This window comes from Lactuca sativa, chromosome 9 (genome assembly GCF_002870075.4).
Source record: "Lactuca sativa cultivar Salinas chromosome 9, Lsat_Salinas_v11, whole genome shotgun sequence".
NCBI classification, from domain to species: Eukaryota; Viridiplantae; Streptophyta; class Magnoliopsida; order Asterales; family Asteraceae; genus Lactuca; species Lactuca sativa.
The window spans coordinates 91,032,628-91,104,716 of record NC_056631.2 but is presented as its reverse complement, the minus strand read 5'-3'; the positions used below and the strand labels follow the sequence as shown (position 1 = coordinate 91,104,716).

Sequence of the window (72,089 nt, the reverse complement as noted above, 5' to 3'; positions counted from 1 at the left end):
ATGGTCCATATCTGCATCACTTGAGTAGAGTTCCTTTATCCTATCCCATATTTCCTTAGTCTGGAGGAAGAGCGAATCTGATTATTCTCATAGCCTTGACATTGCTTAAAATCTTGTCTTTTTCATCTTGAGGAGTATCTTTATGATCAACCAGTATTGAGTTGTTGTTGGCTTGAGTTTTGACGATCTTTCTTGTAGCCGTGTGAGAGAAAGTCTGTTGCATCAAAGCTTCCCATATGGTTCAGCCGTGTTCTTCAAGATCTAGAACATAGTCTTTAGAGTGTAAGGCCCAAACATCATAATCTTGAGCGAATAGGATTGGAATCCTGGTAGTTAATCCGATGTTGCTGTACAGATGGAAAGAAAGAGTATCAGGATCTTCGGGCTGCATGATGTTGATTCACAAGAACCTATATAGAATCAGATCTGTAAAACCATAATTGAGCTTAGGGCAAAACAAGGACCTAGATCTAATGTCTACAATCAATGAAAACAATGAAGACGACAAGAACAGATCCACCAAAAATGTAAAACCCTAATAATAATCGACAGAAGATTAGCGTATGGGTTACACAATCTCTTTCTCTGATATGAATTGATAAAACAATAAAATAAACATCGGTAGATTCTGAAAATGATATTGAATCAAAGAGTAATATTAATTATGGAATGTGTGCCGAATAATTTATAATTAATGCTTAAAAGAGTTCACTGAGAACTTTTATGTAAAGACGAAGTAAGGCAATGCAAAAACGATTAACCCTAGAACGATACATGCATACGCTATATATAGTCTGACCCTAGCATCATAATGACAGATGGATAGGCCCAATTCATTAATAATAAAGACTAATTACATACACATTAAATTTGACACAACACTTTTTAATCCAACAATGCTATGAATCTGAATAAGCTCCTCAGGTAGATCCAAGCGATAAGCAACCCGACATAACCGTGCCAAAACCATAAAAGGACCGATAAACCTAGGGCCCAACTTTCCACTCTTCTTGAGTCGGATGGCACCATTCCAAGGTGACACCATCAGGAGTACCATGTGCCCAACCTGGAACTCTAGATGTGATCGGCGCTTCTCGGCATAACTCTTCTGTCGAATCTGTGTTGTTTGAAGCCTACATCGAACCTGCTAAATCAACTTAGCAGTCATGAGTACCACCTCAGTACTCCTCATGATCCGCTGACTGACCTCACCCCAACATATCAAGGTCCTGCAATTCCTTTGATAAAGCATCTCTAAAGTAAGTCGATCAATGTTGGCATGATAATTGTTGTTATACGAAAACTCTGCCATAGGGAGATATGTATCTCAAATCCCACCAAAATCCAATACACATGTTTGAAGCATATCCTCCAAGGTCTAGATAGTGCACTCACTTTGTCTGTCAATCTACGGTTTGAAAGTCGTGCTGAAATGTAGATGAGTACCCAGCTCCTCGTGAAACGTCTTCCAAAACCTCAAAGTAAACTAGACATCACTTTCCGAAACTACTGAAACGGAAACCTCATGCCATGCCATAACCTACTTGATGTAGATGTCGTCCAACATCTCCGTAAAGATATTATCATGAATCAGAATAAAGTGTGCATTGTTGGTCAATTGATCCATAATGACACATATCGAATCCACTCCGTGCGACGTTCGGGGCAATTTCGTGATGAAATCTATAATAATCTTTTCCTGTTTCCAAACAGGAATGTCTAACGGTTGCATCTTGCCATGGGGTCGCTGATGCTCGACCTTGAATTTCTGGCAAGCCAAGCACCTCTCCATATACCACACCATATCTTGCTTTATACATGACCACCAACAATCAACTCGGAGATCTCTATACATATTTGTCGCTCCCGGATGAATATAGAACCTCGACTTATGCACCTCCTCCATCAAAACCTTGTGCGCACCACCCAAATATGGAACCCACATCCTCCTATGAAGGGTCAATAACCTTGGCTATCATAATCAAAGGAAGCCACATGACCCACTATGCGCTCCCTCTGGTTCTCTTCATTCATAGCCTCAACCTAAGCCTCTCGAATCTGCTCCAAGAGTGGAGTAATCAGCGTCATCCTCAAACACAAATCTCTTATCGAAACCGTGACTGCCTTGTGGCTGAGAGCATCGGCCACCATATTAGCCTTCCCCGGTTGGTAAACGATCTCCTAATCATAATTATTCACCACATCCAACCACCTATGCTCCCTCATGTTCATATTCGGCTGATCCAACAAATACCTCAGGCTCTTGTGATTCGTGTAGGTAGTAGAATGGAAACCATAGAGCTAGTGTCAGCAAATATTGAGGGCAAACACCACAGCCCCCAACTCCAAATCATGCATACGATAATTCGCCTCATGAGGCTTCAACTGCCTTGAAGCATAAGCAATACCACGACCCCTCCACATCAGAACTGCACCCAAACCCATGATTGATGCATCATAATAAACGACAAAATCCTCAACACCCTCTGGCAAGGTCAGAATCAACACCTCACACAATCTCTGCCTCAAGATCTCAAAAGCTGCCTTGTGCTCAGCCCCTAACGAAACGTGACGGTCTTCTTCGTCAACCGAATCAAAGGAACCGCTATCTTTGAGAAATCCTAAATGAATCTCCGATTGTATCCTTCCAAACCAAGGAAACTCCGAATCTTAGATGGAGACTTCAGAACTTCCCATCCCATCACCACCTCAACCTTGGCCGGATCGACCAAAATATTGTTCTGGTTGGCATGGTTCCCTAGAAACTGCACCTCGTGCAACCAAAACTCACACTTTGAGAACTTCGCATATATTATCTCCCTCTTCAAGGTCTCCAATAGCTCCTTTAGACGCTCCTCATGCATCTCCTTGGTATTGGAATAGACCAGGATGTTATCAATAAATACAATCACAGACCGATCCAACATGGCTCTACATACGTAAATCATGAGATCCATGAGTATGATTGGAGCATTGGTGATCTCGGAGGGAATCACGACGAAATCGTAATATCCATAATGAGTCTGAAAGGTCATCTTTTGTGTATCCTCCTCTCTGACCCTCATCTGATGATATCTCGAGCTCAGTTTAATATAGGAAAACCAAGATGTACCTAAAGCTCTTCAAGTAAATTGTCAATCATCGGGAGTGGATAACCGTTCTTTACTGTTAGCTTACTCAGCTCCAGGTAATCGATACACATCCGATGCGACCCATCCTTTTTCTTCACAAACAAGATCGGCGCTCCCATAGCGAACTATTTGGCCAAATAAATCCCTTGCCTAACAGCTCATGCAGGTGTGTAGACAATTCCTGCATCTCTGGAGGTGCTAACTGGTAAGGTGCTTTAGCTATTAGAGCCGCACCAGGAACCAATTCAATCTGAAACTCCACCTACCTCTCCGGAGGCACTCCCATAAAATCCTCCATGATCACATCCGGGTATTCGCTAACAACTGGTACGTCATCCATAGTTTCATTATGCTTCTCCCGGGTATCCATCAGGTAGGCAACAAATGCAGAACAACCCTGATGAAGATAACACCTGCCCTAGCTACTAACATAATATCGGACCGCGTTGAACACCCTCTCCTAAATCACCAACTCTTCCCCACTTGGGGTTCGGATATGCACCAACTGCTGATCACAATCAATCATTTCCCCATCGGGGCTCAGCTAATCCATCCCCATAATGACTTTGCTCTCACATATGGTAATATGAGCCAAATCGATCGGATACCTCTCGCTGAACAACTCCAAGACACAACCCTAATGAATCGTAGACACTTGCACACTACAATCATCATCAATCTCAACCTCTAATAGATAATCCAACTCCACTGTAGCATCGGTAAACCTTTTGCTAAGGGCAAGAGATACAAAGGATAGGATAGCCCCCAAATCAAACAATACCAAAGCAGAGATACCGTTCACAAGGAACGATCCTATAACAAAACACACAAATGTAAGAAGAAAATAAACATAAATAAATAGATAAGTAGAAGATGCATACCCATCACCACACCTAGTGTTGAACGAGCCTCCTCGACTGTCAGCTGGAAATCCATGTTCCTCAGGCACCTCTGCCATGCCCTGTCGGGCATCTGTAATCTGCAAGGTCGTCGGAGCAGGTACTCCAACCGGTCCCCTTGCTACTGAACTCGTAAAATTAGCCTTTTTATGGCCCCTCTGATTGCAATGAAAGAAAATCAGATTAGATACTTGGGTGGTGGTGTCGGCAATGCAATCCCTACTGAAATGACATGTTTTGCCGTTTTTTAAGCATCCAGAACCACCCACCCTACACGCCCCATCGTGCGTCTTGCCACACTTACATCAGCAGCCCCGACCCTACTGGCCCTTCGACATCGAGTAAAAATCCTTGGGCCTCTTGCACGAACCCTCTAAACTCTGAACGTGATCTGGATTCCTCTTCCTCTCCATCTCCAAGTCAATCTCCCTCTTTGGCTCGCGCTATCATATCCTACAGTGTCCTGCAACTAGATCCGTTAACAAACCATCAAATATCGCTCCTCAATATCTCGTGATACCTCAAATTCTTCAACCCCTCGCCCACCACATACTGGTGAACCAATAACCCTCTCTCATGGAACATAGTAGTGATCCCCGCAACTGTTTCAATAATCTGGTGAAGGTCCTGAAACTGCCTCGCCAACTGTTGGACCTCAATCACAGGTACGAACTCAGCCCAAAATCTAGTCACAAAGTCCTCCCAAGTCATTGAATCAATCACCTCGCCTCCTAAGGTGTGCTCAACCTCCTCCCACTGGTCTCGAGCTATGTCCTTTAAAATACAAGTTGAAAGCCAGACCTTCACCTCCTCAGGACAAATGCTAGATCGGATGGTGTTCCCGATGTCTGCTGACCGTTTCTTGCTCACAAATAGGTCTTTCTTACTGTAGAACATTGAGGCTCCACATTCCCGGAACTCTCGGAAAGTTAAAGTGCGAGCTCCCATCATCGTCACCATCTTAGAATGAAAAGAGCCCATGCGCTCATCCAAAATCTCCATGATACCCTCGTTGATCATACCAAAGATCACAGGAGTCTACTCTAGAAAGTTGTGTATAATCTCTGACAAAATAAACTCCCACATCTGATCATCCAAATGCCCGGCCCCAGAGCCCGAACCTGAACCCTCACCGGCATAGAGCCACTACCAGATCCTCCTCGAGTGAACACCATATTTACAATAGACCATTCAAACCATCAGAACACACAAATATATATATATATATATATATATATATATATATATATATACACACACACATCAAGGTTTCCCATACTCTACAAGCTTCTTAGTATCATCGAAGCTTTCCTTGACTCGAGTACAGATCCTCTACTTCCACTAGTATGGGCCTATACTACCTTCCACATCTATTTGTACTTCCCTTAAGGATCGCCCTGAGTCTTCCAGGTCACTTCCTTATTAAACCAACAATTCTCAATATGACAAGGCTTTCAACACTGAATCACCGCCTAGGTCTTCCTGGGGCAACCACCTCACCACTTTCCGCCATCAGTTGTATAAGGAACTCCCCGTTAGCACTCCCTAGCTAGCTCACGAATACCACTACATATCGCCGACACCAGATAATTATTCGAATGGAAGGTCTCACACTACAACGGTTGGACTCAAATAAGAGCTACATAAAAGAGTTAAAACCTAACCTTCTAAAGTTATCTAGTCTCAATAATACGTAACTTAACATATTCGCTTAGTATTTAGCTGATGCTAATGGGAACTCCTAAAAGCACAAAGCAAGTAGCATTCAAGCACCAAGTAATCAAAATCAAGCATAACCTAATCAGGCCATCCTATCACTGTCTGATCAGTACTAGCATGCAAGTCTACAAGCTCATACAATAGTCATACAAAGGAATCTCTTCTAGCATTCTATTATTAAATCCTGAGCAGATGCTTAGCCCTAATCTAACATGTGATTCACAGATTCACAATTCAAAGCATAACATAAAACATGTATGGGTATTTTGGGAAAACTTACTTGAGCTTGGTCGATTGCATGCACCACACCGCTTTATTTTATTAGAAAACTCTTTTTGTAAAACATTTATTTTATGAAAAATCTACCAATTCATCAGTTTCAATTCAAAAACACCCGAGAGTATGCCTGAATCCCTTAAACCACGTCTTTGATACCAACTTGAAACGTCCCAAAATTTAATACCAAAAATTTCATTTTAATAATAATAAAACCATCATCCAAAACATGTTCATAAAACCAAAAGAGAAAATCAGAGTATATCAATCAATCTTCTCAATACATTAGATTCAAATAAACAAAAGTTGTGGTATGTGCGATGCGATCATCCTGAGCACTTCCCCTTCGATTCAAAAGTACCTAAAACATAAACTAAAAACCATAAGCATGAAGCTTAATGAGTTCCCCAAAACACCCAATACCACAACTATCAACATACGATGGGCCATGCACGACAACTATCAGGCCCCTGATGGGTTTTGAGCATTCTAACACTTCCTAAGTATACATGCAACCCTAATAACCTTGGATCTATGTTTCTCTAATAATCAAACAAAGTTGTTTTCCAAGGTTATGAACCTATCTAGCATACATGGGGAACAATTTTTCTTTGTATAAAAGATAGAATTACATACCTTGTTGATAATAGTGTTCCTTGAAACCTTGTGAGCCTAGCACCTCAAGTGTGATGCCTCAAATGCTTCACACAACACCAAATGCAAAGTATAAACTTGAGAGAATACTTTAACACACTCAAAATCGGCCAAGCCCTCTTGTTTCTCTAGTGTCTCACTAGTGTAGCCGATTTTGGGGAGAGGCAAGGTCCTTATATAGTGTGTTGCATTAGGTATAACCCTAATGTAACATGTTTCTTCATTTATCAATCCATGGGTTAACTCCATGGAGCATCCATGGAGCATCCTATGGGTGGAACCCAACTTGATAATCCATGGAGCCTTTTAGCCCACTATATAAGATATGGAAGATTTACATAATCTATCCATATATTTAATTAGTTATTCTTTTGATCACTTAATTAATTCTAAATTAATTCTTGATCAAAACTAGTTAAATAATATTATTAATATATTAGAACTTATAATATATTAATAACCATGTGTGTTATTTCTCTCATTAGTTTATCCAATTGCATGGTGCCATGCAACCCAAATGGACCATGCCGGGTCGAGTCAAGTATTTACTAGAAATAGTTATGGACTTAGACACCTTATCCAACAGTTTACCACTTGGATAAGTCTAATAACTATAACTGTAATACTTCAGGAACCGATCGGCAATCGTAGCTCTTTCAAGGTCTCTCGGAACTGAGAAGATGTTGATATGCCATTTAAGATAAGTGATCATATAATCCTCTGTTCTTGATATCAGCCGGAAAATTACATGGAACAATGTCTTACTTATTGTCCAGCAGTTTGTTTCCCGATTTCCGATTTGTTTGACAAAGAACTTAATTGAACACATCAACTTAGTTCTGACCGAGCCCGGTACATAGGTCAAAACAAAATCATCGAGGGGCCCAAATATCAGCTTCTAATCCAAGAAGGAACAGATAAACTTCGACTCATATGTTTGTTCTACCACTCATTGAATTATACACAAAAGCACGTTTTATAACATCGAGTTACCAATGTGTTTTCGTACAATCAATGTATAACCAACTCGTAAGTAACAAATCATATCTCTAGGTTTGAAGACTTATATGATATTACCGTCTCATGATCACTCGAGATAAAATTCCATGAAGTGATTCCAGTGAGCGTGGGTTGATTCCAATACTCAGAACTTATGAGCACTCATGATTGTTGTAGCCATGTCCAACACCTTAGACCTCTGCAACCAATCATGATAGTCTTGATTCATACCTACTTCCGATATAGGACCGACTATGGAGGTTTGAATAATATGTGAAACCACAAAATGAGATTGGTAAGGACTAGATTAAGGATATGGGCGGCAGTCTCTAAGGCATACCCCCAAAATGAGATTGGTAGCGAAGCTCGACTCGTCATGGAACGAACCATATCCAGCAAGGTTCGATTATGCCTCTCAGCCACACCATTCAACTGCGGTGTCCTGGGAGGTGTCAATTGTGAGACAATCCCACATTCCCTAAGATAGTCGAGGAACTCTGAACTAATATACTTACCACCTCGGTCGGATCGAAGCATCTTAATGTTCCTACCCAATTGATTCTCGAGTTCCTATTTAAATTCCTTAAACCTTTCGAAAGTCTCTGACTTATGCTTGATTAAGTAGACATATCCATATCTACTGTAATCATCAGTAAAAGTCAAATAATAACGATTAGCATCCCTTATGGCATGTTTGAATGGTCCACACACATCCGTGTGTACAAGGTCCAACAAACCTTCACTCCTCTCACAAGAACCTGTGAAGGGTGACTTTGTCATTTTTCCAAGTAAGCATGATCCGCAACTATCATCAGACTTTAGGTCAAATGACTCCAAGACTCCATCCTTTTGGAGTTGGCCTATGCGTTTCTTGCTTATATGTCCAAGACGAAAATGCCATAATGATGCTTTATCCTAGTTATTATTATTAATAGAATCAATACACATCACATTATTTCCTAAGTTATCAACCACAGATACTGTTTCATACACGCCATCACAAGGTAATGCTTTAAAATAAAGAGCATTATTAAAGAAAGCATCAATAGAACCAACTTCATTATTAAATGAAAAGGTAAAACCTTGTTTATACAGTGCATGAAAGGAAATAATATTTCGTGGCATTTCTGGCGAGTAACAACATTTATTCAAATCTAAATTAAACCCACTACTTAGCGATAAAGTATAAACTCCAATCTTGGTGACAGGTGTAACTTTCCTATTCCCCATGATTAAGTTTATTCTTCCTTGCTCCACATTCTCACTTCTTCTTAGTCCCTGCAAGTCACAACAAATATGAATACCACAATCGGTATCAAAGACCCATCAGTTAGAATGGGGTGAGTTATTAGATAAGATAGTGTAAGTACCTGCATGGTTGGGTTTAACTTTCCCATCCTTCACATCTTGCTGGTACTTTGGGCAGTTCCGCTTCCAATGTGCCTTTTCATGACAATAGAAGCATTCAGCCTCTTTTGGGTCAGAAGAAGGAGTGATGAAACCTTTCTTGGTTCCACTTGAAGAAGAGCCATCAAGGGTCCTAACCTTGGTACCCTTCGAAGAACTCTTTCTGTTCTTCCCTCGTCCTTTCCCGATTGCCAAGATAGGGGCGGAGTTTGTAGGAGTAGGAGTAACAATCGCCTTACCCTTAAGACCACTTTCTGCGGTCTTCAAGAGTCCTTGAAGTTTGCTGAGTGTGACCTCTTCCTTTTTCATGTGGTATGTCATGCGGAATTGATCATAACATGAAGGTCAGGAGTGCAAAATGATATCTATTGCAAGCTCCTCGGGGAAGTTCACATTAAGCTTCAGCAAACGGTCCACAAATGTTTGCATTTTCTGCATGTGGCCTGTGATGGGTTCACCATCCTTCATGCGAGTTGTTATCATGGAGGAGATGATTTCATACCTTTCTTGACGAGCACTTTGATGGTATCTTTCCATCAAGTCTTGGTGCATCTCATAGGGGTAGAAATCTTCATAGGATTTTTGGAGATCCACGGTCATAGTGGCCATCATGATGCATTCCACCTTGGTGGCATCCCTTTCATGTGCCCTAAACTCAGCGATCTCTTGAGGAATAGCAACTGTCTCATCAATCTCCTTAAGCTCCTTATCGAGGACATATTCTTTTTCCTCGTAGCAGGTAATCATTCAGATGTTTCTGATCCACTCATTAAAGTTGGATCCATTAAAAGTGACTTTCCCACACAAGTTCATAAGAGAAAAGGAGCCACTAGGATTAGAGCCAGAAGCACAATTGTTTGCAGACATCTGAAGAGAAGAAAAGTTTAGTTTAGAAATAGAGATAGTCCTTAATAAAACACCAAAATGTAGTATTAAGGCTAGGACCCAATCACAATATATTATACTTAGAAGAGGTATGCCGTAATCTAAGTAATAACATATTTGAAAGGTAGGTGAATGACGTTTCACCAATTTCCACCAAAGATGAAATATTAAAAATATTTAATTTGGTTCTTAGAAACTCCTAGATTCTTTTGAGACTCAATGAACTTTTCAAAGGCATGTTTCAATCTCGAGTGTGCCCTCCAAGTTTTGTGACTGGGATGCCGAGGATCACAAAACGAGGTGTGAAGTAACCATGCAAATCACTTGGTACCCTTAATGTTTACCCCTCAATTGATGTGTCGGTTAACCACACACACTCCATCGGTACTATGATAAATATTAAGTCACCCTTTACCTACCTTGTTAAGTCCAAGTTAGTGTGTCGGTTAACCACACACGCTCCACTAACGACTTAGACAAAGTGTAAAGTGTAATTTCATGGATTAGCACCTTATTCACATTTTTCCTAAAGTAACTAAGATTGAGAATTTAATAAAACATTTAGTTATTTTATAATATTCATCATACTTTTAATGAGAATTTATAAGTCCTTGTCTTACCCGTTCGGCTAACAACCCTCCACCAGTCAAGCAAGCGGTGGGTGAGAGTGGAAACCCATTAAGTTGCCATTTTATAGGCAACAACCTTATACCCACCTTATAGACCGGCTTCGTGAATGAGGCGAACTAGCGGTAAGACGACTTTTAACTTATACATACATACATATATATATATATATATATATATATATATATATATATATATATATATATATTATTAACTTATAATATTATAAGTATAAGGGTTGAATTTTAACTTTTAAAATTCTAAGGGTTGGAACTAAAGTTTTAATCAAGACTTTACTTGTTCCAAAACTTGAGGGCAAGTTTTGTAAACTTTCAAAACTTTTCATTTCTTGTAACTTATGAGTTAATTAGAGTATTAAAATTAAAGACTCTTCATTTTTATAACACATGTGTTCTTTTAATGGTTTTTAAAGAAAAAGACTTTTGGTTTTTCCATAACTTGAGGACAAGTTATGGACTCCATTAAAACACATAAAGATCATGAATTAATCTACCACATAGGTTACAAATAATTCCTATGATCATCTAAGCATCATAAGATCAAGAACATGAATATGAACACTTTCATGAATCAAAAATTACACTTAAAACTTGTAATTTTGATAATTTGTCATTGTAAATGGACTAGCATGAACATTACACCAACTAAAACAAGTTTTAAAACACCAAAACAGTTTAGGATAATGTTCCTAGTCCATTTCCAGCAACAAAGATCGAAATTCTGAAAACTGCAGCCTCAACTCGTCGAGTGCATGAACTGAATCGACGAGTGGATTGCATTTGGTCATGGACTCGTCGAGTCCCCTCATGGACTCGACGAGTTCATACTGGCAGAAAGCAGAAAACTCGATTTTTCAAGCAGTTTGCACAAAAATCAAACAAGCAAGCCTAGGCTCTAATACCACTGATGGGTTTTGAGCATTCTAACACTTCCTAAGTGTACATGCAACCCTAATAACCTTGGATCTACGTTTGTCTAATAATCATGCAAAGTTGTTTTCCAAGGTTATGAACCTATCTAGCATACATGGGGAACAATTTTTCTTTGTATAAAAGATAGAATTACATACTTGTTGATGATAGTGTTCCTTGAAACCTTGTGAGCCTAGCACCTCAAGTGTGATGCCTCAAATGCTTCACACAACACCAAATGCAAAGTATAAACTTGAGAGAATACTTTAACATACTCAAAATCGGCCAAGCCCTCTTGTTTCTTTAGTGTCTCACTAGTGTAGCCGATTTTGGCGAGAGGCATGGTCCTTATATAGTGTGTTGCATTAGGTAAAACCCTAATGTAACATGACTCTTCATTTCTCAATCCATGGGTTAACTCCATGGAGCATCCATGGAGCATCCTATGGGTGGAACCCAACTTGATAATCCATGGAGCCATTTAGCCCACTATATAAGATATGGAAGATTTACATAATCTACCCATATATTTAATTAGTTATTATTTTGATCACTTAATTAATTCTAAATTAATTCTTGATCAAAAATAATTAAATAATATTATTAATATATTAGAACTTATAATATATTAATAACCATGTGTGTTATTTCTCTCATTAGTTTATCCAATTGCATGGTGCCATGCAACCTAAATGGACCATGCCGGGTCAGGTCAAGTATTTACCAGAAATAGTTATGGACTTAGACACCTTATCCAACAGCCCCGTCCTTCATCGAGACCCGCTCGGAAAAGATCTGTCAGAACATGAGATCTTCCCCGTCCCATCACTTTCACCAGGCCCAACCTAGAATCGAGCCCCGCCCTGCATTCATATAGACACAAACAAATGCAAAAATCACTAAGATAACTTGCATACAATACACCGTTCTAGTCACGCATGGCATCAGACCCCGCCCAGTATACATATCACATACTACACATGAAAGCATAACAAAAACAACTAGCATCCTAATCATAATAAATAATGGGTCGTCATTGGTGCCTTCGACCCTCCAAGCAGAGTGTGGAGACTCACTTCAAACTGCTAAAAATCAGATAAATGCTTGGACTACTGATCTGGAAAGTCTTTGTGTTCATTAAGTAAATAAAATCCCAATTAATAATTGGCCCATATACCATAAATATAAATCTTTATCATTTATCCAATTGCTAGGGTGAAAGACCATTTTACCCTTTCCTCACTTAGCCAAATAACTGAGGCCCAGCCCAATGGTTCTAAAAGCCTAGTATTACCCAAATTCCTAAATGAAACCCAAAGATCACCATGGGCCCAATTTCAAGAAGGCCCAAGGCTTAACAATGGCCTGAATTAGAAGCATGAGTGCCCCAACAAGGCCCAAAACCCTGATAGTCCAATTATGGCCCAAACCTCAAAATCCCAAAGACCAGGCCTGGTACGCAACACATATCTAGGCCGTGTGCTGGATAAAGGTACGATTGGCATGCTAGGCCGTGTGCTGGATAAAGGACTCACCAGCGTACGTGCAACATATGCTTACGTAATCCCAGCGTATGCACCATTAAGCACTTTTTCCATTATGTGCTTAGTACTTGCAGCCAAACATCCAAAATCCAGATATACGCCTTGTGGAACGTCTGAACACATAAACTCATGATCTTGGAGCCTTGCATGGCTCAAAAGAAACAAAAACTTACTTTTAGCATTATACTTTCACCAAGTCGAACTAAACCCATGCATGGTTTGTCCACAATTATCAAGATGCTAACTTTATGGACTAGAGACCTTAGAAACATCAAGATAAGCAACTCCTAGCATATGGAGTGGATGAAACCCACTAGATCTCATTATAAGGCTCAAAAAGGGACCAAATTTTCATAAAGAGTAGATCTAAACATACAAGTAGCAAGTTCCAAGCCTTAGACCTCAATGAAGTTGGAAATGATTTGTGAAATTTGGACCTAGAAGTTCTCCTTTCATCAAGGCTCCTTCTTCCAAGCTCTTCTTCCTCAAATCTCACCAATACACACTACAAACTAACACAATAGGGTCAAATCTCTCCAAGAGGGGCTATGGCTTTGAAATGGTGCTCAAAGGGCAATGGAGGTTGAGGAATGAGAGTATCATGGGGCAATGTGCTGTTTAAATAGGGTCCAAACCCTAAAATTTAGGGTTTTCCCCTGAGTGCATACGCCCAGCGTACTCCAAATTTTCCAAAAATGGCTAAATTGCTCCCTTGGGACCAAATATGCAAAACATCAACACACCAATGGTCAAAAATGAAAAGTACCCTAAAACGGGTGTTCCGATAAACCAATTTTTTTGGATACTCAAAAAAATCAACAGCTTAGCGAGTTCCGAATCGTCGAACTCTTGTTCTTGAAGAAAGCTTTGAGGTCACTTTTGATGACAACTATGTTCAAAATTCTAGCCCAATCCATGTCACAACCCACATCATGGAGTCTGATGCTCCATCGCCAGGATGTCCGAATCCTCAAATAATTCTTTATGTTGATTTTGAAACCCTGTTCGGTCCGTCTGAAACAGCTCTTGAATCCGAATCTCGATCAAGCTAATCATCATCAACTGTAGCTCTAATGTGACAAAATGTTGTAGTTCTGAAACATATATTTCCTCCATTTGATTCTGAACCGATTCAATCTTCTCAACTTGAGGGGGAGAATAATGGTTTTCCCTCTCTTGAATTAAATATTTAAGGATTCCAAGATGCAGCGGATCACTTTGCTTAATTTGATCCCGTTCCAGAAAACAACAATGGCAATGCCAACTTCTTTGACTTTCCAGAAGAAAATGACGTTGATATCTCCGGTTTAGAAATTCAGGGGAAGCAAAACAACCCCATTGTTGATGTCAGATCATCCATTGTAGAAGAGCTTCCGAGACTACACATCTGGACCAAGGGTCATCCTCCAAACCAAGTTATTGGAAATCTAAACTGCGGTACTCAAACTCGTTCTGCCACCAACCTCCAAAATGAATATCATTTCTCGGAATTTATCTTAATGGTTGAACCAAAATCCATCAAGGAAGCACTTGAACATGCTTAGTGGATTATAGTCATGCAAGAAGAATTGGCAGAATTTGACCGAAATGAAGTGTGGACTCTCGTTCCTACTCCTCAGGATCACCCCATTGTAGGTACGAGATCGGTGTTCTGAAACAAGTTAGAAGACACTGTAGTTATCATTCGAAACAAAGAAAGATTGGTGGCCAAAGGATTCACAAAGATTGAAGGACTTGAATATGATGAGACCTTTGCTCCTATTTCCCGTCTTGAAGCCATAAGAACCTTTCTTGCTTATGCAGCTCACAAAGGCTTTAAAGTTCACCAAAATGATGTCAAAAGTGCATTTCTTAATGGTGAACTAGATACTGAATTGTATCTTCAACAGCCTCCCAAGTTTGTCAATCCTTCTTATTCAAATTATTGCTACAACCTCCGAAAATTTGTTTATGGCCTCAAGCAAGCTCCTCGCACATGGTACGAGACTCTCATTAACTTTCTCATGCGTTCTGGTTTTCAAAGAGGAATTCTCGATCCTACCCTGTTCCAAAGATAAAATGGAAAGCATCTTATGCTGGTTTGAATCTATGTGGACGATATTATTTTTGGATCCACCGATCCATCAATGGTTGCTGATTTTGCCAAGATAATGGTTAGTCGATTCCAAATGAGTATGAATCGTGAACTAAGTTTCTTCCTCAGTCTCCAAGTAAAACAAACCAAAAGAGGAATCTTTATTCACCAAGAGAAATACATTTCTAAGCTCCTCATGAAATACTCAATGGACACCTATGCCTCTACAAAGGTACCTATAGGTTTCGGACATAAGATATTTTCGGATCCATCGGGTGTTGCTGTTGGTGAAAAGAACTATAGAGGAATGATTAGATCGCTACTTTACCTAACAGCAAGTCGTCTGGACATCATGTTTTCTACATGTTTATGTGCCATATTTCAGGTCAATCCAAAGATGTCTCATCTTTTGGCGGTCAAGCAAATATTCTGATACCTCAAAGGTACTAAGAGTCTCGGAATCTGGTACCCAACAAATAAGAGTTTCATCCTTCAAGCATATTCCAATACGAACTATGGCAGTCTTCAATTGGACAGAAAAAGCACCTCGGGTGGCTATCAATTTTTGGGTGGAAGATTGGTTAGCTGGTCATCTAAGTAACAAAATTGCACTATCAATAGCCAAAGTTGAATGCATTGTTGCTGCTAGTTGCACCTCTCAAGTTCTTTGGATGGAATCACAGCTCTTGGATTATGTTTACCGGTTCCAAAAAATTCCAAACTATTATGATTCTCCAAGTGCCATTATGATTTCACACAATCCAATTTAGCAGACCATGACGAAGCACATTGATATGTGGTACCATTTCATTAAAGATCATCTCTTAAAAGGATACATTGAACTTATTTTTGTTCTATCTGACGATGAAATTGATGATGTCTTTACTAAGGCATTAGACAAATCCAAATTCAATGGTTTTCTGAACAAAATGGGTATGATGTTGCCTGATCCTCAATTCTTTCAAGAGACTTGCACTCTCTGATATTATCATCAGGAAGTGAAACAATTCCAAAGTCAAAATTGCTTTTCATCTCGGAATTGTTCCTCTCGAAATAAATAGGATCGTTTTACATGTCTTTTTATCTAACTTCTTCTTCTAGTTTAAGTTGTACAGTTTACTCCATCTCGTGAAGTTCATGACCAATATAGTTACATTGGTATTTTCTTTGATCTCATCTCGGCTCTATCTTAAATAGTATGTTATGAGACTCATCTCGGAATTCAAGTCCGAAACGGTAATGTGTGTTCTCCTCTTACCTTTGTCCAAAATTTGTTCCTTCATGTCTCAGAATCTCAAAATTTGTTTAAATATGTCCTCTAAGATCTTCTCTCCTTTTACCTCTGATATTTAGTCGGAGTCTGTGCAATATCGAACTCTATATCGTGTACAAGTATTTTCATTCTCGTCTCGGAAGTAACTTATGACAATCCATCTCGGAACTTTCATGCTCCGATATCACTTTGGTAAATCATCTCGGAACTTCCTTGCTCCGAGTTCACTTTCTTTAGAAGAAGGTCAAAAGGTTTTTTCATTGCTATTTCTGAAAAGTTTTTCTTAATAACTAAAACGATTATTTTTAATGATGATTATCCTTTAATCCTTAAAAATCGCACCTTTTTCACACGTCCCAATAAAGTAAACATCCTTTCAATCAAATGACGGTTTCCATTTTGTACGTCTTGCCATACTATTCTTTCCTCCTTGCATGTCAATTCATACCAAATGTGGCAACACATTAAATGCGCTCCATATCTATATCCGGGTTTCATCATTACACCTTTTTTACCTGAACCACTTTCATTCAACCTTTAAAAGGCTCACCAAAACCCATTTGATACTTTATGCACTCATCACTTTCTCTCTGCAAATTTTTCTTCAAGCTTTCAAAACGTGCAACAATGAGTTCTTCTCAAACAACCCCCAAAATCACCAAAACTGCTCCCAAAGAAGAAATCTTCCAAGGGTTCTGCCTCGTCGTCTTCGACTGAACCATTCCTTTGAGACACCACTCAACTGTTCTCCTAGGATCCCATGGACTATGATGAGTCCATCATGGTTATGATCGAGTTCATATTGTGTCATCCCATCTCTATTGCTCTCACAAAAATTCCCTATCCACCCGTTCCACTTCGTCTCCTTTACACTGCCTTCAACAGAATCAAGATCGAAGATGGAGACCTAGATATTAGGATTACAGGAGATTGAATTGTACCAGTCTCCAAGCAAACATTCTTTAGGGCTATTGGGATTCCAGAAAACCCTAAGGGTTTTACAGTTCAAGAACCATCGTCTGAATAGTTTCAGACGTTTCTAAACCATATTGGGTATGCTGAAGAATTCAAAGCGAAAAGGTTCAAGAAATCAACAGTTCCTAGACTATGGATAGTTCACATGGACCTCATCGTTCGAGGTCTCTCTGGGAAACATGGAGGAAGGGACACTATGAGAAAAGATTGGCTCTATATCGTCTAGCGTATCTACTCCGGAAAGACGAACATTGTCGACTTAACTGAAGTCTTGTGGCAAGACTTTCGGAAATTTGTTGTAGCGAGAAAGCCTATGGAAATATCGAGTCTAAGATTATGGTATCTTACCATTCAACAACTATATTGAGAGAGGCATGAACCAATTCCAGTTGACACCATTCCAAAAGAGGTATTTCTGACCTTCAAAGCTATTAAGACTTATCGCCTTCTGAACTGGGCATCTTTCAGACCCATTCGTAGACTGCCTGAACACATGTTGGCCACTCTACAATCCTAGTCCCTTCATTTGAAATATCATTTGGAGACTTACATTATGTACCACCCTACACAGTCTACCCCTGTCTCTATTGAGCCCACCTCAGATGTGGCCAAGCCAGTCTCAACTGGCAGAAACAAAAAGAAGGCTGCCAAAAGAAAGACCTCTCTCTCTAAACTAAAATCCAAAAAGAAATCCAAATTCAATACTTCATCTTAAAAGGAAACTATCAAAGACATTCTAATTGACTATGTTCATCCTCTCACCCTATCTGCCCACTCTTCTGATGTACCTTCGGAGTTTCAAAATCACATATAAACACTTATGAGGAGTCTCCATATAATCCACTCTCACCTTCCCAAAAAGGTGATGTAGGTGTTAAACAAAGTTCCTTGCACCCTCTGGAACATACCTACGATTCTTCTCGGATATCGCTCCTTCTTCTACACATACACAATTCGAGACCCCTGTCACGGATCCTAAGCTTTCCGGAGCTGGGGTAGTCCCTCCAACCTTGGAAGCCTCAACTGGTCTGATACATGGCTCAGGTAGAGCACAACCAGGTACTGACGATCCCGATTGGCTAGACTTTGTTAGCAGGGCTCACACCAGGCATCTGGAGATCATTCGATCTCAAGTTGAATCAACTCTCTTCTCTATGACAAATCAAGCAATCCAAAGCAATACTCCTTTTGTTACTCCATCATATGACGTCACTAATCAAGAGTTTTCATCAGGAGAGACCCATCAAGACAACATTTCGAAGTCCTCCCACCATGATGCCTGACATCCAAATATTGATGAGGAACATTCATCAGAATTTATGTTCGATGATGATTCTATCTCTATTGTTGATCCTCCAGTCATCTCAACTTTTCACATTTCTCAGAAGCCATCTTCATCAAATCCTATTTATGACTTCGGCCTTCCATCGTCTTCATTAGAGCCTGTTGATGAAGAAATCCAAGTTGATGACCACGATCAACACAATCTCGGAGGTAAAACAGAAGCCAATCCTCCCAAGGATAATCAAAAAACAATTGCCAACAATCCTAGCCCTTCCAAACCTCCAGTCAATCAAGAGAGTGATAAAGCCAAGTCTGAGGTTCCACCTCGGACACGGGATCATCAACTTAAAATTATGCTGATCCCTTTGCCTTGTTGGATCTCTGAGACAATGTGTCTGCTACAGTCTCCAAGGTTGAATCTTTAGAAAATTCGGTTGCCCAACTTGACACAAAATTTGATGCAAAAGTGTTTGGTCTCGACACTAACCTGGATGTAATTCTCCTCTCCCTCTCGGAAGTCAAAAAACCGGGACCCTCAAATGAAGAAAGAGAACAACAGCTGGATCAACTCATCTCCTTCCAACTCAAGCACACCATTGAGGAGGTTGTGAAAAAGTACAACTCGAGTCTTGATCACTACCTCGACACCATCACTACCATGCTAAAATTTCATGATGACTTGATCAGTTCCACCAACGAGTTGATCAAACAAACACATGTCAAGCATGAAAAGTAGATTCAAAGGATGGAGAAGTAGATCAAGAAGAAAAATGAGATGAATCTCATAATGCAACAAGCCCTCATCAAACTCCTCCGAGCCTGCTAGAATATAGTGGATGTTCCGAAAAATAAGTTCTATGAAATGCTTTCGATCCTTACCACTTTATTCGACCACCTCAAAGCTCAGGCTTCGGTTCTGAAGCCTATGATGCCCTCACCTTGCAGATGAACACCAAGTTTTAGAAGGTGTTTGATCGACTCTCTTAATTTAATATCTTAGTTTTACTAGCCTCGGTTGTCGGTCCATCTGATGCAAGAGGGGGAGAAGGCCCAAGCAAAATACATCAATCTATCTCTTGGAAGCCTGCCTCGGAGTTCAAACTCCGAGATGAATCTGATGAAGACCCAATTCAAATTACTCCCACAGGCATTCCATTTGATGATGATGATGAAGATGTTGAGTACATCTCAAATTTTGTGTTAGGTATTCAAGCTCCAAAGAATTTTCCGGTGAAAGTTCTTTCCAAGGAAGAGCAAAGGATATGGTCTACTGTCTCATGGCCATCATCCTTAGTTGATGTTCTACAAAGAAATTATAAAATGGCTAAAGCAAATACCAAGCTTGCAAGTGAAGCTTTCCGAGCTACTCAGTCGATGTTGCCTCCAATTCCCTCACCAAGAATAGCTCCAATCGAAGTAGTTTCTCCACTTCAGAAACCTAAAAATATTTCGAAAGAGCCTCTAACTCCTCCACCTCCAGAGTTTACCATTAATGAGAACATGCAGCATGTGATTTCTGTTCTCAACAAACATAAGGCAAAGGAAAAAAGCCTATCTCAGAATTTCACAGCTACGAAAAGACCACCAAAAAGTTTAAAGGTTGTCCCAAGCTCAAATATATCAAGCTCTTGAAGAAAGTATTCGGATCCAAATCCTCAAAGATAACCCCAATCCAATGCTATGGCTTTCCCCACTCTACCATGAAGAAATAATCCATGACTTGGACATACTGCCATTCATGAATTATAATCTACCAACCCAGGACTTAGACTAGCTCGATATCCTCATCTTTCTATATGGAAAGTTCTACATCAAATTTGCACATCTCCACCCAGAAGATGATCTTCAAATGATCATTAGAACCAAAATAGAACGATTGAATACTTTCTAGTCCTTGAACGTAAGTCCCCAAAAAGAAGTGGTCTCACAAGAGAATCACCAAGATATCAGGGTTTGGAAGGAAGGTTTTAACAAAATTTGACTTAGACTGGTTGTTGCATCGCTACTACATCTATCAGAAAAAGTCAAGACAACTCAACATCACAGACGCTGACTTCCCCTCCATTAATCATAATGACATCTTGATTATTACAGCTCATTTATGAACTCATCAAGACAATCATATAAGCATTGCTGCCTACAGTGCTGCAATGAACTTTCTCAAGGATTATGTCGTAGAGTTTTGCAGATATGACTTTGAATTGGCTCACTGGTTTGGAACTGAAAAGTTCTTGGCAAAGATAGACTACAAACTTCCTGGAGTAGAAATCATGGCAGAAGGGCCAATTGATAAACCGGTGTTGGGATACGTCTACTTGCAAGAGAAGAAAAAAAAATAAGACTTTTTACGAGTCCTAGAGAAGCATCCCGTACCCTTCAAAGTTCTTCAAAAGTTTATCTCTAATGCAGAAAAGTCAGAAGCTCCTGAGCATGTGAAGACAAAGTTCATCAATCAACTTCAATGGTATCTTGAAGCCAACTACGCTGACCATATTGCTAAATTCACTTAGGGGGAGATTGTTGAAACATGAAAAGTGAACCTCTAGCAATCACAAGTAAAAAGATCTGAATTCAGCAGTTTCCGAGATTGATGAAGTCCAAAATAAAGATGGAGTCCGAGATGGAGATCGGTTCGAGATCAGATTTTCTATTTGAACATTTATTGCTTCTTGTCTTATTCATGATGTAACGTTTCATAGGACTTATCTTTTTGTATCTTTTACATAATCAGTTGTTAATAGCTGATTATTAACCTGTCCAAGGAATGATTTCTAGTTTGCATGATTTACTTCCTTTGTCTATTTAAGGAGTGTTTTGAATGACAAGAAAATATATGCATTTTTACCCAGAAGATATCAAGAATTTCTCTTTAACTAACTTTCACTTTTCTCTCAAGTCAATATCTTACACAACATTCTTCTTGTTCATTTAATGTCTTTGTATTTTATTGAATATTTCATTCATATCTTGACTGGTATTACCAGACTCGACTAGAACCTCTAATTAATAGCAAGCATTGATCTTAAAGATTAACTCAAGGTCTGATTTTTCAAACCTTGTCCTTGAACATTGAATCTAGTACTCACAATATTTGAAGAAAATCAATTTTAATCCATACCTGCATCAAAGGATATGGAACCTAATTCCAGTGGAATTACCAAGGAAGTTGTATAAGATTCAATTGAATCACTTAAGCTTAGAAGAAGCAACATACAAAGAAAAAACTAAATCATTTGGTAATGATTTTCAACTTTTGGAAATCTCAAACATATGGTGATGCATTGAAATCTCAAGATATTACTTTTGGAAAGAAGCAATAAATGATGAGATGGATTCTATTATGATAAATAATACTTTTGTATTGTATGACCTTCCTCCAGGATGCAATACTTTGTGTTATAAGTAGATAATCAAAAGGAATATGAAAGTTGATGGATCAATTGACAAGTTTAGAGCTTGCTTGGTTATTCAAGGCTTAGACAAAAATTAGCATTGACTACTTTGATACATATGCTCCATTTACTCTTATATCTATCATTAGATTGTTGATTGCCTTAGCATCAATTCATAATTTGGTTATTCTCAAAATGGATGTTAAAATATCATTCCTAAATGGTGATTTGGAGGAAGAGGTATATATGAAATAACCCGAGCGATTTATTATGCTTGGAAATGAGCATAAGGTGTACAAGTTGGTTAAATCGTTCTGTAGGCTGAAACAATCACCTAAATAGTGGCATCAAAAGTTTTATGATGTTGTCTTTTATGGGTTATGAGCACTACATCAATCCTATGGTGTACATGAAAACCCTAAATCTTCGGATCTAGTTTGTTTAATGAACATGCAATAATCATCCAAAGCTCATAAACCCTAGATCTAGCATATAATAATCGATATTATCATAATAAAAGGGAATATATATTACCTCATTGTTATGTAGTAATAACAATCTCAATTCCTCTTGATCTTGACCTTTGAATGCTTAGTGCCTCAAATATTGCACCTCTAATGGAATCACAAACACCATGAGCAACAAGATGACTTAGGAGAATGAGGAGGAGCACCAAAAACATCTAAGAGTCCTTAGGGGTTACTTCCACACGTTTTTGGGGCCTTAGGGGTTCCTTATATAGTTAGGCTATTAGAGATATCAAACAAGGAAACCCTAATTTGACTGCTTAGACCCTAAGCAGCCCATGGACTCCCTCCTAAGAGGCCTTGTATGAATTCTAATGGGTTTCCCCATAGATTTCGTCTACTCCAACTTCTATGGAGTCCATTAGCCCATTTATGCAACTATCTTATAATTATAATATCAGCCCCCTTTATTTAATTAATCTCTTTTAGCCACAAAATTAATTCTTACTCATTCTTGACTAAAATTAATTAAACAATATGATTTCTCTTTTATATATTATTCATATAATATATTAATAAATCATAATTAATCTTCTTTCTCCTTAATTCATCCTATCAGTTGCTATAGTGAAGGCAACCCAAAAGGACCATGCTCACAATCAGGTCAAGTACACGCCAAAATAGTTATGGGCTTACACACCTAATCCAACAGTCTGCCATTTGGATAAGTCTAATAACTATATTGCGTATGACTTCGGAACCTGATCAGCAACCGTAGCTTTCAAATTCCGATGTCGAACTCTGATCTTATCAGAAGCATGTCCTTTAGATAAGAGATCATATATTCCTCCATTCTAGATATCGTATGAACTGAGACATGGATTTTAATCATAATCTATGCTCACATGTCGTTTCCCGATTTCCAATTTATGACGACTGACAACAGACTATAATTAAGCACATAAACTTAGTCCCGGCTTGGCCAAGCGCTTAGGGTGTCATCACTAAATCAACGAGGGGCCCCACAGATATCACTATTATCCCACTTTGGGTAAATAGAACGGATAAACTTTGACTCAATGCTCGCTTGTACCTACTCATCAAATCACACACAACAATATATTTTATAACATCAAGTTACTGGTGCGTTTATATATTATCAATGTCAAACCAACTTACAGAATACAACTCACATGTCTCGGTTTCAAGAATATAAGATATTATCGCCTCACCAATCATTCGTGATAATATCCATGAAGCGATCCAAGTGAGCATGGGTTTAATCCAATGCTCAAATCATATTCATAAGCTCTCATAAACGTTGCAGCAAACCATTGCTATGTCTAATACACTTTAGAGAATCTACAAACCAATTCATGATAGTCTTCTTTCATACCTACTTCCAAAACATGAGCGACTGTAGATGGTTTGAATAATCTTATTATTCAGGAAGTCAAAATATGCAATGTGAAACAATATAATAATCGAATCCAATATGGCCCCAAACTTTTGAGTATAAATAAAACTCCTTTTATTTAGTCACCATATTGATTACACATTATTCATTGTATAATGTTTCGGATAATCAACTTATTACTTGAATTATAACAGTAGTTATCCCATGCACCAAGCATACACACTCTGTTTACCTATGGTCCATACTTTGTGAAATAGATCAATTGAAAACATTTCCAATGATACTCATTCCACAATTCCTAATCCTTATTGTTAGTGTAAGAACACAAAATTCTCATCGCTATTAGAATATGTCAGATTGTAACATTTTATGCAGCGATCCTTTTGTAATCTTATTGCACAAAAGTTACCAAGACTTTGCCAATGAAATTACAAAGTTCTCTACTAGGAATTGTTACAAGAAAATTCCATAGATGTGAAGTCTTACATTCAAAGTACATTCTTTTGAACATCCTTTTTGCATGAAAGTTTCTAATCTAGACATAAATTCTTAACATACAACTCCCAATACGGAAACATTTCCATATTTTCCATACGACAACTCATTATTAATAGAATCATATCTAATCATAATAATGTCATTATGGTCCATTAATTACTACACTTCCAACGGCTCACAAGCGACCCATCCTTAACGAACCTTAGATTGTCGTTGACAGTTGTTCAATTATTTTAGTCAATCCGGTTCTAGTCTCCTTTCCCTCTTAACGCCCTAGGCATTTGGAAAATTTTAGAATGGTCGAATATTACAACATATGCAATAGATCTTATACCTGAAGCGTATGGGACACGATTCATAATGAAAAAACATGATACTTTACCAGTTTCTTGCTATAATATTGCCATATATAGAATCCTTTTAAGTTGAATCTTTTCAACATAACATCCATATATGTCCTTTGACTAAATTTGATTAAAATTTCTCCATCCAAGTTTTTAGATTTCGAAACGAAGTATAATATTCTCTCCCTTAATTATAGCAAAACAAATTTTCAACCCCTGGAACTGTGCAAAGTGAAACTTTTGTTTTCTATAATTAATATTGCTAACATGCAATGCTTAAAATAATAAGCATGCTCCCACTAACATGATAATCATATCCATACCAGCATAACATTTATGCTCCCACTAGCTATGACACGTATCCAGAAAACATTTGGACTTCTAGAAAGCAATACTTATTGACTTCCAAATTTCATACTTCTAATACGATATGCTTCGATAAGCCTTTATCGAAGCTTCTCAACCTCATACACCTTTCCATAGATAGCTTATATGTGTGTCTAAACAATTTCAACACTTATAACAGTAAGTCTTAAATGTTTAAATTAATTGCTAAATCTCACAATTCGAACTATGAAGAGTGATGCCGTAATCATAATCGAATTTAAGAATGCAATTTACACAATAGCTAACTCCATAAAATCTTCCTAGTGAAAGCGTTTCCTCACAATCATTTTCATGAAGGAGAGCAACCTTATGACACTTAGATTTTATGGTATATGTGTTCCTATCCATGTGAATTTGTCATAACCATAATCATAAGATAATGTTTACGACAAATCCAAACTCTTATGGATAGAACTTGTTCATTCTTGATTTCTTTCCGTCAAGGTTCCCACCATTGCTTCCAAGTTATTTAGCAGCTCACCCCTACCTATCAATGTACTTTCCATTGATCATGGTGCCTTGCCCCTATGCAACCCATTGAGAACTCATAAAACTCACATGCATAGTTGACCAAACTGGAATGGCACAGAAACAAGAATATGTCAACACAATAGGTTACAAACCTCAAGTCGTGTGCTAGTGTTTAACTAGGTTTATTCTTGATTTGTTCTTGAAACCTTTTCAAGATCATATAGACTCCCACTAACCTCTTGACATATAAGATTCTCTTGTCAAGAAACATTTCCTGACAAACAAATATTCAGAAGTTAGTGCAGATTATTATCAAGACAAACCACTACACACAATTGGTCTTAGTTGGTCTTTGTCTTCTCCAAGACATCACAACTTACCAATTTCAAACGTGGAAGAGTAAGAAAAACAATTTTTACTCTACATTTGATGAGTGTGTTAAAACTTCTTAAGATGTGTCACTCAAGTCACAATCTTGGAGTATGGCTCTCAAACTTGATTTTGGAACGAAGTATGACTCATCCTTTTTTGATTTAACCATTTCAACAATTTCTGATTCCTCTTCTTAGCCATACTAGTGCACTAAGGAGTCCTTAGAGGATCAATTGTGATATCGTTTCATAATCAACAAGACGATCATAAAACATGATACTAAAGTACGCTCCCATCTTTTCAAACTGGAGAAACTTTTATCTTTCTGCCTATTTGATTCTTCTTATTCGTTCTATCATTCATTGAAACTTTTCAATGATTTGTAATTATACTTAATCTTGTAAGCATAACCACATTTACTATACTTTTAGTAAATAATGACGAATAATCTTATTGTTCTTTGTAGTGGACTTGACTAGTGCACAACATTGTGTACCAGTTCTCCTAGTCCTTCACTTGACTCTTTGTCAAGCAATAAGTCTTAATTTTCCAAATATGAAGGTTCTCATTTATCATACAATACAAGTTGTATGATTCCAAGTTTCTTTCCAATTGAAACTCGGGCGACAAGATTCTTTCCTTATTTGGTAAATTCTCGACATTACCACAAATAACATAACTAAGAATCACATCCATTTCAACATTGCTAAAATAGAAATAAACATCAATTTTCATACATGCCATTGCAAAGAAATATAAATAAGACAAAAAAACCAAAATTTATTTTATTAATAAAAGGTGCGGAAAAACTTGTCCTTACAATGCAATTCAAATGAAAACTATGTTATTACATATTACTAAGCAATCTATCATAACTCCAAGCAGCAGCTCAAAAATCTGATCATCAAATCATGCGATCGAAATCCATATATTCATGATCAGACTCAGCACGATTCTTCCTTTAAGCTTCCTTTCTTTTCTTCAATCCTACAAAACACCAAATATAATCTTATCAAGTCATGTATTTAGAATCTCCAAATAGGAACTTAAAAGAGTCAGATAGTGGATTTTACCTGAAGTAGAGTCATACATCTTGACTCTCCCATATCTTAGATCTCTCAGGTAGTTAGGGCAGCTTCATAACCAATGCCCCTTCTTTTGGCAGTAGAAACATATGGATTCTTCAGGAATGGTACACGAGACTATATCAGACTCAACCTTTCTCTTGCGTAGAGAAAACTTTTCTGGACTTTCAATGTTTCCATTGCCCATAGAAGCTTGGGATATTGATTTACCAGACAAATTTGTTCGACTAGTGCGCCAAATCATTTCTGATTCAGCAGCAATAAGCAAATAAGTCAAATCAATGAGGGTCACGTCGTGTTCCATCATATAGTACCCTATAAAGAACTTACCATATGAATCGGGAAGTGTGTGAAGAACCAAGTCAACACCCAACATCTCCGAGACATCGACCCCCAACATTCCCAATCCATCAATATGCAACTTCATATCCAAGACTGAGCACATACCGACTTTCCATCTTCGTGTCTTTTCGCCAATAGGGTTTGAGTGACCTTGAACTTTTCAAGTCTTTGAACATGTGGGTCAGGAAGAATTATTGGAGGATGTGGAGGAAGTGAAGAGTGATTTCCATTTCCGCAATCTAATCGTGGAACACCATCTTCATGTGGAAAACTTGTTCCAATGGATTTAGGAAGACCATAGTTGATAGATTTTGACATCTACAAATCGGGAGAAAATTCAAGCTAGTTGATCAGAATCCTTGATATAACACCCAAATGAAATATCAAGGCTAGGACCCAACACAATATCCTACAATATGGAAGAGGGATGTCGTAATCCAAATTGCATAACATTTGAAGGTAGGTAAATGACAATTTACCAATTTCCACAATGAAAAACGAAAATTGACAATTAAGTTTTAAATGAACTGAAACTCCTAGATCTTTTGAGATTCATTGAACTTTTCAATGGCATGTTTAAATCTCGAGTGTGTCCTTTGTTTGTGACTGGGATGCCGAGGATTACAAACAAGTTGTGGATAACCATGCATATATACATGGTGCCCCCAGTGTTACAATCACCTAATCGACGTACCGGTTAACCACACATGCTCCATCGATCTATGACAAAGATCGAGTCAACCTGTATAAGCTTTTCTTAGAGGCCAATTAGTGTGTCGGTTAACCACACGCACTCCACTAACGTCTTAGCAAGGGTACAAAGTGTAATTTCATGGAATAACACCAACTCCACATTTTTCCTAAAGTTACTAAGATTTAGGAATTTATAAAAGTGTTTAGTTACATTATATTCTTTATACTTATAATGGAAAGTTGTGTCCTATCCTACCCGTTCGGCAAACGACCATCCACTAGTCAAGAGTGCGGTGGGTAAGAGTGGATACCCAATAACGATCATTTTATAGGCCACTTCCTTAAACAGCCCTTATAGACCAGCTTCGTGAATGAGGCATACTAACGGTAAGTATGACTCTTTACTCATACATATATAATATTAGAGTTTTAATTTTATATAGTATAAGGATGTATTTTACACTTTTAAAATACTAGGTGGTTTAATTTAATAAATTATACCTTTTAATTTAATTAAATATAAACCATATCATTATGGATTTATTAACTCTCTTTTAATTATACATTTAATTAACTTAATAAAACCATAAGAGTGAAATTTGAACTTTTCAAAAAACTAGGGTTTTAGAATTTAACATTTAGAAATTAGAACTTTTAATCAAAAATTTAAATTCCAAAACCTGAGGACAACTTTTGAAACTTTTCCAAAATATTAGGGTTTAAAATTTAAATATTTCAACATTAAATCTTTTAATCAAAAATTTAAATTCGAAAACTTGAGGGCAATTTTTGAAACTTTTCAAAACCATAAAGATCAAATTACAAATACCATTAATTAATCAATTAATTAGTGATTATCCAAATTTAACCTAATTCTATCTTAAGGCAAGATAATGCACATCAAATAATACAAATAATTAAAGTTTATTATATAAGACAATAAATATCTTATTAAATGACAATTATCTTCTATTTGGGTTAGGATAATCAATACCAAACATAAAAAATCGAATTTTAAGTGTTAAAAACGTTATTGGTAACTTTCCCAAGCCATATCAGCAAAAAATCCCGAAGTTTCCTCTGTCTGACCCTTGGACTCGCCGAGTCAGCCTGACTCGCCAAGTTGATCAACTAACTCGCCGAGTCAGTCAGACAGAGGACCAGAAACTTCGACTTTCAGGCAATGAATGATTAAACAAGCATCAAAAATATCAAACAAACAGTCTAGGCTTTGATACCACCGATGGGTTATGAGCACTACATCAATCCTATTGTGTACATGCAAACCCTAAAGCTTTAGATCTAGTTTGTCTAATGAACATGCAATAATCATCCAAAGCTCATAAACCTTAGATCTAGCATATAATAATCGATATTATCATAATAAAAGGGTTTAGATATTAATTTGATTGTTATGTTGTAATAACAATCTCAATTCCTCTTGATCTTGACCTTTGAAAGCTTAGTGCCTCAAATGTTGCACCTCTAATGGAATCACAAACACCATGAGCAACAAGATGACTTAGGAGAACGAGGAGGAGCACCAAAAATGTCTAAGAATCCTTAGGGATTACTTCTACATGTTTTTGGGGCCTTAGGGGTTCCTTATATAGTTAGGCTATTAGGGTTATCAAACAAGGAAACTCTAATCTGACTACTTAGGCCCTAAGAAGCCCATGGACTCCCTCCACAGAGGCCTTGGATGAATTCTAATGGGTTGCTCCATTCTATGGAGTCTGTTAGCCCATTTATGCAACTATCTTATAATTATAATATCAGTCCCCTTTATTTAATTAATCTCTTTTAGCCACATAAATAATTATTATTAATTCTTGACTAATATTAATTAAACAATATGATTTCTCTTTTAATATATTATTCATATAATATATTAATAAATCATAATTAATCTTCTTTCTCCTTAATTCATCCTATTAGTTGCTATGGTGAGGGCAACCCAAAAGGACCATGCTCACAATCAGGTCAAGTACATACCAAAATAGTTATGGGCGTAGACACCTAATCCAACAGTCTTGTCACATGGTTTCAAGTTGAATCAATCAAACAAGTGTGTATATAGTAATTTTTATGAGTCTGGTAAAGGAGTGATCATATCCTTATAGGTAGATGATATGTTGATCTTTGGTAATGATCAAAGGCAAGTTGACATGACTAAAGAGTTTTTATCATCTCGATTCTCCATGAAAGACATGGGGGATGCATAAGTGATTATTGGAATAAGAATCAAGCATGAAGATTAAGGAATCTCAATTTCACAGTCTTATTACATTGGAAAGTACTTAATAAGTTCAGTTGTTCAGATTGTTCTCCTGTGAGTACTCCTTGTGATCCAAGTTTGAAACTTATGCCAAATACTAGTAAGCCATTTACACAACTTGAGTATTCAAAGGTTATTGGGTGTTTAACGTAGGTTATTACCACCACAAGGCCTGATATTGCATTTGTTATTGGAAAGCTAAGTACGTTTACTAGGAATCCAAGTACTCATCATTGGCAAGAATTAAGGAGGGTGCTGATGTATGTTAAGAAGACCATGGACTTTGGTTTGAATTATGTAGGGTTTCCTTTAGTCCTTGAAGGATATTCAAATGCTATTTGGATTACAAATATTGAGGATCACTCTTCTATATGTGGTTGAATGTTTCTTCTTGGTGGAGGTGTCATTTCATGAGCTTCTAAGAAACAAATATGTGTCACAAATTCAACTATGTAATCTGAATTTGTAGCCCTAGCAGCTACTGGAAAAGAAGCAGAATGGTTAAGGAATTTAATCTTTGAAATCCCTGGTAGCCAAAGCCTATATCACTTATCTTAACAGAATGTGATAGTGTTGCCACATTGACAAAAGCATACAATCAAGTTTATAATGGATAGCCACGACATTTGGGTATTAGGCACAGTATGGTACTTAAGCTCATTACTCATAGTATCATTTCTATAGAGTTTGTTCGATCTCAACAAAATTTAGTTTATTATTTAACGAAGGGGTTGGCTATATAGTCGGTAAGGAAGTCTGTTATAGGGATGGGTTTAAGGCCCACTTAATATCTATATGGGTGAGATACCCAATACCATTTTAATATAATGTTAGAAGTTGAATTCAATGAGGAAAGATTAGTTATGAAGATTGTAGCACATTTTGGTCACTACATCCCATGGTATGTGCTTATAACATCTAGAGTTAAAGTAGGTTATTTAAGTTCTTAATAGTTCTTTTGAAAAAATGCATTAATAGACGCATAATATTAAAGGACTAACTATATGAGTGTGTGTCGCCGCTTCTGAAAGTTTGGGCTAGGCTTTTATGCACTCATGAATGTATAAGGACACATAATTATAATAGTGTCAAGTATGAAACATTATATATTATGTTTAACTTCTGTGTATAGGACCTTCAGTTACTCAAATGGATTGAAGGATCAATCCTTAGGACACCCTGATTCTTGAGTATTTAACATGTATATTATACTAATGTGAAAATTTAATCTCCAATATATTTTCATTAATACATGAGTTTGGTTTTGTGTTTGCTTTTCGTTAATTACAGATTACAATAAAATGGGAAGGAATGCTATGTACCACAACGGACAAATACTTAGAAATAAATTTTGTCTAAGCTCCCAGTTATCTCATCATTTGACCAAAAAAATTCCATTTTTATTAGTCTCCAAACTAATTGATCGAGCCTCGTCCTCGAGGATGAGGTCCAATTTAAAGGCGGCGAATGAGTGGATGGGGTCCAATTTAAAGGTCGGCGAACGAGTTTCAACGAGTCTTGTCATGTACTTGACCGCCTTCGTTGCAATATCTATCGAAGATACCATGCAATATGTAACGACGTCAAAATTTAAAACAATTTTTTTATTTTTCAAACATAACATATCTCATATAATCATCTCAAAACTCAAGTGTATCAAATGTTATCATGGTAAAACATATCACAGAATCTCAAATACAAAATCCTCTGTCAGTGTGTACAAATCATGTCGGCGTCTTCCAGCAATCCTTGCTAGTACTTGAAACACATATCACATAACATGGTAAGCATAAATGCATAGTGAGTTCCCCAAAATACCACGTACATACAACTAACCACTCGAGGCTATAGCTCTACGAGACCTTCCGGTTAATGTATCTCAGGGGCTTTCCAGTCCCACAATCTAAGTAGACCTTCCGGTCCTACTCTGTCGACCTTCCGGTCCATACCATATTGACCTTCCAATCCATACACTGCTAACCTTTCGGTCCATACACTGTTGACCTTCCGGTCCAAACCCTGTTGACCTTCTGGTCCATATCATACTACTCATAACATTAGGGGTGTTCACGGGGCGGTTCGGTTCGGATAGTAATGAAATTGTGAACCGTGACCACAGGGCGGGTACCTCATACGCACTAACCGAAACCGAACCATATTGACAAAAACACCGAACCGAACCGAACCGTATAAAAGCAGGTAATGTGACATCCCCAAAATCTCGGCCAGAAAAGACCGATTTTCATTTATGCTTTTAAATATTTTCAGAGTAAATCCTTTTGATTTGAAAGAGTTGCGGAATTTGTTCCCAAAACAAAACATGATAAAATAATATTTATCAAAGCATTTCATCAAGAGATGCATTTCATTATATAATCAAAACTCGGGATGTCATGTTCCGATACAGACCATAAAGCATAAACGATAAACATTACAAGTCATTCAACAAATATATACATATACAGACTTGTAAACAAAACAACAAGATGATCCATCCATCTTACGCCCTTGTGCCACTTCCTGTAATACAAATAAAACTGAGTGGGTCAGGCTTGGGAGCCTGGTGAGCATATAGGGTTTTCAACCCACAATAAATAAGTTATATTTAATTTCACCAACCAATCACTATCCCGATTACCCATTCCCGTTATCCTCACTTTACGTCCCTAAAACAACTATCTCAAGGGACCTAATCTAGGATTTTCATCGGGACGGACATCACCGCGAAGGGGTTTCCTCAACAATAGATATCCTAAAGGCAACCATGAGGGGGATAGAGTACACCGGTGAACACATCGTTCACAACACCTACAGGTTATGAACCTGCTAGCGTTCCACTGGACTGTCTAGAAAGAGTCCGTGGTCGTTATCCATACTCCGCTGAATAACTAGATCAACAACAACAACAACATCGAGGCCTCTCATCTGTTTATTACACACCAACTATCTACCCATGTTCTACCCAACATATTAGTAGATAAAATATATATTTTCATACGTAGTTTAAAGAAAACCTGTATAGCATGCTTTAATCAACACATATGTCACATAACAGATGAGGCACACACACATAACACATATCTCATAAAGAAATAAGCAGATCTATAAGATAGAAGAGAGTGAATACTCATTCACACATAACACAACCAAATATATATACATAGCACGTATTTTTATATAAAATACTTCGTATTATTGTATTAGAAGAAATAACTACACACTCACTTGATCAGAAGATGATCGGACAGCACTACGGCTTATAGGAGTAGTATTCCTCAGCAGATCTGGAAGATCTTCACAAAAATCGACTTCTCGCGGGCAGAGCTTCGACTCGGGAACCGCGCTTCTCGGGATCTTCGGGATCTCGGGACTTGCCTCGGGGCTAGAGTATGATACCGGGGCTTCGGGGTAGCTTCGGCACGAAAAACGATGCAAAAGACTAGAGAGAAGAGAAGAAAATGAACAAGAAATGAGGCTGCCTTCGGATCCTTTATATAGAGGCTGGAACCTCGGAGTACGCGGGGCGTACAGGCGTACGCAGCGCGTACGCGTCCGAAATCGTCATTGCATGCGTCATCCGAAGTGTCGACACTATCGGAGTTACGCGATAGCGTAACCTCGTACGCGGGGCGTACTCCGGATTACACCGGTGACACGGCTTCGGATAATACCTTCGATTTATAATTAAATTTAATTATTAAATGATTAATAAACTTCGGAAATTCATAACTTCTTCATACGAACTCCGTTTTCGACGTTCTTTATATCCACGGAAAGGTGAGACCACGCTCTACGACTTTCGTTTAGACTCCGTCGGCTAATTTTGACTTTATTTTTATTAATTATTTTTAATAGGCCGCGACAGAAACTTTCGTTATAAATTCATAACTTCTTCGTTTGATGTCCGTTCTCGCCTAACTTTTTATCGCTTCGATACCAACAATGAGATCTTCGATTCTCATTTAGATTGCTTCGGCTAACAACCGCTCGATCTCAAATCGAGTATTTCAGGTTGTATACCGCTAAGCCGGAACTTCGATAAATCATAACTTCCTCATACGAAGTCAGATTTGGGCGTTCTATATATATTCGGAAACCTCGTTTCGACTACTACAACATTAACCAAAGATATTAAGTTTATTTTACACTTAAATTTTGACGCTTATTTTTATTCTTAATTAATCAAACCACATAATTAAGCAATTAAGCACAAAACACATAATACTCAAATAATAAAATCTTATTATTTCAAAACGGGTTACAAACGTTAACCTAGACTATTATATTGCTAAAAGTGGCAAGCCCGGAAACACAGGCGTTACAATTCTCCCCACCTTAGAATGATTCCGTCCCCGGAATCACACATCAACAAACAAATGCGGATAGCGACTCAACATGTCACTCTCCGTCTCCCAGGTGAGATTCGGCCCATTCGTGTGTTTCCATCGGACAAGCACTAACCCAACCATCTTGCGTCGCAATTTCTTAGTCTTTCGGTCAACAATTGCCTCTGGTTCTTCAATCAACCTTTTGTTCTCATCAATTCTCAATTCAGAAATTGGAATTATATCGGGAACTTCTCCCGTGAACTTCCTCAAATAACACACATGAAAAGTGTTATGAATTCCATTCAGTTCTTCTGGTAGTTCGAGCTTGTAAGCTTGGTTCCCAATCCTCTGAAGAACTTTAAATGGTCCAATAAACCTTGGACTCAACTTTCCCCTTTTACCAAATCTTATAAGTCCCTTCCACGGTGAGACTTTAAGCAAAACCGAATCCCCAACCTCAAAAGTTATCGGTCTCCGCTTCTTGTCAGCATAACTCTTTTGACGATCCTGAGCTGCTAACATTCTTTCCCTAATTATTTTCAACTTTTCAGCAGTTTGATGAACCAACTCCGGTCCCATAAACTGCTTTTCCCCAGCCTCAAGCCAACAAGACGGCGTACGACACTTCTGTCCATACAAAGCTTGGTAAGGTGCCATCTTAATGCTCGAGTGGAAACTATTATTATAGGAAAATTCTACCAACGGTAAATGTTCATCCCAATTACCTAGGAATTCCAAGGTACATGCTCTCAGCATATCTTCAAGCGTTTGTATCGTTCGTTCGCTCTGACCATCAGTCTGCGGATGGTAAGCTGTACTTAAACACAACTTGGTACCCAATTCCTCTTGTAGACTTTTCCAAAATCTCGATGTGAAACGACTATCACGATCTAACACAATCGTTAACGGAACACCGTGAAGCCTCACAATTTCCTTCACGTAAGAATTCGCAAGCTTCTCCATAGACCATTTCTCCCTGGCCGCTATGAAATGCGCACTCTTAGTGAATCGATCAACGACCACCCAAATCATGTCGTGACCATTCTTTGTTCTGGGCAGTTTAGTGACAAAATCCATAGCAATGTCTTCCCACTTACCCATAGGCACAGGCAAAGGTTCTAAACTCCCGTACGGTTTCTGATGTTGTGTCTTGACTCTCGCACAAGTCACACACTCGGCCACATACTTTGCAACATCAAGCTTCATCGTCGGCCACCAGTAGTAGGGTTTCAGGTCCCTATACATTTTAGTGCTACCCGGATGAATCGAGTACATGGTCTTGTGAGCTTCTTCCATCAGAAGATCTCTGACTCCTCCTGTCTTAGGTATCCAAATCCGATCTTGGAACACCTTCAGTCCATGACTGTTTACACCGAACACCAACGTTTTGCCCAAACGTTCCTCCTTTCTGTCATTCTTCTCAGAAGCTTCGCTCTGAGCTTTCTTTATACTTTCCAAAATAGTTGATACAACTTCAATTCTCAACGCTCTTGGCCTTTTCCTTTCGGGATTGACTTTCCGACTGAGAGCATCAGCAACAACATTTGCTTTACCGGGGTGGTAAAGTATCTCGCAGTCATAGTCTTTAAGTAATTCTAGCCAGCGTCGTTGCCTCATATTCAATTCTTTCTGATTAAAGAGGTATTGGAGACTCTTATGATCAGTGAAAAGTTTGCACTTCGTGCCATAGAGGTAATGCCTCCATATTTTCAGAGCGAAAACTACCGCTGCCAACTCCAAATCATGAGTCGGGTAGTTCTTTTCATGCTCTTTCAGCTGTCGAGACGCATATGCTATCACCTTTTCTCTTTGGGTCAAAACACAACCCAAACCAACACCAGACGCATCGCTATAGACAGCGAAGTCTTCAACTCCATCGGGTAGAGAAAGTATCGGTGCCTCGCATAGCTTCTTCTTTAGCTTCTCAAATGCTTCCTGATGCTTCTCACCCCAAGCATAAGTAGCTCCTTTGTGGGTCAAAGCTGACAATGGACTAGCAATCGAAGAAAAGCCTTGGATAAACCTTCGGTAATATCCGGCTAATCCTAAAAAGCTTCGAATCTCCGTGGGACTTTTCGGTTGTTCCCACTTCGTCACAGCTTCGATCTTCGCTGGATCAACCATTATCCCTTCTTGGTTGACCACGTGACCCAAGAATTGGACTTCACGAATCCAAAAATCACATTTGGAGAACTTAGCATACAGCTTCTCCTTCTTCAGAACTTCCAACACTTCTTGCAAGTGTCTGCCATGCTCCTCCTGGCTTTTCGAGTAAATCAGAATGTCGTCTATGAACACTATCACGGATTTATCAAGGAACGGGTTACAAACCCTATTCATCAAATCCATGAATGCTGCTGGAGCATTGGTTAGTCCAAACGACATAACCAAGAACTCGTAGTGTCCATATCTTGTTCTGAATGCAGTCTTCTCGATATCTTGCTCTCTTACTTTCAGCTGATGATATCCTGACCTAAGATCGATCTTCGAGAAATAGCTCGAACCTTGCAATTGATCAAACAGGTCATCAATCCTCGGCAACGGATATCTATTCTTTATTGTTGCCTTGTTCAGCTCTCTGTAATCGATGCACATTCTCATACTTCCATCTTTCTTCTTTACAAATAACACCGGAGCTCCCCAGGGCGATGAACTAGGTCTAATGAAACCGTTGTCCAACAACTCCTGAAGTTGCATCATTAGCTCCTTCATCTCCGTCGGTGCTAATCGATAAGGTGCTTTCGCAATTGGCGTTGTTCCTGGCAACAAGTCAATACGGAATTCCACTTGTCTATCAGGCGGTAATCCAGGAAGATCTTCGGGAAATACTTCCGGATAATCACACACCACTGGAATATTCTGCATCACCTTCTTTTCCTTCTTAGCATCAATCACGAATGCTAAAAACGATGTACACCCCTTGGTCAAACATTTTCTGGCTTTCATCAATGAAATGATTCCAGAATTCACTCCGCGTTTATCTCCATACACCATAAACGAATCTTTCCCAGGCGGGTTTACTTTGACTATTTTCTTCTTGCAAAAAATTTCGGCGTCGTTGGCGCTAAGCCAATCCATTCCCAATACGATGTCGAAACCATTAAGTTCGATAGGCAATAATTCCTCGTGGAACTTATTCCCATTCAGATCAATTAAGATGTTTTTCATGCGATAGCTAACAGGTACAAACTTGCCACTAGCAACTTCGACTAATAAAGCATTATCTAGTCTAACAACAGGCAAAGCTAGCTTTCTACCAAATTCATGCGATATAAAGGAGTAGTTGGCTCCAGAATCAAATAAAATTTGGGCAGGCAATTCGTTAACGAGAAAGGTACCTGAAGCGACATCAGCTTCATCTTTAGCAGCTTCCAGTGTCATCTGGAATGCTCTCGCCTTTGGCTTTGGCGGAATGTTGGGTCTAGCTGCCTCCTTCTTTTTCGGGAAATCTCTCGACATATGACCCTCCTCACCACAACCATAGCAAACTTTCTTTGTGAGGGTACACTCATTGGCATAGTGCCCTGGTTTTCCACACTTGTAGCATGTGTTCGCCACCTCACATCTTCCATGATGCTTCTTCTTACATTTGTCGCACCATTTCGCTTCACCTCCACCTCCCCTCGAACCAGACTTCGAGAACTTGTTTTTCTTGTTGGACCCTGAAGTTCCATCGAACTTCCTCTTTTCTCCAACATCTATTCTTTCCAGACCCTTTTCCTTCTGCTGGGCCTCCACATTCTTAGCTGCACGAACAGCCGTTTTCAGAGTGGTTGCCATTTTGACTGTCGGACCAAAGTCAGCAGGCAGTCCGTTAGCAAACCTCTCAATCTTGGAGAGTTCCGTCGGCACTAGGTACGGAAACAACTTCATCTTCTCAGTAAATGCAGTAGCATAGTCATCTATGCTCATCTTCCCCTTCTTTAAGTTTTGAAACTCATTGTTCAGATCAATCAGATCTATCTCCGAACAATACTGCACCCTTAACTGTTCCAAGAACTCCTCCCATGACATTTTCAGGGCTTCTCCTCGTGGCATAGTATCTGCCAACAACTTCCACCAACTCAAGACTCCAGTCTTCAGTTGTCTAACCGCAAATACGGTCTTCTGTTTGTTGCTACAGTCGCAACTTTCAAATACCATCTCCATTTCGGAGATCCAATCCATTATCTCAACAGGCTTTGGGCTCCCAGAAAGACTTGGCGGTTTGGCGCCCAAGAAATTCTTGTACATACGCCCATCCTTGTTGTTTCTCCTTTCTGGATTGTTCCTTCGTTCCTCTTGAGTCCCAACTTGACTCGCCATGCGACTATTGTTCCCTTCCTCCGATTGCTCGGGAATCAATTCCGGTTCCTCAATAGGTATGATAGGTTCATCCCTATTATTATGCAACATTTGTCGCATCTCCTCCCTTTGTTCGGCAAGCATAGCCCGAATCATGGCTTGCACCGCAGCCATTGTTATTGGTTCTGGTGCTGCTGCTACAACAGGTATTTGCTCAATCACTGGCGGTTGATTCCTGTTTTCATCTGCGTTTCCAACGCCACTCCTCGTTCTCACCATTTTGATCTACACACCGAATAATTTCACCTTATTACTCCAAACGATTACATGCTAGTTCTAATATCGTATACATACGCTTAGAATCCTAAACACATAAACCTTCAGATCCGGTTGGCAACAAACCGTAGATCCGAACAATTAATATCATATATGGCAACATATAACATTTAGCACATAAAAGCATTTTAGGCAACTTTCCTAAAATAAACTAGTGCTCGTGTCTAAAATCCAACAGACACACATCTCATCATTACGTTTAGCATTCTAAGTTTAAGTCTAGAAATCCAACAAATTCCTAGTTCGCTTAAACTAATGCTCTGATACCAACTGTGACATCCCCAAAATCTCGGCCAGAAAAGACCGATTTTCATTTATGCTTTTAAATATTTTCAGAGTAAATCCTTTTGATTTGAAAGAGTTGCGGAATTTGTTCCCAAAACAAAACATGATAAAATAATATTTATCAAAGCATTTCATCAAGAGATGCATTTCATTATATAATCAAAACTCGGGATGTCATGTTCCGATACAGACCATAAAGCATAAACGATAAACATTACAAGTCATTCAACAAATATATACATATACAGACTTGTAAACAAAACAACAAGATGATCCATCCATCTTACGCCTTTGTGCCACTTCCTGTAATACAAATAAAACTGAGTGGGTCAGGCTTGGGAGCCTGGTGAGCATATAGGGTTTTCAACCCACAATAAATAAGTTATATTTAATTTCACCAACCAATCACTATCCCGATTACCCATTCCCGTTATCCTCACTTTACGTCCCTAAAACAACTATCTCAAGGGACCTAATCTAGGATTTTCATCGGGACGGACATCACCGCGAAGGGGTTTCCTCAACAATAGATATCCTAAAGGCAACCATGAGGGGGATAGAGTACACCGGTGAACACATCGTTCACAACACCTACAGGTTATGAACCTGCTAGCGTTCCACTGGACTGTCTAGAAAGAGTCTGTGGTCGTTATCCATACTCCGCTGAATAACTAGATCAACAACAACAACAACATCGAGGCCTCTCATCTGTTTATTACACACCAACTATCTACCCATGTTCTACCCAACATATTAGTAGATAAAATATATATTTTCATACGTAGTTTAAAGAAAACCTGTATAGCATGCTTTAATCAACACATATGTCACATAACAGATGAGGCACACACACATAACACATATCTCATAAAGAAATAAGCAGATCTATAAGATAGAAGAGAGTGAATACTCATTCACACATAACACAACCAAATATATATACATAGCACGTATTTTTATATAAAATACTTCGTATTATTGTATTAGAAGAAATAACTACACACTCACTTGATCAGAAGATGATCGGACAGCACTACGGCTTATAGGAGTAGTATTCCTCAGCAGATCTGGAAGATCTTCACAAAAATCGACTTCTCGCGGGCAGAGCTTCGACTCGGGAACCGCGCTTCTCGGGATCTTCGGGATCTCGGGACTTGCCTCGGGGCTAGAGTATGATACCGGGGCTTCGGGGTAGCTTCGGCACGAAAAACGATGCAAAAGACTAGAGAGAAGAGAAGAAAATGAACAAGAAATGAGGCTGCCTTCGGATCCTTTATATAGAGGCTGGAACCTCGGAGTACGCGGGGCGTACAGGCGTACGCAGCGCGTACGCGTCCGAAATCGTCATTGCATGCGTCATCCGAAGTGTCGACACTATCGGAGTTACGCGATAGCGTAACCTCGTACGCGGGGCGTACTCCGGATTACACCGGTGACACGGCTTCGGATAATACCTTCGATTTATAATTAAATTTAATTATTAAATGATTAATAAACTTCGGAAATTCATAACTTCTTCATACGAACTCCGTTTTCGACGTTCTTTATATCCACGGAAAGGTGAGACCACGCTCTACGACTTTCGTTTAGACTCCGTCGGCTAATTTTGACTTTATTTTTATTAATTATTTTTAATAGGCCGCGACAGAAACTTTCGTTATAAATTCATAACTTCTTCGTTTGATGTCCGTTCTCGCCTAACTTTTTATCGCTTCGATACCAACAATGAGATCTTCGATTCTCATTTAGATTGCTTCGGCTAACAACCGCTCGATCTCAAATCGAGTATTTCAGGCTATATACCGCTAAGCCGGAACTTCGATAAATCATAACTTCCTCATACGAAGTCAGATTTGGGCGTTCTATATATATTCGGAAACCTCGTTTCGACTACTACAACATTAACCAAAGATATTAAGTTTATTTTACACTTAAATTTTGACGCTTATTTTTATTCTTAATTAATCAAACCACATAATTAAGCAATTAAGCACAAAACACATAATACTCAAATAATAAAATCTTATTATTTCAAAACGGGTTACAAAGGTTAACCTAGACTATTATATTGCTAAAAGTGGCAAGCCCGGAAACACAGGCGTTACAGGTAACCACGGTTCGGTTCACGGGTGCCCGGTAAAATATAAAAAATTAAATTCAATTGAAACTAAAAACTCCATTTTACTTATCTCTTTCTTAAAATTAGTAAGTCAAAGAGTTAAAAAAAACCTAATGAAGTTCAAATATCATATATTATAATTTGTATAATAAATACAATAATAAAAACAAAAAAATCAAATGAATTTAGAATTACAAAATTGGATTTGTTGATATGGATTTTTGTTTAGGATTTTTGTTTAGGTTATAATCAAATGGTTCGGTTCGGGTATCCGCGGATACCTAAGTATAAAAACCAAAAACCGATCCGTTGATATCCGGTTTTTTCGGTTTTGGTTTTTTTCAGTTACGGTTTTTTTCGGTTTTGGATTGGCCGGTTCGGCTCGGTTTTTCGGTTTTACGATTTTTTTGCACACCCCTACATAACATACATAACACATAGAAACATATATCACATACTCGTCATAGCACGTAAGACCTTCCGGTTACACATAATTACCACTCTAGGTAAGGTATAGTGAGAAGACTCACCTCATATGATGTCTAGTAACTCCCGTGCTCGATATCCCCAAACTCGAAAAAATCACTTAGCCCCCGCCTAATCACATAAAGTAATTATCTCAAATCAATAACGGCTTTTAAGGCTAGACTAATCCCTTCCTATGTTCTCCCGGAAGGCTAAAAGACCATTTTACCTCTCTAATGGTCCAAAAGTCCACATGTTGACCAAACCTTACAAGTCAACGAAAGTCAATTGTAGGGAGGTACGCTGCGCGTACCAGCTCTGTACGTGAGGCGTACTCCGTGGTCATCCAGAATCGGGGAACTCGACCCACTACACGATGCGTACTGGGATTACGCCCAGCGTAAGTCCCAGTTTCATATTTTCATGATTTTTGGTCTGAAAAGATTAAGACATAAGCTCATATCTCAGATCCAGGCACTCTACTGTCTCTTAAGCCATAAAGTCGAAACCTTTAAGCCTTTGCATGGCTGTAAAGGTCACCAATCACTTCAAACACATATCCTCTTTCCCTATTAAGCCCTTAATCTTAACGTCCAAGATTGGATTTTTATGGATTTATAACACAAGATACATTAAAATGGGATAGATCAAGGTCCATGGAGTTCCTTTGCTCAAAAAATCTCCACCTTTGGGACTTAATCCCTAAAAATGATCCTATATGATGTTCATAACAAAAGAGTGGTAAAGTTTGAAGCTTTTTACCTTTCTGAGAAGCTCCCCACTCAGTTTAGCTCAGATCTAGAAGCTTGGACTCCAATCTTTCCTCTTTAAGGTCTTCTCTTCTGCTTCACAAGCACACAATGACACTTTCAAGCTCAAATACACACACAAGTTTAGAAAGAAGGTTTAGCTCTTTTAAGGTTTCACTCTCATGAAATGGTGGCTGGGATGGAGGGCATAACATTCATTTTATAGTGCTCATGTCTCATATAGGGTTTTGAGTCTGGGTCCATTACGCCCAACATACCGTGTAGGATCCGCATCAAAGGCACGTCCATGGGTACGCGCAGCGTACCCACTTGTCACCATTTTCTATTTTTGGCTAATTTTGACAACTTGGAAAAGAATAAGGATTAAAGAGATATACCTAACTTTCAGGATGTTGCATGGACAAACATTTTGCAATATTGTTTGTGATGGTTATTAGATCATTTGTCGCCTTTGCATGTATATTAACATCGTGATATCCTTTAATACCATTGCATCTTTTCTTTAGTTACGATCATGGCTAAATGATAGCATCACAAGTTACTTATTTTCAATATTTGGTCTACTATTTAAATTTTATGTAATTAGGGAATGAGAATTTTTTGGTAAAAGCATCTCTATCTTTTTTTTTTTTTTTGGAGGTTGGCCACGAATAAATCAATACCATTGTGTATAAGGTCACATGCTTGTTAGAAGAAAGAAGATATTAAAAGCAAAAAAAAAAAAAAATGAGAAAGAGCGATATATAAAGGACCAATGCTTAACGGCTTAAGAACCAAAATTGATATCGAAGATATAATAATCAACATATACTCGGAGCATGACTTCCTCAGCCGCCGGAAACTTTTCTGGTGTGATTGGAAATTCAAGATGGTCACTAGCCGGAATGACTGCTTTGGTCACTGGTGGTACACGTGGAATCGGCTACGCTGTGGTGGAGGAACTGGCGGCGTTAGGGGCAGAAGTGCACACCTGCTCACGTAACGAGTCTGAACTTAACCAACGCTTACAAGAATGGTCCGACAAGGGTTTTAAGGTCACTGGATCCGTCTGCGACTTATCTTCTCGTCCCCAACGGGAACAGTTTATCGAAAAAGTTTCCTCACTTTTTGGTGGCAAACTCAACATCCTTGTAAGCTCTTCCATTTCTTACCCTAAAAAGTACTCTTGTCTTCTTCTTCTTTCAGAATTTTACGAACTTGCACATTTGTCAGATTATTCACTTCCATCGAGCTTTTTTCCTTGTAGATAAACAATGTTGGGACGAATATCGTGAAACCCACTTTAGATTACACAGCAGAAGAGTATTCCTTTCTCATGTCTACCAATTTGGAATCTTGTTACCATATGTCGCAACTTGCTCACCCTCTTCTAAAGGCTTCTGGAGCTGGAAATATTGTATTCATTTCATCTGTTGCAGGGTTGGTTCACGCCTCCGTTGGGTCTATTTACAGTGCCACCAAAGGTATGGTTTTTTTGGCGCGAATCTGAGGAAAAAAAGGGTGAGATTTAATGTGTGTTTTACATCAGGTGCAATAAATCAGCTTACAAAGAATTTAGCATGTGAATGGGCAACAGACAAGATTCGGACAAATTGTGTAGCACCATGGTTCACTAAAACCTCCCTTGTTGAACAGGTAATATAGTGATAAGTATTATAATTAACTTCTTCATCTTCGGTTCTTTTTTTCTTTGGTGACTAATAATATCCCGTTGTTGCTTTGTTTAGTATATGCAGCTTGTTGGTCCTAAGGAGTTTGAGGATGCTGTGGCATCTAGAACTCCTCTGAAACGCCTTGCGGAAGCCAATGAAGTTTCCTCTCTCGTGGCCTTCCTTTGCCTGCCTGGTGCTTCTTACATCACTGGTCAAACCATAGCTATTGATGGGGGATTTTCGGTCAATGCTTTCGCATGAATGCAAATTGTTTGTCACGATTGAAATGTGTATTATCGTTTTTTATATATGATGTTCTCTATCAAGTAAAAGTTGAAATAGTATATCTGTGTTTCACTTTATAGTATGTTCTTGTTTAAGATCTTTATATATGTCATTGTTTTCATGATTTCATGTTTTTTCTTGTTCTCACAATCGTTATACAGGTATGCCCTTGTGTGTTATAATTCGGTTTCCTAGCTCGGTTTTAGAGGTTTAACGAGTTTGAATTTCGGCTTTTCAATTTCCCTTTTAAGCTTTGTGGTTATAGGGGGAAGTTGAAAATTTCTCAACTATGCAGCACTATCAATAATGCAATATATATTAAGCACTAGATTAAACAACTACTTACTTCACTAGGCTTTGCCTCTTATAAAAATGCTGTACTTAATATATATATATATATATATATATATATATATATATATATATATATATATATATATATATATATATATATATATATATATATATATATATATATATATGTGTGTGTGTGTGTGTGTGTGTGTGTGTGTGTGTGTGTGTTTCTTAGAAAATAAAACATTTACTCCGATGTATCTAGTGTTTGTAAACTAGTAGAGCTGGTTTAAACCCTAAACAACTCTGTGTATCAGATTATTTAAATTTTTAGGGCACGCGCACTGACTTCAACTTGTTTTTAGCCTTATTTTATTAATTAAGTTAAAGCTCTGCTCGTGAAAGATCTAACAGACTTGGGTTTAGCTCGTATGCCTAAAAGAGGCCACTCTGGTATTCTTAAAGTGCGAGGTCGTTTGTTGTTTGTTAAGATTGTTTATTTCAATCCCCAATGAAAAGCATAATTGTAACTAAGGAGTATAACTAGTTAAACAGTATAAATGGGTTTATAAAATCAAGTAAACTGTATTACTTGTTTTTTAAGGGCAATATAATGACGAGACTACACAACTTTTGCCAAAACCCTTGATATGGAAAAGTCTAAAGAGAGCAAAGATATAAAAAGGCGTGTGGTAGTGATTGTAAAACGGAAAGAAAGGAAACAGATACTATTTAGTATTTAGTTAAAGTTACATTTGACAAAAGTTAAAAAATGATCTATGGTTTTTATTTTTTCCTTCAAAAAATCCTTATGAAACTTTATTTTGCGCAAATGGTCTTTTTGTCTGAAACTTTGCATTCAAATTGTCCTTATCGTGGATGTATGTTTATAGGTGTCGTTAACATGCCCTATGTGCATTGCATACGAGGGAATGTTCGTTAGTTTTTCCATTTATAATTTTCACCTCCTCCATGTACTCTTATAAAAGGTCAAAAGCCATGACACCTTCTTCTTTTCTTCTTTATCGAAAACCCCTCAACACCACAGTCCTTTCGTCGCCACCACTATATCTTGGATGATGGTCACCAGCAAACCCATCCCAACCCGATCTTTTCGTTGTTCTGCTCTAACATCGATGTTTCATCGCATCGCATCATTCTCACATGTGTGCCTCTAATGAAAATCATCACCCCACCTTACCAATAAAGCAGATAGGAAGGAGTTGGGTTTAGTCTCACACCAGCCATTTGAAACCCATAACACAAATCCAAAAAAGTTTGTCAACCCCTAAACGATTCATTTGTTTCCTTGCTTATGAAGATTCGAAGCCCAAAATGCACTTGGAGATTTGTCATAATTGATTGTCTCAGAAAAAGATTATTCAGTCAAGGGTCGAGCATGATGTTCAATGAAATCGATTTTTGAAGTAATTAAACCCATCTGAAATCAAACCCATATAAACTACCACCTACTATGTGAATCTTTAACAGATTGCAACCCAGTTGAGGGGTGTTTCTTTAGCATATCTCTCGTTAGAAAGATGTCGTAGGTGGTGGTACATGATAGAATAGATCTCCATATGAGGGCACGATTTATGGGTTTAATTTCTAGATTGGAGGTGGTGTTTGTGTTGGTGTTCAATGGCAGTGATGGTGGTGATGGTATTATATATCGGAGGTGCGGTTGGGGTTGATGTCGGAAGTTGTGGTGGTGGTGTTTGATGAGGAGTGGTGGTGTTGTTGGCGTGTAACATCCAAAAATTTCAAGATAAATTTGAACTTTTCAAAACATTTAAAACCCACAATTATTACAGACTTGTTTTCAAAATAGTCCGTATCAGAGTTTTTCCCAGAAACATAAATAAAACATGAGGAGTTGTACGATCATGCATTCGCCTTGCCGCGATCCCCCGATATATCTAAAACAATAAACTAAAACTGTAAGCCCTAAAGCTTAATGAGTTCCCCCAAAATATCGATACACTGCACATAACACATATACAAATAACATGATATACTGGGTCCACAGTTTTACAGACTTGGTTACCCCCTGGGCCCACAGAGTGAGTCTGGATTGCTTTATGGGCCCGCAACTCACATATGGATTGCCACCGAGCCCATAGTACGAGTCTCCCTCAGCTCGTATCTGGAATGCTCCCGGGTTTGCTGGTTACCGCATGGAGCAGTATCTCCTCAACCCATCTCACATAATATGTCGACATATACCATAACTAATGCACATACAAATAATCATACATAATCACAGGTAGTTCTATAGATCTACCAGACTAGCATACCACTGTCATACATTACTAGCTCAAACTCAACATATCAATAACTACTAGAATATCAAATCCAATGGGTCGGCCGTGGTGCCTTAGACCCGTTAGTATAGTGAGGATAACTCACCTCGCAAGTAGCTCGGAAGATAATGTCAAACTCTTCCAAATATAACTCCAACTCCAACACCTATATTCGCCAATGTCCTTTGCTATAATATCCAATTTACCAAAAATACCCTCAGAAGTTAACTGGTCAACCCTTGGTCAAAGTCAAAGTCAACTGCCAAGGTCAACATTCCATGTTAACCTCAACTCGTTGAGTACCCTCAGCTACTCGCCGAGTTCCTTGCATAACTTGCCAACTCGCCGAGTCACTCGTATGACACGCCGAGCCCAAGGAAATCTTCATCGGACTTGCTGAGTCATTCTACTGACTCGTTGGGTCTACGACAATCTTCATCGGACTCGTCGATTCGACCATGCCACTCGCCGAGTCCCTTCGGTCCTTCATCCATACAGACGCTTTTTAAGCCATGCCAAGGCTCCATACTGCAAATCCAAGCTCCTAGGGCATGTTTATCATGTAAAGTTGCAAAGTTTACGTTCATGCAAGGTGCTAATGACTTAAAGCAAGCTAAAGAAGATGTTCTAGGAAAAAGAGCTTCACCCACATGCTAAAGACTGAGACTTTATGATGATAAGAGCCAAGATGAGCCTAGATCTGAAGTTGTAACTTTAGATCTTGGTTCATCACTCGAAATGCAACACCAAATGCCCCAAAATGGACCCAAAACTCAATTATAAAAGGGATCTAGCTAGAAGAAGCTCAAGGTGACGACTTGATACCTTCAAATGATGATAAACTGAGGTAGACTTCAGATCCCCAACTGTTTCTTGCTCAAAGCTTCTTGATCTTCAAGCCTTTCCTTACAAAGATCCACCTTTCAAGCTTAAGCACACAAGTATGGAGAGAAAATGGAGATTTAAGGTTTCTGGACTCACAGAGGCTATAAGGGACTAAGGAAGGCTAATGATTCCTTAAATAGGGTGCAAAACCCCAGAAATTAGGGTTTCACCCTCTAGCTCCAACTCGTCGAGTCACTCTTCCGACTCGGCGAGTTGGTCACTTAACACGTGGCCCCAAACCCGCTGCTACTCGACGAGTCAGGGCATCCAACTCGTCGAGTAGACCTTGAAACTTAAAAATTAAAGCCATAATAATAATACCTGAGAATCGGGGCGTTACATGGCGAGAAGGAGAAAAAATGGATAATGGGACGGTGGTGGTGGCAGTAAGTGGTGGGTGATTGTAGCACTAGGTGGTAGGTGGTGATCTTTTTGAATGTTGAGAGATGGAGAGGGGGAGAGGTATATGAGAAATGGGTATTTTAGATATTTCATATTTTGTTTTCTATATAAAAAATAATAAAATAACAATGATGTGTATTTTTAATGCACTACTTTTTTATTTATAATTCCTAGTTTATTGCATCTAAACCGCACCATACAGGCAGTGAACCCGATCGAGTATAGTATAGTTTTGATAAGCAAGGGTGTCGAACACAAGGGGAACGATAGTGAATTAATTTAGAATGTTTGATTATAGGTTACATAAAACACACCAAAGCAGCAAAGAAATATTTATGGAATCACATCTCAAACAATTGATTAAACAATAAATCTCGATAAACTGACCGAAGACAAATCTCTTTAGGTACTCTGGTTTAGAAAAATTACATCTTAAAATCATAGATAATTGCACACAAAAATTTATTTATTCATGCTCACCGATTTCTAAAATGATTAAGTTCAAGTTCACTATTACTAATACTTTAGCAAACAAATCAATTCAAACAGTGCTCAGTTGATTAAACTAACAGGTTTTCTAGTGTTCAGTTCGTATCCATATCAAATTTGTTAATCAAATTTGTTAATTTAATTAACTCATGTTTGATTGGTCATCACACATGCTCACGCATTAACTTAATTATTTTCTAGTTAACCCTAGGTTCATGTTCACTAATACTAGCCATACATTCTTGTTTTCACAAAACTATATGATTCAAACAATTAAGAAGATATTCATATAAAAATTAAGAAGATATTCATACAAATCAATAAACTTGATTATTAACCTCAAAATAATTATCATTAACACATAAAGATCTTCTAACAAGCTTACAAGATAAATTAAGCATGAATAAAACAATCCATAAAGCAATTAATCCATAAATCAAGGTTTTATCTAATCATAAACACAAAGCAATGGGTTTTAACACCCAAATCAGAAAGTAATTGCATATAGAATCATAATGGAATGATAAACATGTTCACTTTAAAAAGATTATATGATTACCAACATGAATCTGCTCTCCAATCCTTCAGATCGTTGCTCCATATCAGCTTAAAGGCCTTTCAGCCGCCTTCTAGACCCTCAGAACGGCTTCTTGGGGGATTATAATCGCAGGAATCAATCTAGGTTGTAAGATCTCTCATTATGGCTAATTTTCTGCTCTATTTATAGGTTTCAGCGTCAACTCGACGAGTTCTTCATTAAAATCCAGTATTCCCCAAGTCAACGTCAAGAATCGCGAAGCTTTTGATCAACTCGTCGAGTTGGAGGACCTAACTCGACGAGTTCCTTTGGAATCAACATTTTTCTCAAAACACGAGAGTCTTCCGAAATTGTATCTAGTTTTCAGAACATTTTGAATCTTATCAATCAGAGTTACGAGTCATGAGATATGGGCAAAACACTGACAAGGGGTCAAGCTGTCCAACACCACCCTTTTTGCTTCTTTTTAGCTCCTTTCTCCTCCTTTTGCATTTCAACTCCCATTTTAACTATAGTTTAATATTTCAAAGCATATTAAGTATATTTTAGTTCTAAATAGCATAAAAACATAGTATAAAATAATAAGAAAACGTCATAAATATATGCATAAAATAGACATAATCAAACTACCCCACACTAGCCTTTTGTTTGACCCCAAGCAAAACTGATTTTATTATTATCATATCAAGACTGTAGCTACCAACATCACATAATACAATCCATTTTGAGTCTCTCCATTACTCCAAGACTGCAATGCATGTATTTGTGTCTAAATTTTTCCTAAAAACCTCCCCAATCCTAAATACTCACAATCTTCATAAACATTTGCCCACTTCTTTTGAACAACGCTCATTTTATGCATCCCTCCGAATCCATCCCTAGAAAAAATTCTTAACCTCACGGTATTTTTGGTTAAACCCCCAAGCATACATATGGAAAAATAACCTATAAAAAAAACAATAAATAACTTGACAAATTTCTCCTTTGAATCTTTAATGATGATATTTCTTCGTCTTCATAGCTTTGTAGATTCTTCAAACTTGGCAACTCTTTTTTTTCAACTTTTTTTTCTTTTTCTCACAACTTTTTTTTTACTTTTTTTTCACTTTTTTCATAACTCACTTTTTTTCACTCAAAACTAAAAACCTTAGAAAAAACATATGCTTAAGTAAGGGGATTTAACTTCAACCTTTATTAGTTAAGGTATTAGTTTAAGTATAATGACTACATAAGCTCTCCTGGTTAGATTTCTAGTTTAGGCTGCAAAACGTATTATGTCATATAAAAACTAACAGATTACCTTTCATATCTCATGACTTTTCACTAAGAAATGGGAAGCCACAAATACACTATAACATGTGTAGGCCTAGGTAAACATTTAGGTTCTCATCGGATCATCCCATACAATATTAGCAAAATTTTAAATTATCACTAGATTTTTCTAAATTAAACTATTATTTTAAGTTTATAAATTTTTAAATTTTCCTAATCCAGAAATTTCTGATTTTCCAATTTAAATTCCTTTTTCGACCCCCTACCCCACACTTATTTGATGCAATGTCCTCATTACATGATAAAACAATTAACGAACATAAATTAAAGAAAGAGAATTGGAACAGACTCTCCTAGGGTAGTAGTGGTGAGATCGAATGGAGCTCCTAAAAGTTATTTCATAAATTGTTGGCAGACTGGAAACTAGAGCAGTTGCTTCTAAATGTGAAGAAAAATAAAATCAAGATCATCGACTTCTAAAATGTGGTGCAAAAGATTGCAAACTAATGCAATGTATAGTGACCACGACGTGGGAAGTGTCGACCAAGTTGTTTCGTCGAGTGAGGAGAAATTTGTATCGCAAATAACTGCATGGCCACTACGTGGTAAGTGTCGACCACATCGTGGTATCTAGAATGGTAGCTTCTTTCTTGCGATGAAAAACTCCCTCACAACATAGGCAAGTGTCAACCTACTTCGCGTCGAAATAAAACTCCATGGCATGGGAACAGCCTTCCATGTCATAGGAATCAATGTATAGTTAGAAACACCACTCTTAGAAATAATAATCTCTAATGAAATTGACACGCACCCCACACTTATTAAAAGTCGTGTCTCCCGATCATCAACTTCAAATTCTCATACGGCTTTTTTTCACGTGACAAATCAGCATTAGACCTCAATTGTTGAAATTTCTGAAAGCCTCCGAAGAGCAAGAATTCAGCAAAGATCTGAAACATCAAGAGTATCAACATGGAAAACAAAACTTTAAACAAACTAAAAATTAAAATAAAATAACTAAAAAAATAGAAAACCAAAATAACCAAAAAGGATATCACGATCACTCGTCTTCGTCGAAATCAAGGTACAATTAATGGTTAAATTCAGTGCATGCAAGAAGTGGTTTGTGAAAACAAAAACTTTCAGGACCTGTTATACTATTTCCTTTGTTTTCTTAGTTTGATTAACTAACAAGTAGAACAAGATTTGACCCAACTAGTCAAGAGTAGCAAGAGTTCGGTCTTCCACTTAACCATTACGATACGCCTCGCTATACTACGCCTCGTGGATTGAGTTTGACAAATCACCAAAGTAGTAGACTAAACATGTCAGGAATTCCCTAATCGCTTGCAATCTCGAAACCCATGCAAAAAGTAAAACCAAGCAATGCGTATGATCACAAATTCCTGCACATAACAACAAAAACCTTCCCGACAAGTGACATGATATCAACGAAAATAAAATAAAAATAAAACGAAAAACAAAAAAATAATGAATAATCAAATAAACCAAATTAATTGAAAACCGTTCCCCGGCAGCGGCGCCAAAAACTTGATGTATATTTTTAATGCACTAGTTTTTTATTTATAATTCCTAGTTTATCGCATCTAAACCACAACTTATAGGCAGTGAACCTGACAGAGTAGTATAGCTTTGATAAGCCAGGGTGTCGAACATATGGGGAACGGTAGTGAATTAATTTACAATGTTTGATTATAGGCTAATTTTCAACTCTTGGGGCTTTATAATCGTAGGAATCAATCTAGGGTGTAAGATCTCTCATTATGGCTAATTTTCGACTCTATTTATAGGTTTCTACATTAACTCGACGAGTTTGGACACCAACTCGACGAGTTCTTCATTAAAATCTCGTATTCCCCAAGTCAACGTCAAGAATCGCGAAGCTTTTGATCAACTCGTCGAGTTGGAGGACCCAACTCGACGAGTTCGTATGGAATCAACATTTTTCTCAAAACACGAAAGTCGTCTGAAATTGTGTCTTGTTTTCATAACATCTTGAATCTCGTCAATCGGAGTTACGAGTTATGTGATATGGTCAAAACATTGACAAGGGGTCAAGTTGTCCAACAACACCTTTTTTTCTTCTTTTTAGCTCCTTTCTCCTCATTTTGCATTCCAACTCTCATTTTAACTATAATTTAACATTTCAAAGCATATTAAGTATATTTTAGTTCTAAATAGCATAAAAACATCGTATAACATAATTAGAAAACATCATAAATATATGCATAAAATAGACGTTATCAAATAAAAACAAAGAGTATTTTTTTTCATTTCACACACTTAACTGAATCTATTAACATTGTCACAAAGACCATTTATTTATGTGCTATTTTTTGCAGAAAAGGACCATTAATGTGTTAAGTTTTATTGAAAGGAACTATTCATACAGAAAAATGTTTCACAAGGATTGTTTTAGGGACAAAACTGAAACTATAAGAAGCATTTGTGAAATTTTGTCTATATTTTTATACTTTTTCTTAGTAATTTAGTATATATAAAGCAAACTATAAATAATTTTAGTATATGATTTACAATCTTATCATGAATTTAACCGTGTTTATTTAGGAATGAGCTCCTTTAACAAAGGAGCTCAATATCATTTAACATGATCTTGAGTTGAACCTTAATTAGCAAGTCGATTTGGAGTAAATCACGACAAGCATAGCTCACTTATGCAAGTACATACATTCAGTGGTGGATTTAGTTCAAGTGGAGTGGGGTGCATGACCTCCACTTAAAAATGGGTCTTACCAGGAATATATATAAAAAAAATTAAAAAAATAAAAGCTTAATTTTAACCATTGGTCCCCATTGAAAAAAATTGGTCATCCACTTACAACATCTCCCTTCTCTCTTCTGATTCCTCTCTCCCATTTTTTCTTTTTAAATTTTGACCTATCATACCAATTAACAAGAACTAGAAGCAGCTGGAAGTTAGTGCTCCACATCCATCGCCCACAAGAAACCCATTTTAAACCTAAAAAGAAACACAGAAATCTCGGTATTGATCAACGTATTTTTGGATATGATTATTTGACTTATTCCAACACTCCCCCTCAAGTTGTGTAGTGGGATTTCCAATACCCAACTTGCGCATAACTGATTCAAAAAACATCGCTGGAACAGCTTTGGTAAGGATATCAGCTAATTGATCCTCAGATTTTACATAGGGAAGATCCACAATACCATCTTCAATTTTTCCCTTTATGAAATTTCGGTCAACCTCCACATGTTTTGTCCTGTCATGTTGAATAGGATTTTCTGAAATTCTTATGCCAACCTTATTATCACAGAACATCCGAGTTGGTAGTCTTATAGGAAAACCAATTTCCTTCATTAGTTTTTAAGCCATAGAATCTCTGTAACCCCTTTTGCAATTCCCCTGAATTCTGATTCTACACTTGACAATGAGACCACCTTTTGTTTTTTACTCCTCCAAGTCTCTAGATTGCCTCCTAACAAGGTAAAAAATCTTGAGGTTTACCACCTCCCGTTTGGATTACTTGCCCAATCAACATCCGTAAAAACCACCAGATTTAGATGTTCATTTCTTTTTTATATAATGCCCCTTCCAGGAGTACCCTTGAGATATTAGATTATTCTCATGACCGCTTCCATATGCTCCTTTTGCAGTTGATCCATAAATTGACTTACTACTCCAACCATGTAGGCAATGTTTGGTCTGGTATGAGCCAAGTAAATTAATTTCCCTGCCAATCTCTGATACCTTTCTTTATTTGTTGGCTTAGCCCCTTCATTAATCTTAAGATTATGTTTGACTATTATAGGGGTATCAACAGACTTGGAATCTACCATTCTAGTTTCAACAAGCAAATCGAGTATATATTTCTTTTGAGAAATAAAAGTTCTTTCTTTTGATCCAAGAACTTCAATTCCTAAGAAATATTTCAGCCCTCCAAATTCATTTCAAATTCTTTAAAAAGGTTTTCTCGAAGCTAAGTAATTTCTTTTTTATCACTTCCTGTAATCATCATGTCGTCGACATATATAATCAGATAAGTGACTATTCTCCTCTCTTTTTGAAAAACAAAGTATGGTCAGCATTGCTTTGTTTATATCCATATTTTTTCATAGCCATTGTAAACTTCCCGAACCATGCATGTGGAGACTATTTCAAACCATACAAGGCTTTCTTAAGCCTACAAACGTCGTTCTTATTGAATTCTTCTGAGAAACCGGGTGGATCCTCCATATACACCTCTTCCTTTAAATCTCCATGGAGAAACGCATTTTTCACATCAAATTGAAGAAGTGGCCAGTCTTTGTTTGCTTCTATCGACAATAACACCCTGATTGTATCAATTTTAGCAATAGGGAAAAAAGTTTCGGAGTAATCGATACCGTGGGTTTGAGTATATCTTTTCGCTACTAGTCTTGCTTTTATATCGTTCAATTGTTCCATCGACTTTGTATTTGATGGTAAAAACCCACCTGCACCCAATCGGTTTCTTACCTTCAGGTAACACACATTTTTCCCATGTGTTGTTTTCCTTAAGAACTTTCATCTTTGTACTCATAGCCTCTCGCCATTCAAGTTTCTCACTTGCTTCTTGAGCCATTCTAAGAATATTTTCTGAAAGAAGAGTGACAAAGAAGGCTTTTACGGCTTCACCAACTCTTCCCCTATCTCCACCAATTGGATATTTAGATTCGTGTTTCTTGTGTTCCGGAGAGAATCGATTTGGTGGGACTCCTCTATTTTTTCTTGGAGGTAAAACATGAACCTCTGGTTCTTCTGGCTTTGTTTCTAGAACTAAATTATCATCATTAATAGTATGTAAAGTACTATCACAAGGAGATTCACTAACCTCTTATTCCTCTTGTTGGACATCTTCTGAGATCGATTCACTGGTCGTGTAAACTGGTTCATCAGCCCCTCCTAAGTTGGTTGTGAGAGACTCGATGGCTTCATCTACCTGCTCTGTTAGAACAGCCTTAGAACAACGCAACCAATCTACAGATTCCCCGATTCTCTCCCCTGAATTCTAGGTTAGTTGTTGAAAAAGAATTCTGACTCTAAGAAGTCACAATCCATGGTGACATGGATGCGACGGGACATTGGATTATAACATTGATATCCCATCTGATGTTGACCATATCCTACAAAGACACATTTTTCTACACATGGAACCAAATTGTCTATATAAATTTTGGAATGTGAATAAATATAGAGCACCCCAAAGATACATGGTGGCAAGGTTAAGACAGAAGGGATAGTAACTAGGCTTTCTAGTGTCTTTAAAGGAGTTTTATGTCCTAGAATTTGAGTAGGGAGACAATTAAGGAGATATACAGATGTGGCAATGGCTTCGGGCCTAAAAAACTAAGGAACTTGGGATTCAATCATCATAGCATGAGTTTTTTCTAGTAAAATTTGGTTTCTTCATTCCACAACACCATTTTGTTGAGGTGTGTTAGAACATGAAGTTTGATGAATGAGCCCATTTTACTGGATAAAGCTTTGCATGGTCTGATTAACAAATTCTCCACCATTGTATGAGCAAAGAATCTATATTTTTTTGTTAAATTGAGTTTGAATCATCTTATAAAATATAAAGAATTTCTCTGGCACTTCTGATTTATGTTTCATAAAATATACCCAAGTCATATGAGATAAATCATCAACAAATAATACAAAATATTTAAACCGATTCGTCTTGGAATTTGGGGAAAGACCCTAAGCGTCTGAATGAACTAATGAAAAAGTTGAATTAACCCTCATGTTACTAGGATTAAAAGATACTTTATGGTTTTTAGCAAGGACACACATTTCATACTTCATACAAGTGGATTTATTCAAAAAAAAGACTCGTAAATAACATCTTAAGAGAACCAAACGAAGGATGACCTAGACGACGGTGCCATAACCAAAGTTGTCTGTCAACCGTTCCATGAGCAAACATGGCATGTCCTTGGTGAGTCACCTCATCAACATAGTAAAGGTCTCCTCGTTCAGTACCACGCTCAATTATCTCCCTCGTAAGAATGTGCTGTAAAATGCAAAAAGTTGGATACATTAGAACCACACAATTTAGTTCCTTTGTAACTTGTCTAATAGACAATAGTTTTGAGGATAGGGTTGGAATATAAAGGCAATTTTTTAGCTTCATATTCCTTGAGAATTCAATGGCACCTCCTCTTTTAACCTCAACATGTTCTCCACTAGCAGTTTCAATATAAGTTTTTGATGACGATCCCAAATTTAAAAAATCATTCGAATCATAAGTCATTGTATCAGTGGCTCCACAATCAAAAATCCGGTCTGTCATTTTTCTGAGATTAGGAATAGGGGATCGAGCCTAATAACCATTGGGTGTTTCATTCATGGTGGTGACATTTTTTTAATATCAAAACAACATGGTTTAAAATATTTTAGGATTAATAATTGCAAGGTTTGGAATGTAACTTGGGTTTGGAAGGTAACTTCCAAACCCTTTACCTGTTTCCTCGACATATTCTTTCCCAACAGCTACACCTCCAAATCCAGCAGACGACATCGTCGGTTTATCACCGGCATCCAATCCTCCAATGGCAGCCAATGCTTTGCCCCGTAGTCCCGGTTTCTCCCACCAATCTGGATAACCCATCGGTCTAAAACACGTGTCTTTGGTGTGTTTCTTCATATTGCAATTGGTGCAATATAGTCTCGATTTATCCTCCTCCCTTTTTTGTGATTCTGATTAGAATTTATTTCTTCTTGTCGGCTCGCAAGCAACCAGCCCTAACCCAATTTTAGATGATTCAGAAGAGGAAGGTATCTGCAAGATATTGAGTCTTGCAATTTACCTACGTATAGTGGCATACACAGTTTCAACTGAAGGAAGAGGGTCTTGCTTCAATATATCTCGCTTGATTGGTTCCAGCTTATCATCTATGGCTATTAGTAACCAGTATAATCTCTGTTCCTGAATTTTCTTATTGTGAATATGTATATCTCTGGTCTCCTTCATTGGGTTTGGATCTTTTCGGTCAATCGCCATCCAAATGTTTTGCAGTTTGTTCCAACATTCTTCTAACGTGTCTTTTCCTTGTCTTAATGAATTGAGCTTCTTGTGGTCAAAGATCTGCAGAGAGTCGGTTCTAGACCTGTAACTTACTGTTAGCCCATCCCAAAGAGCTTTAGTAATGGGATAGTGCAAAACATTGTTAACGAGGCTTGATTCAATGTTAAGAATAAACCATGTGAACACACACTGATCGTCTTGCTCCCTTCGCACATAGGCATGATCTGTTTTTGATGGAGGTGACGGTTCTCCTGTAAGATGAGAACCTCTCCCCCTGCCGTCGATCACTTTCTTCGTGAGAGTAGCCCATAAAGAATAGTTGTCTCCACACAGTTTTATCCCAATATATAAGTTTTCAGAATTCGTCTTTGTAGGTTGGGTTCCAAGGCCGTTTTGCAGCAAGGCTGCAATCTTCAACGTTAAATCATCAAATATTACAAGACTTTTATCTGTATCGCCCATTTTTTTATCAATTTTAAAAGAAGATCGGAATTTTGAAGAACACAAATTGATTTCCCAGAATGATGAACCATGCTTTGATACCATGTTTTCCATGGTAAAAGAAGATGATTGATAATTCTCATTTTTATTCACTCTTAATCAAGTTGATTACATCAAGAAGATATTTATAAGGATACAAAGATAAAAAAAAATACAAAAAAAGGATTAAAAAAAAAAAGGAAAAGAAATCCCCCAAGATAAACACCTTAAAAAGAAACCCAAAATCTCTATATTGATCATCTTATTTTTGGATATGATTGTTTGACTTATTCCAACACTTAGCACAACTACACAACGCTGCTGCAGCACTGCCAGAGGCTTGACAGTCCTGATGTTGCTCAAGCTCACCACCGGCTGACCAACGCCATCTGCCGCCGCACACGACCCACCATCGTCTCCGGAAAGTTTGTAAGTCTATTCCCCTGATTTTGTGTTCAATTTTCATAAATGGGTTTGATATTTTGAAATCTGATGTTGAGTTCCATTTATAAACCGAAAAGGGTTTATTATACTTTTGATATTCTGATTTATGAACTAGTTTTTGCTTTGTGAAGTGATTTCTCTTTGATTTTTGATACTCTTGACTGATTCGTTTTTTTAAATGGATTTGAAATGATAAATGTAGGATATGGGTTTTGATCAAGGTTCTAAATAACGTAAGGCGTGACTTGGCAGCAATGTCAAGCCGCAAGCTTTTCCGAGCCTTGACGAGTCACGACGTTTGTAAGGCGTGACTTAAGGCGACAATTTTCTATATAATTAATATTTTTATATGTATTTCCAACTATTATTAATTTTTATAGACATATATGAGTTAAGGCGTCGTTTTGGCAAAGCTTGGCGGCAAGTCCAAGCCTTGGAGTCGTGGCGCGCCATGCCGGAGCCATGGCGAGCTTTTTTGAACCTTGGTTTTGATTGTCTCTCCTCCAATTCTAGAAAATACGTTTTGTTTATTAAAAGTATTTGTTTTTTAATTCTCATAATCATATCGTAGGATTCAATGGTCAACAAACCGGTCAATGGTCAACCAACCCGTCAATGGTCAACTGTGCCCCACTCTGCCCCACTTGACTTTCGGGCAATATACCCATTTCTCGGCTGATAAACATTGACACGCTATTTGAATGTGTTAGTTGGAGATAATTTCACAAACAAAAATGCTGGTTTGCTGCGATCGATTGGGTGAATGTGATTATCATTGACGTCGAAAGAAAATAACCAACACACTCGAAGCATGACCTCGATACCAGCAAGCTTCTCCGGTCAGGTCGGAAGTTCCAGATGGTCGCTAGCCGGAATGAGTGCTCTCGTCACCGGTGGTACACGTGGAATCGGCTATGCTGTGGTGGAGGAACTCGCTGAGTTAGGGGCAAGAGTACACACATGCTCACGTAACGAGTCTGAACTCGATCAACGCTTACAAGAATGGTCCGGCAAAGGCTTCATCGTCACTGGATCTGTCTGCGACTTATCTTCTCGTCCCCAACGACAACACCTCGTTGAAAAAGTTTCCTCGCTTTTCAATGGCAAGCTCAACATCCTTGTAAGTTCTTGACTTCTTCCATTGTTGCCCAATACTCAAGCTTTTGAGCAGTAGAGTTACTTCCATAGTATAAATGTTTCCTGTAGATAAACAACGTTGGGATGAGTATAGTGAAACCTACTATAGAGTATACAGCAGAAGAATACTCAACGCTCATGGGAACCAATTTCGAATCTTGTTACCATATGTCTCAACTTGCACATCCTCTTTTAAAGGCTTCTGGAGTTGGAAACATTGTGTTCATTTCATCTGTTGCAGGTCTGGTTCATGCTTCTGTTGGGTCTGTTTACAGTGCTACTAAAGGTATGGTTAATTTGTCCCAACGTGCAACTCTATATGTGTATCTGATGTCTGGTTTACATGTATAGGTGCAATGAATCAGCTTACAAAGAATTTAGCATGTGAATGGGCTGAAGATAACATTCGGAGTAATAGTGTAGCACCATGGTTCACTAAAACCTCCCTTATTGAAAATGTAATTGATCTTGTTCGTCTTCCTGTTTTTTTGTGTGTACTGATTGATAATTAATGGTGGATTCGTATATGTATCGTTGTTTAGTATTTGCAGGGTGCAGATGGTAAGGAGTTTGTGGATGCTGTGGTGTCAAGAACTCCTATGAAACGCTTTGCGGAAGCCAATGAAGTTTCATCTCTGGTGGCGTTCCTTTGCTTACCTGCTGCTTCTTACATCACTGGGCAAATCATTTCTGTTGATGGAGGATCTTCAGTCAACGGTTATCCGTAAGTGCAATGTTAGGGTCTTTTAGTGAATGCTTGTGAACTTCGTTTTTTTTCAATTAATATTACTTGCTATTGTGTTTCGAAACAAACACCATGTTTGTATAAATACAAAAACATAAGAATCTAGTTTTGTTTTGAAGTTTGATGGTTGAGAAAATTTAAGCATCATAGTAATGTTCATCGTATTCTATTTGAGGGTTGTCACTACAAGGATCGAGCCGTGTGCACGCGACAATTATTGCCTCTAAAGCTTATACCGACGACATGTGGTCTGTAAAAAGTCGTCGGTAACAGTCGAAAATGTCGTCGGGACAGGAGTCGTCGGTATAGCATAGTCAGTCCAAACGACATGTTGTCTGCAAAAGATCGTCGGGATTGATTTTCGAGAAAATAAGAAAAATATTTATTCGGACCCTATACCGACGACTTGTGGTCGGAACAAGTGTGACCCTATACAGGCGACTTGTCGTTTGGAAAAGTTGATCAATACGGACGACATGTGTCTAGAATGGGAAAATAGTTTTTTACAGTTATAAAGCTATATCAACGACATGTCGTCGCTATAGCCTTTGTTTTTTTTTTTTTTTTTTAAAAAAAATCATAGGTTTTTTATATATACCATTTAAAACAAATCCAAAAGAGATATTTGCATAATAATATAAACATAACATAATATACCATTAAAATCCAAAAAATTTAGTAAACATAACATACCATTCAAATTCTACGACATAACAAAATAACAAAAAAAAAAAAAAGCAAGTTTTCAACAAACATTGTTGTCATTATCATTCTAGTTCTCATCCTCCTCCTGATCACCACCATCATCAACATCATCATCATCATCATCATCATCCTCCGCGAGTTCATTGGATGTTTCGGGGTTATTTTGTGAAAACATATTGGGATTAAATTGGAATTGTGGCATTGGTTGTGGTTGGAAGTTTGGAGTGACAGGCGCGAAAGTGTTATTAAACATTTGGTTCATTTGTAACATTTGTTGTTGCATTATTTGAATTTGTTTGGATAATGCAGCAACTTGGGGATTATCTGAAGATTGGGATGTGGAAGCTTTGGAACGTTTAGTATGTTCATTTGGAAATAAATTATTGTTGATGCTTGGTTTCCTTCCGATTCCGCGAATATGCCCACGTCTCTCACTGTGGGCACGAGCGAGGCATTGTTCTTCATTTAACTTTTCGTTCTCCCCGATTTGTGATTGCATCCAGATCTTCTCTCGTTGAATGTTTTCCTAAAATAAAGAAAACAATAAAAATACATTAATTAAAAAAAAAACTAAACTTATACACTAAAATAATAATAATATACCTTAAACTAACTATAATAATAATAATAATAACATATTTATCAAACAACTTATTAACTTTTTTTATTACTTACCCAAACTCCTTCTGCTTGCGGTGTACACCAACCCCGACTTTCTTTAAATCGCATCTGTCTCCAACCGTCGATATGTTGTGGGTCTTGTCCATTTTCTCTCTATAATAAGTCAAAAACAATTAATATATTTATATAAGTGTTAATAAAAATTTTATAAAATACAAATAAATTTAATTACCTCCTCACGTCGTCTGTCTGCATATGTTCTACTTCCATCAGAACTCGTAAATTGAAGTTTGGACCTGCTTTCTTTACCTTTGTTGCACTGCTTCCTATAACCCTCATCCAAAAAAAAAAAGATCGATCATCTTATCCCAAGCTTCGTCGTCCATATCATCCGGTGGACATTGTCTTGCACCTTCCACATCATTATATCCACCAACCCCATAAAAATACTTTTTCACGTCATATTTGTGTTGCTTATAAGCTCTTTGGCAGTCGCTCTGTACAGTCACTCGAACGGCTTCCCACAGATCTGTACCCTGATATATATCAAGATTAAAATATGTCTGCAATAAAAAAACAAATTTAATTAGTAAAAAAAATATTTAAAAAGTATAAAATTTTTCACATATAAAAAGTATTTTGTACTTACTTCAATCTCAGGATACATAGCTTCATAGTAATGGAAAGGAACACGTCTCCAAGTCCTATAATGGAGTGGTACATGATCTGCCACAAAGTGTCACACCCCCAAACCAAGGATGGCGGAAACGTCCGGGGGTGGGAATGACTTCATGTACAGTATCATAACGAGTATAATAGTGACCAAAGCAAACACAACCATCATAAATATAATTGAAAAAGTAACACCATTGTATGAATTACATGTTTCAAAATCAATCACATTATGATGTCAAAATGTATTAATTGACGTTTTTGCGTCCCGTCCTCAAAAGCAATTGGTTACCTGTTTCACTGGTTTCCTGAGAATACAAGTAGTTTTGAAAAAGTGTCAACAATTAAGTTGGTGAGTTCATAAACTTTTAGATGTAGTGTTTGAAAATCTTTGTTTGTAAATGTAACATATACTCAAGAAAAATCCGATATTTTCTTTAGAAAATGTTATGTAGTCCTAAATCCCAAGACCGAATGTATGAGTGTGTTTCATAATTGTAATGAAATATGCAGTTTGCTATAGATAATATCCCTTTTTGAAATAGAATCTTCCGTAAACTTTAAGTGTTGTTAACTCCCTATGTGAGTCGCTATAACCATACTACAACTGGATGACCTTATACAACGTTTTTCAGACGTTAGAAATGTTATGACATTTGTCACCCGTAGACCTACAGGTCCCACTGTAGCTAGCAGCAAGGTGTGGGGTGTCAATCTCAATATAGATTTATATACAATTATCACGCTCTCCCTATAAGAGACTCTGGTTATAACTTATAGGAATTTTTAACTCGTACTCTAAGAGTACAATTGAAGAATTGTCTCACAACTTACGTTAACAAGTTTACATGTGGTTTGAGTGTAAAGCCTTTTCGGTGGTGGGAGTAAATCCCCTTTTTATGTAGTATGTTTGTAATGTAGAATCCAAAAATTATACCTATTATAGTTTATTGCACGTGTTCGTATTGAATTAAAAACCTTTGTCATGAATGACTAATTTTTGTTTATGATGTTAAACTAACAAGAAATACATTCAACATTTAGAAACTTATGGTATGCACCTTGCTCAACATTTTACAAGGTGAAGGTTAATATTGTAAGTTGTTCAATTAACTTTTAACTTTTCTGCGCTGTTTTAGTAAATTCACAGAAAAATCATATGAAGTCGAAAATTGAATCCGTAAACTCTAAGAGTTTATAAAATGTATCTAGTTCGTTCATAATTTTTATTATGATTTTTAGAAGTATCTAACTTGTATGCAAATGCTCATATTCACAGACCGGTCCGAATTTGTTTCTGAAATGATAGGCAGTTTTGTAAAAATCGCCATAAACTGTAGAAAAATCGTATGGATATGTACAAGTAGTCATTAGAAAGGTATAAACCTGAAATACTTGCATATTAAAAACTTTTGAAAGATATTAAGTTTAAGATGGTCAAAAAAGTCCGTGAATAGGACTCAACTTTTCTGTGAAAAGCTGAAGTAGGAGTTTGTGTGATGTTAAGGTGATTTAACTTGTATTCCACCCCTCCCCCCCCGGCGTAATACTTGAAGAAAACATGAAAATGTAGGGGCATGAACTCACCTTGAGTGATTGTATGGGATGAATTTGGAAGAAGAGAGGTTTCCAAGTCAAGAACACTTGGGAGGTGCTTGAAGATTTGAAGATCCTAGGCACAAATATGACGATATTTGTGTAAGAGATTCGTGATTTGAGTGAAGGAGTGTAGAGTATTCAAGAGAAGGATGAAAATAATTACCAAGAATGGAGGAGAATGCTCAAGAACAGCCTTGAAATCTCGAGTTTAGAGAGAGAAAGTGAGAGAGATGGGTTTTGTTTTTGGTGAGAAATGTGAAGTATTAGAAGAGGTAGTGTTTGCTTAAGATATTGATATAGAATCATATGGAGTGTTGGAAGATGTATGAAAGGACATGGATTTGATATGGTAAGTGTGAATAGTGACTGGAGGTTGTCATAGAAAGGGGCATGGGAGGTGGCTTGTTGTCATAGTTTTATGGGAAAAGTCAAAGTACCTTCTTCTACTTTGCACTTTTATCCAAATAAATTTTATGGATTATATCCTAGAATTCTCTAGGATATGAATATTTTGTGATCTTAGAGGGTTGAACTTTATAAAATATGGATTTATATGAAAATACCACATTGAAATTACCAAAAACATGCTTAAAACGTGAAAAGGGTCGAAAACCGGGAAAATGAGGCGAACTACCGAAGTCTGAGGTGAGGGTTCGGTCCTAGGAGCTTAGAACCGAAGGTAGGTTCGGTCCAAGAGGTATCGCGTGCGAAATTGTGCGAACCAAAGGTGGATGGTAAGCGAAATGGACCGAAGGCAAAATGGACCGAACTACTTGAAGCCGGACCAAACTGCAAGGAGGCAAAACTGAAGGTGACTTCAGTCTTAGGAGTAGGTTCGGTTCTAATGGAGGGGTTTCGGTTCCTAAGAGGTTTCGGTCCTTTAAGGTTGTTTTTCCATTAATCTTCCTGTTTCGAGTTGTTTTCGACTAAATTAAGGGTCGAAGTGCCCCGAGTGATTATAAAAAGCTGAAAGAGATTTTGAGAGAGATTTAGGAGAGATTTGGTACAGAGAGAGAGAGAGAGTGAAAGAGATTTAGAGAGACTTTGTTTGTGACCTTTGTGAGTGTTTAGCCTCAAAATGCAACGTTCGTAAGCCCCGTTAAACCTTGTTTTGAGTGTTATACGCCCCCGTAGGGTATATAAAAATGTTTTATCGAGTAGTTCCATCACTTACCATGATTAGGGTTTAAATTTTCAAAACACGTGAAAACTCAAAGTGATACTTTGCATTAAGATAGTAAGTTGTACAATAGTAAGCATACTGTAAACCCTAATATACAAGGGTTAGTTGAGTTGACCGGTTTGACTTGTTGACTTTATTTGACTTTGACTTGACCAGAAATTGACGGTTGTCACGCAAAGTTTGAAATAAACCTTGTCAACATTTTGCCATTTGTAGTTATGAATCTATAGGTCCCCCCCCCCCCCCCCCCCGATGCTATCAATTTCCACAGGTAAAGGTTGACCATTGTGAATGAACTTTTTTTCGCATATTTAAGCATCTTCCTTTTCCATGTCGATGTATCGAGTTTGCTACATTGACACATAGAACTAAAAAATTAGAAAATTAAAACTTTAAAAATATATCCAATATATTTAAGAATTTCATGTAACTTACAAGATTGACAACCCACCGATATCTTGCTTGCACACTCATGTGGAGGTCGTTCCCCGCCATCTCCTCCATGCCCCCTCGCAACATGTGTAGCCATCTGTTTAACAAATATTAGAAAATATACTAAACATACTTTAAAAAAAAATAATAAACAATTTGAAGCAATCAAAATGTATAACAACTATAACATACCATCAATCAGAATCATCACTCGAATAATATACATGTACAACATCATCATTAATAAATTCGTCATCGTTTATGAAATAATCATCATTATCTGAAGAGTACGTATCACCACCATCATTGTCATCATTAAAGAAACTATCATCGTTTATAGTAGGAGCCACACTTGATTCACCATCGTCATCGTTATCTAAAAAGAACATACCATCACCGTCAACGGAGTATGTATCATCATCATCATTATCATCACCTAAATCGATAGCCAAGGGAAAATCATTTGATCGAGTATCATTCACCACATCTATCTCATTAACACCGATCCTTGGATGATCCCAAAGTTTTCGATGATGAACATCTTCCACAACTCTCCAGTTATTGTTTTGAGTAGGATCTTGGAGATAAAACACTTGTTTAGCTTGAGTGGCTAAGATGTATTGTTGATCGTCATACCATGTTTTACCGACATACCATTCATGACTGGTATCGATAACAACCATATTTTACTAATTAAACGTCCATTACCTAATGACACATTGAACCATTTACCACGAAAGAGTACAACTGAATAGCCATGTAAATATTGCAACTCTATGATGTCCTCCAGTTTACCGTAGAATGGTGTACCGTCTACTCCTAATGTAAGGATGACACTATTTTGAGTAGTACGTTGGAGATCACGGCTAAGCACAACAAATCAAACACCATTTACTATGCAGGCAGTGTAAGAAGTTGCATGTAACGGACCATGTGCCAACGTCTTTAATTCGTTAGTACAGTCCGAAGGTGATTCTCTTTCGAGGCGATAAATCTATAAGGAAATATAATATTGTACATTTAAGTAATAATATAAATTAGTATTATAAATTAGAATATAAGGTATTTACCTTTCTTTTGAAACATGGGGGAAATTCTGTTTTCAAATCACTTTCAGGTGATTCTGATTTGAATTTGCTAGATGTGAGACAAAACAATTAGAATAATTTGAAGATATGATAGCACTATCGAAAAAGTAGTTAATAGATCACAAAATTTACTGTGATGAGAACACAGTAAATCGCCTTTTTGGAAGGCCATGATCCTCATTTCTATCAACACGATTGAATTTGGTTTGCATACCCTCAAGATACATAGAGCATAATGTCAAAGCTTCGTCTGCAACATAACCCTCTACTATTGAGCCTTCTGGATTGGCTTTGTTTCTGACATAATTTTTAAGTTTTTTCATGTATCTTTCAAAAGGATACATCCATCTCATGTGTGCAGGCCCTCCAAGAATGGCTTCTTCAGGTAAATGAAGAATAAGATGAATCATGATATCAAAAAACGTTTGAGGATATATCAACTCAAGATTGTATAAAATCTTCACCACTTCTTTTCGGGCATTTCTCATGTCGTTAATATCTAATTACAATGCATAAAGTTTTTTGAAGAATGTACAAAAGTCAATGATTGTTGTTGAAACATTTTCTGGGAGAAATGCTTGAACCCCTATAGGCAGCAATCGTTGCATGAGGATGTGATGATCCTAAGACTTTAGCCCAACCAAATTTGATGCAGTATCATTCACCTTCTTATTAAAGTTCGATCCAAAACCATTAGGTAGCCTCACTCCTTTAATAAATCAACAAAATCGTTGTCGATCAATTGGTTTAAAAGAGTAATCAGCATGTGGTAGTATTATTTCCTTCTTGTTGTCTTCCTGCTTATTATTGACTTTCTCTTTTGGCCATTGATCTGGTCAAATGCACATATTTTTCAAGTCTTCTCTTGCTTCTTTTTTGTCTTTGGTTTTTTCATTCATCAATGCAGTATTTACAAAAATTTCATCCACATTTTTCTCCACATGCATAAAATCTATATTGTGTTTTAGCTCGAGGGAAGACCAATACTCAAGCTCAAAAAAGATACTATGTTTCGTTCAATTCAACTCTTTTTTTCTTGTTTCATCATTGCGCTTTCTTGTTGCACCCTCGTGCTCAGGATGTTTCCCTGGAATACGATCAAGGAGACAAGCCAATTGCTTTAATATAGTTGTATTGTTGAATCGTCTTGGATGTGGCCTTCTCTCAGGTTGACCATTAAACAATAAACTTTGCCTCCACTTATGGTTCATATGCAAGAATAGTCTATGACCAACATAAGACATCTTGTTAGTGACATGAATGGAAGATGTGTCTGCGTTACAAGTAGGGCATGCTAAATAACCTTGACCGCTCCATCCAAACAAACTTCCACGTGCTGGAAAATCATTGATAGTCCATAACAACATCACATGCATGTTGAATACGGTGTTGGTTGATGCATCTCTCATTTGGACTCCTTCGGCCCACAAAATTTTCAACTCATCCACCAAAGGCCTCAAGAAAACATCAAAGTCCTTTGAGGGTGATTTAGGGCCATGAATCAGCAAAGTTAGCATGAAAGAAGACTCTTTCATACATATCCATGGTGGTGTATTGTAGGTAGTTAATATAACCGTCCAAGTACTATAAGTACTATTAAAGTTGCTGAATGGAATGAAGCCATCAGCAGCCAAACCTAGACGAACATTTCTAGGTTCTTTAGCAAACTCTAGATATCTTTGATCAAAATCTTGCCATGACTTCCCATTAACCGGATGATACATCATACCATCTATTGAGCATCCAGTATTACGCCAACTCATATCTTTAGCTGTGAATCTGGAGCTATACATTTGTCGAAGTCTTGGAGTCAAAGGAAAGTACCGCAACACTTTTTGTGGTACTTTCTTCCCCTTTGTAGTTGTGTCCGCCCATCTACTCTCCTTACAAATCAGGCAATTCTGCATGGAACAGTTCTCCTTCCAAAACAAAGCACAATCATTTTTTCAAGCGTGGATCGATTGATATCCTAACCCTATCTTTCTCAACTTCTTTTTAGCTTCATAGTGTGAAGCTGGAATCTTGCTCTTCGGGAAAGCAGCTCTTAGTAACTCTACAAGTTGGTCAAACGAACTATCTGTCCATCTATTGATCACTTTAATATGCAACAACTTTGCCAAAAAGTTTAAGGCAAACATATCGCTACAATAAGGGTATAACTTGGTATTGAGCTCCTCAAACAAATCATCAAATTTCGGGTCTATACCTCGTCCCTCCTCGTCTATATCATCATTTGTATTTTATTGTGCCATAACATCATCAACTACATCAAACATCTCATTACTTGTGTGCGTGTTTGTTCTTGGAGTCGAATTGTAGCTTAAATCCGAAGAACCAACATGTTTCTCACCGTGATGAATCCACGTAGTATATGTTTCTAGAAACCCAATGTCATGTAAGTGGGCATAAACCATAGGTAAAACATGTCGATGCGAATTCACACACGTTTTACACAGGCAACACACTTTGCCTTTAGAGTTGACATGTTTCTCAGCAATCTTCATAAAGTTTTCATGACCTTCCAAGTATTTTGAAGACATTCGGTTCTCTCAAAGGTTAGATTGTATTTGGGCTAGATAAATAAATATATACCCGAGAATGGATAGAGTATTCACAAGTATATAAAAAATATATACTCGAGAAGTAAAAATCAGATAGATTGGATAAAGTTGTAATGACCAACATTAAGTCACTAATTTGATTTTAAAACTATTTTAATTGGAATTTATAATTAACTTTATTTAATTTTAAAATTAATATTAATTTGATTTTACAATTAATTTAATATTTTTTATTGACTTTTTTAAAATTAATTAACCTTTATTTTATAATTAATTTTAAATTACTAAAAGTACGTTGTTATTAATAACCTAATTAAGCTAAAGTTGTAATGACCAACATTAAGTCACTAACAAAATTAAGCATTTTCAAACCATATTAAGCACTTTCGTACCTCAAAATGCACTTTCTTATATACACTCAAACTAATAAACCTAAATATCACATAATCATACGTGTACACAATACATTCAATTCCAATTTTCATTTCATTTTAGACATACAATACAAATGTATAAATCTAAATACAAAATCAAACATCATACAAAATCAAAATCAAACATACAATTCCAATTTTCATCCAATTCCATACAATCAAACATACAATTCCAATTTTATCCAATTTCAAAATCAAACATACAATTCCAATTTTCATCCAATGTCAAACATACATTCAATTTCATACATACAATTCTAATTTTCATACAATTCAATTTCAAACATACATTAAATATCATACAATCATACCACAATGAGCATAAACAAATCATGCCTATATAACTTCATTTTCATTTTCATTTTCATGCCAAAACACACTTTCATTCCTCAGTGCATATATATATATATATATATATATATATATATATATATATATATATATATATATATATATATATATATATATATATAAGCAATTAACCAAAAAAAATCTAAGAAAGTATATATATCATGGTGTATTGAAGGAACAAGAAAAAAAAAGAACTGCATTCAAGTTTCCTTAAGCAGGGGAAAAAATCAAAAAACCAGCCTTAAAATCGGTGGTGAAGGAAGGTATATCACCGGAAATCGTTTTCTATGGCAGTGGTCACCGTTCTTGTTCGGTCGGCGACAGTGTTTTAGGGCTCCGAAACCGGAAACAAATCCCCCAAAATTGGAGTAAAAACTCAAGCTCTTACTAATTAAGAAGAAATCAAGGTCCAAGACCTTACCTTTTAGCTAGCCGATGAAGTGGAATGTCGAAAACTGCCTGGGATCACCGAAGCTTGAGAGGAAAATGGAAGGGCAGCCGACTGGAAAATGAAGATTGAAAGTGATTTTGTTACAGCGAAACCCTATAGAGACGACATGTTGTCTCTATAGGTAAAAGAAAAACGGCGTCTTTCCACTTCACATCATTAAAAAATAAAATAAAATAAAAAAGTGTTTTCACGCGGATCGGTCCCACCTTTTCCAGACGACATGTCGTCTGGATAGCGTGAACAAAACAACATCGTATTCCATTTCTGCAAGACGGATAAAAAAATAAATCGAAATTAATTTTTAAGCACCATCATGTCGTCTGCATAGGCTAACCAAAACGGTATCGTATTGCTTTTCTGCGACAAAGAATTAAAATAAATCGAAAATATTTTTTTAATTCCTCCTCCCAACGATAGGTCGTCGGTATAGAAATTTGATATATCACCATTATTTTTCCCCTTCCCGCCGAGCCTATACTGACGACTTGTCGTCTGTGTAGCTTTTCTGGTTAAATACATATGGTCAATGTTTGAAAACGCTGTCTAGACGACATGTCGTCTCTATAGATCGACTTTTGCTGACGACATACGTCGTCTGGATAGGTGTCGTCTACAAAGGGTTAGATCTTTGTAGAGTATTTAGGCACTAAAATGATTAAAAAGTGAGTTGATGTCAAATTTTTAACATAAATCACATAATAATAATCAATTTAATAAGAGAGTAAATTACGTGAATGGTCTCTATGACCCTATGGTTTGGGATAATTTGTGTGTTTGGTTCCTAACTTATTTTTATTAACCTAAACCATCCATATTATATGGTTTTGTTGCGTGGTTGGTCCCTAACAAAGATAAAAAGACAGTTATATCTTTTTTTTTAAATTAATGCTTCTTTTTATTGTTTTCTAATTTAATAATGTGCTTAATTCAATGGGACTCGTCGACCTAAGTACCATCACTTCTCCTACTAGAATTCCTGCAAACCTGTAACGTCCCAAAACTTAA

The 72,089-nt window shown here is 37.5% G+C and overlaps 2 protein-coding genes across 2 annotated transcripts; both read left to right on the top strand.

Annotated features, from left to right (window-relative positions):
- The first annotated feature begins 43,739 nt into the window (after nt 1-43,739).
- On the top strand, nt 43,740-45,064 carry LOC111885183 (tropinone reductase homolog At5g06060). The gene is made up of 4 exons (XM_023881464.3): nt 43,740-44,142; nt 44,259-44,475; nt 44,541-44,647; nt 44,740-45,064. Exons 1-4 carry the CDS (start codon nt 43,831-43,833, stop codon nt 44,923-44,925), a joined length of 822 nt encoding a protein of 273 aa, XP_023737232.1. The 5' UTR covers nt 43,740-43,830; the 3' UTR covers nt 44,926-45,064.
- Nucleotides 45,065-59,802: 14,738 nt separating this feature from the next.
- Nucleotides 59,803-61,108, top strand: LOC111885177 (tropinone reductase homolog At5g06060). Its single transcript, XM_023881462.3, has 4 exons — nt 59,803-60,225; nt 60,312-60,528; nt 60,594-60,700; nt 60,785-61,108. The coding sequence occupies exons 1-4, from the start codon at nt 59,917-59,919 to the stop codon at nt 60,968-60,970; spliced, it is 819 nt and encodes a 272-aa protein (XP_023737230.1). The 5' UTR covers nt 59,803-59,916; the 3' UTR covers nt 60,971-61,108.
- Nucleotides 61,109-72,089: the final 10,981 nt, after the last annotated feature.

Bases quoted from the DNA above. Each gene is read 5' to 3' on its own strand.
- LOC111885177 (XM_023881462.3), top strand. From the start codon at position 59,917: ATGACCTCGATACCAGCAAGCTTCTCCGGTCAGGTCGGAAGTTCCAGA. The intron at 60,226-60,311 runs GTAAGTTCTTGA...TGTTTCCTGTAG, and splicing joins ATGGCAAGCTCAACATCCTT to ATAAACAACGTTGGGATGAG. The intron at 60,701-60,784 runs GTAATTGATCTT...ATCGTTGTTTAG, and splicing joins AAACCTCCCTTATTGAAAAT to TATTTGCAGGGTGCAGATGG.
- LOC111885183 (XM_023881464.3), top strand. From the start codon at position 43,831: ATGACTTCCTCAGCCGCCGGAAACTTTTCTGGTGTGATTGGAAATTCA. The intron at 44,143-44,258 runs GTAAGCTCTTCC...TTTTCCTTGTAG, and splicing joins GTGGCAAACTCAACATCCTT to ATAAACAATGTTGGGACGAA. The intron at 44,648-44,739 runs GTAATATAGTGA...TGCTTTGTTTAG, and splicing joins AAACCTCCCTTGTTGAACAG to TATATGCAGCTTGTTGGTCC.